At 36.2% G+C, this 72,089-nt stretch overlaps 5 protein-coding genes across 9 annotated transcripts in view; 1 reads left to right on the top strand and 4 right to left on the bottom strand.

The window, feature by feature from the left end:
* Positions 1-4,545, bottom strand: part of LOC111401665 (DDT domain-containing protein DDR4-like) — a 13,317-nt gene extending 8,772 nt beyond the window's left edge. For both annotated transcript variants that reach the window (XM_023029512.1, XM_023029511.1), the window contains exons 1-6: positions 3,491-4,545; positions 3,294-3,404; positions 1,157-1,243; positions 1,033-1,070; positions 850-931; positions 1-18 (exon numbers count right to left, since the gene is read on the bottom strand). The exon at positions 1-18 is cut by the window's left edge and continues 89 nt beyond it. In XM_023029512.1, the coding sequence (XP_022885280.1) occupies positions 1-18; positions 850-931; positions 1,033-1,070; positions 1,157-1,243; positions 3,294-3,404; positions 3,491-4,042 (888 nt within the window). In that variant the 5' untranslated portion in view covers positions 4,043-4,545. The remainder of the gene's footprint in view (positions 19-849; positions 932-1,032; positions 1,071-1,156; positions 1,244-3,293; positions 3,405-3,490) is intronic.
* Positions 4,546-13,666: 9,121 nt separating this feature from the next.
* On the bottom strand, positions 13,667-17,140 carry LOC111401664 (protein NUCLEAR FUSION DEFECTIVE 4-like). Its single transcript, XM_023029510.1, has 2 exons — positions 16,585-17,140; positions 13,667-15,585 (listed from the first exon to the last, which is right to left on the bottom strand). Exons 1-2 carry the CDS (start codon positions 17,056-17,058, stop codon positions 14,398-14,400), a joined length of 1,662 nt encoding a protein of 553 aa, XP_022885278.1. The 5' UTR covers positions 17,059-17,140; the 3' UTR covers positions 13,667-14,397.
* An 8,223-nt stretch (positions 17,141-25,363) lies between these two features.
* On the top strand, positions 25,364-36,527 carry LOC111401663 (zinc finger protein BRUTUS-like At1g74770). 2 transcript variants are annotated; one of them, XM_023029509.1, is made up of 12 exons: positions 25,364-25,836; positions 26,624-26,842; positions 27,886-28,080; positions 28,152-28,495; positions 28,816-29,044; positions 29,892-31,582; positions 31,992-32,210; positions 32,302-32,439; positions 34,746-34,980; positions 35,107-35,128; positions 36,041-36,112; positions 36,213-36,527. In XM_023029509.1, exons 1-11 carry the CDS (start codon positions 25,576-25,578, stop codon positions 36,073-36,075), a joined length of 3,588 nt encoding a protein of 1,195 aa, XP_022885277.1. In that variant the 5' UTR covers positions 25,364-25,575; the 3' UTR covers positions 36,076-36,112; positions 36,213-36,527. The 2 variants fall into 2 exon arrangements, with proteins under 2 accessions (XP_022885277.1, XP_022885276.1); XM_023029508.1 differs by having other exon boundaries at positions 35,069-35,128.
* Positions 36,528-38,810: 2,283 nt separating this feature from the next.
* LOC111402700 (LOB domain-containing protein 27-like) lies at positions 38,811-40,078 on the bottom strand. The gene is made up of 2 exons (XM_023031053.1): positions 39,013-40,078; positions 38,811-38,913 (listed from the first exon to the last, which is right to left on the bottom strand). The coding sequence occupies exons 1-2, from the start codon at positions 39,789-39,791 to the stop codon at positions 38,811-38,813; spliced, it is 882 nt and encodes a 293-aa protein (XP_022886821.1). The 5' UTR covers positions 39,792-40,078.
* A 17,613-nt stretch (positions 40,079-57,691) lies between these two features.
* LOC111401662 overlaps positions 57,692-72,089 on the bottom strand; it is a 20,966-nt gene continuing 6,568 nt past the window's right edge. For all 3 annotated transcript variants that reach the window (XM_023029504.1, XM_023029505.1, XM_023029506.1), the window contains 8 exons: positions 61,789-61,884; positions 60,535-60,731; positions 60,194-60,409; positions 59,820-60,095; positions 59,479-59,626; positions 59,213-59,346; positions 58,655-58,741; positions 57,692-58,575 (listed from right to left, as the gene is read on the bottom strand). In XM_023029504.1, coding sequence (XP_022885272.1) covers positions 58,489-58,575; positions 58,655-58,741; positions 59,213-59,346; positions 59,479-59,626; positions 59,820-60,095; positions 60,194-60,409; positions 60,535-60,731; positions 61,789-61,884 — 1,241 coding nt within the window. In that variant the 3' untranslated portion in view covers positions 57,692-58,488. The remainder of the gene's footprint in view (positions 58,576-58,654; positions 58,742-59,212; positions 59,347-59,478; positions 59,627-59,819; positions 60,096-60,193; positions 60,410-60,534; positions 60,732-61,788; positions 61,885-72,089) is intronic.

Genomic DNA, 72,089 nt, shown 5'->3' with positions numbered 1-72,089 from the left:
GCTCCTAACATCTTCTTGCTGCAGATTGTAGTATTATTCAGTATAGGTACACCACAAAGATACATCCAATTTTATCGAAAAGCATAAATTGTAAGAATGGGAACTCGCATTAAGTTTCCAAACCTGAAGCCTTTGGTTTGACTAGCAAAAGCTTGTTAATTAAATGAAACTCAAGCTTCAACCCCAAAGCTAAAGTAGAATAATTTTTTTGTAATAATGAAATTGATTGAGCAGTGTGCAGTGTGCACAGCTTATATCTCACAAGTCTAGACAGCACAGGTCACATAACAATTTGCCCTTCAATGTTCATTCACATTATACATTGTGCTTGGTGTTTTGAAAAAAGCACGGTCATGAAACTTTAGTGAGCCATCCAACAAGTGCCAAAATGACTGTTTTAGAATGACAAAATGACCTCTTAAAAAATGTGAGTGTTATATCTTTTGGAGACATTTTTACCAGGAATATGCACAGCTCATTAATAAAGGCTTCTCATCCTCCATGCATCAATTTTCCAATTGACGATCTCATAATATCTCAATTTAATATAATCATGATTGTTATAGAACTCCCAATTTACTTTTCAGGACGAAGTTTAAAGGAACAGATTCTCTCAGATCAAGAAGATTGGCTCGAGATCATTATTTGGATATCAAACCACACATGCAGCACATATTTCCACGGAAGAAAATGGTGAATATTTCTTAGAAGGAAATATGTTTCAGCTAAACATAGTAAACATGTAAGCACCAAAAGTCAATTTTTAAGGATTTAATTACTCACTTGATTTTGAAAAGGGATTCAGTAAAATTGTTTGGATCAAATCAAAATAATCTTTTAAGAAAGTACCTCAACACGAATATCACATAATGCTTTCAGAATCACCACACGAACGCTAGGGTCAAGTGCGCTGTATGCTTCAATTTCGGCCCTAAAACAACATGGGAACTCATAAATATCCACAAATTCATTTTCCTAAAGCCAAGAACAAGCACAATATTTGAAGTTCACTGAAAATGCATGTCTACTAACCCATGTGATGCAACTATGGGTATATCTCCGTCTGCAACCTGCAATGTAAGTAATCCCATCATATATTGTTAGAAAAATGTGTTCAATTCATCCAAAAATCTGTTCAATTCCACTTATTAATTACCCAATGCCACCAATCTCTCAGTTTTCGGCATAAAACAGTTATCCAAGTACCATGTCCCAGCGCCATTCTTGTGACAGGAGGAATTGCCTTTAATAAAGCAGAGAAAATATATATAAGAATGCTGGTTATGATACCATGCAAAAAAAGGTATAATAGAAAAATACTTCAGAAACTTTGTACAGATTATATAGATAAGAAAAAGACAATGACACAAACACAAATAAAGAACAGCACGTATACAATAAATCATGAAGCATCTAGACTGTGGTTCAACAGAGAATGAACTTATGAAAGAAAAAGTTGCAAGATAGCATCTTCACAGGGTGTTAATATTTTGATGCCGCAAAGAAATTACCAAAAAAGAAAGCTATGATATTGCATTAACAGCAAGAACACAAAACAAATCCAGAAATTGGAGAAGAGCAAACAACTCTAAACAAGTCCATGAAATTCGCCGCCCTTGTGGTCAACAACCAAAAATCCAACAGTTGACATAACATTTGAAAGCCTAACCAGAGAGTTGAGAAGCCTCTATGATAGCCAAACAGTAGGGAAAGAAGGTGTGTCCTCAGTGAGTTTCTAATTGGTCCCTAGACTTCCCATATACCTGCATGTCATTCTGATAGACTTGGTAGAGTTGATATGGCTCTAATTTCAATAGACTGCTAATAACCAGTAAACATATAGTCATCTAGCAGTCCGCTCTAAAATCAGAACCACAAGTCAAATTCCAACTGAGTATAGGTATTGCCATGAACTCTAGTATTTCAATGAGAATTCCTCCCAAATCATCAGCTTAGCACCAATATCAACTTCTCTTAAAATTCCATCTCTTAGCAGCTTCATCTGAAAGTAGTTTGACAACATAAAATGAAATGGTGGCATTCTACCCCTTCCTCTTTTCTCTCGTGTCACTGGCAAAACGTGAACTGACATGTAAACCTTTCAACTTATTGCTATGGCGCACTACAGAGAAGTCCTGGTGATAATATATAACAGTGTAGTTATGCAGAAACATAAGAAGCTAGTATCATAGCCCCTTTTCAATTTCCTTCATCTATGTTAGAAGAACTTTGGTGGGAATTTCAAGAATAAGTTAAATCTTATATGCTTTTACATATGATCTACATGCTAATGGAAATTCAAATCTATTTTAAGGGTCTGTTCGATAGTGATTATGAGAATTAATTTTTTGACCGTTAGGGAGACAAGTAGATCCCACCTTTGAGTGGAAAAAAGGCAAAATTGACGGTAGAAATAGTGAAATAACGGTTAAAAATTGATTTTTTTGGGATGAAAAATTTGCAACTAAACGGGGCTAAATAAATCACAGCTAAGCACTAGTCTAGCTTTGCATCTCAAATTTCTGTACTTTTTTATTTTTATTTATAATCACATATTTTTATTAATCAAAAGATAATATACAAGAAGTGCATTATCAATTTAAACAAGATAGAAATAATATAAAATTAGGCCGCCCTTCTATCAGATTAGTAGCCGCAACATTACAAAGTCAGATAAAACAATTCTCTAAACTGCTCCGTCGTCCATGTTTGATCTTCAAAATTGTGAATACGTATCTTCTTTACTGAAATTTGAAGGACTTCCAAGGAGATATTCTACGCAAAAAGAAAGAAAGACAGAAAGTAAAAGGACGAAAGATCTCCTCTAGGATCTGCAAAGGGCTGAATGAAGGTGTCAATTGGAAAATGTCTCAGCAGAACACAACTGAGAAACATAGCTCTGAAGCAGGCCAAATAACCTCCAAAACAATGGGTTACCTGATAATGTTTTTCACAAGGTTCATATAATGGAACATTCATCTGAACATATTAATACTTCAAAATCAAGATGATAAATGCTACAGTCAACAAATCAATTTACATTCCCTCACAGGCCCCATATGTATAACCTTCCATGCAATTCGTTAAGGCACACCTTGCAAATGCATGTGCAACTTTCATAATCATCTAAACCTACCTTGCAAGTAACAATTATTCTATCTATTCTGCAAGAAAGAGATGCATAAACTTCTGAAACAACCACAGAAACACCAAGAACAACCACGGAGATTCGAATTAACACGAGTGATAAAGTTGCACACAATCGAAAACCGCACCAAATGTAAAGCACTAACCTTCAACAATGGTATATGTATATCTCCCAAAGTATTATTAGGCATAATCAAAGCCGTCTCAAACTCTTCTGGAGAAAACTCCACTTTAATATTCAACAAATGCCTAAATACCTTCACACAACACAGAAGACACACATTAGCTTTCAAACAGAAAAATTCTAATCTTTTTCTTTTCATCTTACTCTCTCATTACATACATTCAAAAAATTGAGTATAGAAGCCAGCTGCCACATGGACCGAATGGTCCATCGCTGTAACTGTGACGGTTCCGGCTCCCCCACCAGTGGGGTCACTATTTTACTACATTGCTGCAACGACGAGAGGCACCCATTCTCCTCTCCATCTTGTTCCTCTTCCTCCTCCTCCTCCTCCTGCCCGACCCCCTCCTCCTCATCAGACAACTCCTTCAGAAGCCGGGCCGCCAACCTCTCCCTCCTCTTGGTCTTCTTCCGCTTCCTCTCCGCCTCAGCCATCACTGCCTCCGCCTCTGCTGCCGCCTGCAACCTGGCTGCCGCCCTCTGTGTACATGCCCTGGACGGCCTCTCCCTCCTGATTACTACATTATTACTTCTACTACTATTCTTAACATTATCTTCCTTAATGTTCTGAACACAGTTGTTTTCCACATGGGTATTCGGGTTCTCAGGGTTTTCCGAGGAGCGGATCGGAGAGGAGGCCTCGGACATGGTGGTCCGATCGGTTGCAGACGGGTCAAGGGAAGAGTTACATGCAAGATCTAGGGCTTGCATTGAAGCAAAAAGAATTTGTCAAAAATTACTAATCCATTCGAAAGGGCCACAAGTAGAAAAAAAAATGTCGGGGTTTTTCCCACAAGCTACAAATGGGCAAAAAAAAGAAAATAGAAGCTACAGACGGAAACAAGTATAATTAATCAAGATAATAATACAATAGATGGATAATATAAATGGGTTCGTCGGGTTGTGAGATTTCAGAGGTACGAGTTAAGAGTGATATGAAAGAGGAATACGAGAAGGGGAGCAATAAAGAACAGTGTGAATTGCAGGAAAATTGGGTATGCCAGATGGTAAAAACACAAGGTTAATCAGCGAGGACGTGACTTGAGATAGTAATTTCAGTGACAAAGGGTAAATCCTGATCCCAACAATGATGATTTTTGGGGGGTTAAATGTGTTAGAAGATTGAAGTTTGATTGTTAATTGGTGTTGAGAGGAATTTTATGGTCACGGTTTGGGGTTTCTTGGAATAAGGAGATGCATGTGAAACACGCTTGCAGCACGTCACACACACAAACACATACATGTGTGTATAGTAAATTGCAGAGGAAATGTTATGATTTTAGACGCTAACTCTTGTTTTCGAAGTCTCGTCTTTCTACTTTGGCGATAATTTGATCTCAAAATAGAAGGAATGTGCTAAAAAAGTCAATTAAAAATTAGTTTTGATTGAAAGAAAGTTGTATTTTGTATTTTTAATTTAAAAGTAAAGAAATGAATGAAAAAAATAAATTTGAGTTTTCTCCTCCACCATGTCCCAACCTCGATTGTCATTTTCAGGTAGGGGTGAGGAAAATCAGGATTATGGAAGGCTAGTAGAGAAGTGTAAAAGATAGTAAATGAAAGCTAGTATGCGAGGAAGGAGAAAAGATTGGATGAAATTAACAAGAAGGGCGAGGAATTATAGAATGGTAAAAATTGATAATAGATGGGGGCTAAAAGAAAGAAATAAAAGAATATATACAGAAAAATGAGAAATTAAATTGATAAGGAACGTTGTAAGAAATTAGAAAAGAGAGTAAAGAAAAGTAGGTTTGAGTAAGGAAAAAGAGTGAAATTAATAACAATATTGAGGAATCGGTGGGAAATGTGAGAATAGAAGACCGATGGGGCGAAGGAAAATGAAACATAGAAAAATAAGAAATTAAAGTTTTCTATGTCCCTCGCACCACCATCACTATTTTCCATTTCAAGTAATATACGAGAGAAAATGGAGTATAAAGTTCGATTTGTTATGGAAATGACAAAAAGGGAGTAAAGAAAGTCCATTGGTGAGGACGGAAGAATTAGAGGGTGAAATAAATAGTGAGGAATTGCGGGGATTGTGAGAATCAACAACACATGGGGCGAAGGGAAATGAATTAAAAAAAAAATAGAAATTAAAAGTTTTCTCATGCCATCGGAGCCACCTCAATCTGCCATTTCACGTAGGGACGAGAAAAGTTGGTAAGGTGTTGAAATTTTCAAATTTGGATAATGTATTTATCCTTATTTTATACTTATACTAGGTTAAATTTTTATTTATTGAAGAATTAACCTATAAATATATTGGATAATTTCTTAGCCCACATCAATTGTTTACCGGAAGTTTAATTATTCTTCAGATTGTTTACAATCGATAAAGGGGAAAAATTCATAGTTAAGTGTATTGTTTACACCAATTCACAAATCAGGTACATAGTGTAAAATTTCAAAATTCAGGTATTTATATAATTAATTGAAAATATTTATTAATTAAATATAATAAAGTCACAGTTAAACGATTAATGATCACGGATTCGTAATTATATGTCACAAATTTATTTACTGGTCATAGATTATTTTGATGTCACAAATCAAAAATCTTATAGGTCGCAGATTATTTCGAGGTCACAAATTCAAAATTTACAAGTCTTAGATTAGTTCAAGATCAAATTAATTTATCGTCGATTGTCAAATTCTTAAATCACACTTACACAGTTAGTTATAGATAACTAAATGGTTCGTCACATGCGTCAAATAGCGGTCACATACCACCACAAGCAACACTATGCACCGCCACCGTCATCACCACCATTTGTGACCGCCATCACCACGTTACCGTCTTCGACACCACAACAGCATCAACACCAATGCCAACAAATCAACACCACCAAATCAAATCAAATGCCAACAAAAATCAGGATAACCACAGCCACCAACAACCTCCTCCATCGTCGGAACCACCACGATTGCCACCACCTAACACACCAATAATATACAACCCACAACCTCACCAACACTGCCCACATTACCACTGCTAACGTGAACGCATTCACCGTCGTCAGAAACAACCACGATTGCCACCACCAAACACACCAACAAAACATAACCAACGTCTCCATCGCCAACACGCCGGAAACCATCACATCCAAACAATACACCAACCTACAAACACCTCACCAACACCACGTCACCACCCAAATTAGCCACACAGGCAGCAAAAGAGTACGATCCAGTACAACGTCGCCAACCATGCACTCACCAGAGAAAAGGCAGATCTGCATAGCACGGAGAGGAGAGAGTGAAGAGAGAGAGGTGGGACGGAGACGATAATAACAGAGATCTGGAACAAAGACGATAGTAACAGAGCCAGATTTGCAGCTGCGATGTGATGTGTTGGCGATGGAGAAGTGTGTCCCTCCAGAGAAAAGTCGGATCTGCAACGACTGTGTGTCGTGTTGGAGGTGGATATGTGTATCGCGCCGGATGGAACGATGACAGAGCATCGGGAAGAGAGAGAGAGAAGAGAATGGGTTGTCGGCACAACTCCTTCATTGTTGTTTGGGTCGGCACAACTCTTACATCGTCGGTTGTCGGAGTTTGAATGGTCATCGGTGTTAAAAAAAAAAAGGCAGAGAAGTGAAGAGAGATGTAGAGAGAAGACGGGGAATTGAATTTGAATTCTAGGGTTTGGAGTTGGATGAAGTAGGATATATATACTACCTGAATTCTGAATAAAAATTTTTGCCACCTGATTTTTGCACTTCGATCTTGAAAAGGCCGGGAATTCTATAATTTCCTCATCGATAAATTAATTTTCTTGCAAGCTAAACCCACAAGGCTGGTGGGCTAGCCCTTGGGAGCATTGTGGTATGAAACTAGACTGAATTTGGGGCTTGACTAGTATGGATTTAGAAAGGATCCATGAAGCCTTAGTTTGACAAATTTAAAAATTATTTAAACTTCATTTTCAACTATACATTTCAATAAACCCACAAGTAACATTCACTTATCCAATATTATTTTTATAAATCTAAATTTGCAGATTCTTCTCAAAGGGGACTTCTATTGATCTTTGATTATCATTTAATGATCTAACAGTCCAAATTTAAGCCGAGTATGACCATTGGGATTTCCAATTCTGGTTATCTATTTTGTGTCTGAAAGTCTATAGATATTGCACTAAATCACTTAAAATAACGACAATTTTTCTCTCCTCTCTTCGCATGATCAAACTTTTATTTTTGCATAACATTACTTAACAAAAAAAAAGAAAAATCCGAGATTGTAAACTTAAGTTATAATTTCATAAATCTTTGAAGGCTTGCAAAAATTAAGGTATTGTAATTGCTTTCAGAAGTACAATCTGGAGATAATATAGGCTCCATTGTCTCTAAGACGAATTCTAATCACTTCAAACCTTCTAGTAGGGATGAATATTATCTTAAGCACTACTTGATAATCTGTGTGCCTTGAAAACAAATCTTATTAAGGCCTCGTTTGATATACATTAATGTAAAAATGAGAATGAAAAATATAGTCGTTGCGAGCCCCACACAAGATATAAAAAGAAGAAAGTCAAAGATGACGACTTAATGTGACGGATAATAATCATATTTTTCATTTTAATGGGCTAATAATGGGAATCAAATGGGGGCTAAGTTCAATTGTGCATGCAAGGGTCGTGCAAACTTTTCTGACATTAGAAAGGGTCGTACAAAATGGAAATGAGAGTAAATGGAAATCAGTTGGCAAGGATGGGATGGTGAAATTGCAGTAGGATCGAGAAATCATGGGGATGATTAGAACTAATGAAATGGGATGGAGGAAAATGGATAAAAATAAACTGAAATAAGAAATTAAAGTTTCTCCTAGTGTCACCTCAATTTGCATTTACGGTAGGGGCGAGGAAATTAGAGTATAAGGGAAGCATGTAAGAAAACGAAAAAGAGACAGAAGGGAAGCTAATTGGCGAAGAAGGAGATGGTGAAAGTTATAGTATGGTCAATTAATTATATGCAATGGAGATCGATGTGAAAGCAGAAAATAGAATAAAAGGGAAGCCAAAATGAAGAAAGAGGTTATGAAATTAATAGCATGGTTACGACAAATGAGATAAGAGGAAATGAGTAAAAATAAGAAATTAAAGTTTTCACCACCCATCCCTCCACCACTTTAATTTGCCATTTCAGGCATATGTGCGAAGAAAATGGAGAATAAGGTTGGTACAAAAATGAAAAACAGAGTAAACAGAAGCTAGTAGGCTAGGAGGGATTTTGTGAGAATAATTAAAAAATTATACATTTTATTAAAATAATTAAAATTTCCTTACAATTGAAAATTTAGGTAACTCCAATCAACAAAGAGACATTAGTAATACGAGGGACGTAAATTAATTGAAGACGTTAGTTAGAGGAAGGATTTAATTGAAGATGTTGGTAAGTTGTAAATTGAAGCTATTTTTTAGCCTATTAGTCAGATGGCGGAATTCAATTGAAGAAACATATAAGATGTTTAGAGATGACAATTTGAACCGTTAAAATCGAAAATTGCTGTTAATCGAACCGAATGGGGTGGATATGGTATTTGATTTTAATTAACCGGTTCGTGGTGGTGCGGGTATGATATTTACGCTGTCGAACCGAAACCGAACCGATTATCCGCTAAAAAAAATCATTTTTTTATTAGGGATGACAAGGTTTAGTAAGAAGGAAGTGGACGAAGAGGTACTTTTTTTCTTTATCTAAATCTTAGTTAAAACCATTTTGGATTATGTAGTATCATTGTATCCTCTATTTACATTTCTTATTTACTATATAGGAATCAATTTTGAATGCTGACCTATGCTAGTAAGAGTTGTGGGGAAGAATGAAGATTGAATATGAGTTAAAGTTGAAATTTTTGAATTATTGAGTATAAATCAAGTAACTATAATGCACAAGAATGAAGGAAAATTTTAGTACTGTTATATTCATAATACTGTTTGTTAAATTTTTATTTTGCAATTGGAATTTTGGATAATGTTTACATTTTCGTTTGGAATATTATGTTTTTGTTTTCATTGACTCTCTATTCATAAATTGTTGTATATCAATTTGACGGATTGACCTATAAAAAATAATTTATTTTCGTAATTATTAACTGAATCGAACCGAGTCGAACCGAGATACAAACCGAACAGATATGGTGCTGTTATGATATGATAAAAAATTTGACGGTTCGATGATGATTTTGGTCAAACCGAACCAAATCGAATTGTTGCCATCCCTAAAGATGTTAGAGACACAGGAAGACTCAATTGAAGTTTTATGTAAGTATATGGTCTGAATTGAAACTTTTGGAAAGTTTAGAGATCCATTACCAATTATGTGAAGTTGAGATGTACTAAATTGATGGCGTTGATAAGACAATGGCCTAGTTGAAGATATTAGTAATATTGAGGACTAAATTAATGATATGATAAAGATACATCCTTCAACTTAATGTACGTTCCAAGTAAGTCATATATCGTTCCATTAATTATAGATACATCCTTCAAAAGACCAAGCAAGTACTCTAAAATCCAAATAACTCAAATATATCTTTCATCTTTCAGAAATCTCAAATATAGGCCTCTGACTTTTTTAGATATTAAAATTACATCCTTCAACTTTCCAAAAAATCCAAGTAAGTCCCCCTAATTTCCTGTAACTCAAGTACATCATTCTTCTTTCAAAAACCTCCAATTTAGGCCTCAAACTTTCAAACGGTGTTCTAAAAAGTGTAATTTGTGGCAATACAAGGAGGTCGAGTTACGATTAATGTGCACCTAGGCAAAGCTTAGGAGGTAAAAAGAGTAAAAAAAAAGAAAAAATTGTTTTTCTTATTTTAATATTATTTTAAAATTTTTAATCAATTTACAAATTAATAATGCGCGCCAAGATGTGCCTATAAAATCCTAGGCACGCCTAATGCATTCGACGAAAGCGTTGATCGCTAAATTAGCGCATAACGCCATGTCTCGTGTCTTGGCGACTCCTAGGCGTCATCAATGCTCGCCATTTAGAACACTACTTTAAAATAACACAAGCTACATCCTTTATACTATCAGAACTACTAACAAGGCCTATTACTTTAAAGAAATCAAAATACATCCTTCATCTTTCAAAAATCTCCAATTTAGTCCTATAACTTTCAAGTATTACAATTAAATCCTTAATCTTTCAGAAGTGTCCAAGTAATTTCGAAGAATCCGAATACAACCATCATCTTTCATAAATCTCCAATTCAATCCTCCAACTTTCAGATAACAAAAGTTTCATCCTTATACTATTAGAAACTGCTAATAAGGCCTCTTACTTTAAGAAAATCAAGATACATCCTTCATCCTTCCTTGATCTCCAAATAGATCCTCAAAAATTACAGATATCTCCAAATACATCCTTCAACTTTATGTACTTTCCAAATAAGTCGTATATCTTTCCATTAACTCTAGGTACATCCTTCAACTTCCAGAAAAGTCCAAGCACTCTAAAATTTGAATAATAAGAAAGGTAAAGCACAAAACCTACTTATCTTTCAATATTATGGTGCAAAACGTTATTACCTTTCATTTTTGGGCATTTTTACTTTTATTTTCACATTTCATTGCGAAAGTCATTTTCATCCAATTTCTCAATAAAAAAATGTGAAATAACAAATATACTCTCCTATTTAAATAAAATAAAAAAATAAAGAATTGATTGCAATTATACTTTCAAATTTAAAAAAAAAACTGCAAAGGAGTCCAAATACATTATTAAAAAAGTAATTAGCACAAAATATCCATACATATCAATATTATTGAGAAAAACGTTCATATTTTTCATTTTTTAGCATTTTCACCCTTATTTTCATATTACATTACGAAAATTATCATTTTCATCCATTTTATCAATTAATAGATACTTCCATATCCATCCTTTTAACTTTCATGAAGTTCGAATTGGCTAAAATTGTAAAGTTTTAAAGTACAAGAACCGAACATGTAATAGAATCAACTCTAAATAGCCCAGCTGAAATTTGATCACCTCTGTGAACCATACTTTAAAACTCAGTAGTCAGTACAATGTCCAATTCTTCCACACAAAAGATAAACAACAAATAGGAAAAAAATTATATTTTTATAGATTGAAGTCTAAAATATAAACATGAGAAGCTTCCATTCATTATTAAAATTCTGCAAGTGACAAATTTATGAATTCTTATTGCATATAGGATGGATTTCAAAAGAGAAGCATAATTGTAATCAGAAACATTCACGAACTCGAATTGACTCTTCAAAGGAAGATTATCGGCATTGTTGCAGCAATTGGTTCCAGGTTAAGAAGCAAGAAGAAACTACAACCTAGCCTTTAGAATAAGGATCTTGCTACTTGTACGTAAAAATGGTTCATAAACAATTTATCAAAAAATGATGTGAAGGAAAAAGATTGGATGAAAAAGTTGACTGTGTTTTAAACTGAGAAATGATGGAGCATTATATGAAGATTATGTAATCGCTTAGATTGAGATACATACAGCAAGGTCCTCGGAGTAAAGAGTGCTCCTATAAAATGCATAAAAAGGGATCAAGAAATTGCAAAACATGGATCAATTCACAAAACTTGAATGGAACAATATAATTACTTTCCTCGCTTGAACCGCATCCTTTTAGGCTATGCCATCCTAAAGTGCTACTAAGTGGATGGATCTTATCAACTTCCATGAATTATAAATCACAGATCGAACCATTAAAAATTTAAAAAATTGGGTACTATCATATAACTTTGTATCAGCTAAGTTCATGAGTTGAAGATAAATGAGTCAAATCAATGACATCAGCATCTAATACTAAAGATTCAAGAAGGAATTTTCTAATCACAAACGGTACAGTCCCAATGAAAACGTCTGACTGGTTCACAGGCATAAGGAAAAATGAAGAAAATAACAATCACTGTCATAACTCTAAGAGTAAATTGCCTTTAACTACTAGATAGGCTGAAATAGCTTTTTCGGGATCCTCTTAAGGGTCAGGTTAATCCAATGAAATTCAAGGAGAATCAGTACATAAAGGCAGTTCAAAACATGGATCTAGAAACTGCAGCAAGATTGAAAAGATGAGCTTAATGAAATCACTGCCTCCCATTATAACAAGAAAATGAATTTGCACTCCCAACTGCATGAAAAAAAATGCATATCAAGGTTGTTAAAATAATCCCTGCTATTACTCTTTCATCTCCATTATTATTAGCCTTTTAGATAAAAAGAAAGACCCCCCCCCCCACCCAACCCAATCCACCCCACCCCACCCCACAAGATTAATATATCTCCATTTGACGTTTTTATTTATCAATGGAGATGAGGATCATCAAGTTGCAATGGACAGTCTAAAGAGTTGACTTTTATGTGGTCAAACCAAGTGCATACATATTTTGGTAGTTGGAAAAGAAATTTGGTGGCTTTGTCCACAAATCCCAATCCAGGCTAGACGGATTTTGGTTGGCTTAGCACATTACAACACAAAGATCACAAAAGAGTATAGAATTTGGTCCCTACGTGAAATTAACTCTACGCACCAGATCATATGAATTTTCTAGTGGGTCGGTCAACTCGCCCTTATGTTTTGATCATCCGTAACCTTATTTTAATTGAATAAAGTTAGAATTTGTCCCCATTCATATAAAAATAATTCAAGAGTCTACACCCATTGTTTTTATTTTTATTTATTTTTTTATTCCTTGTGGATATCTTGCGGGGATTGGTCGTGACATCCATGATCAGACAACTTTAATTGTAAATTTAGGTCATATGTTTGACCAGTTCAGGGTTTCAGTACAACATCCATGATGTTATAGAATACATTATTAGGTATGAGAATATCAACAACCCTCTTGATATTATAGAATACCGTGACATCATTGATAGAAGTTAATTGTAGATATAAGTAAAATACGTACTTCGACCTACACCAATAATTAATGTACAAAATATATTTTACGTCTATTTTACTAACGTATATGTTTTTAGATCCTTTTCATGCCAAAGAAAAGATTTCTTAAATATAATATTACATTTTAAATATTATCTAATTTAAGAAAATGATAAATATTGATTGAGATCGATACAATTTCTTGAAATTTTGAATAATATTTCACCACGAACATGAGAAATAATGTTGAGATTATGATCATAACAATATACTACGGTTAAACATTCTGGCATATCAAACAATCTCTTGATTTTTTAGTGTTACGAATCCTAGAAAATTACGAAAATATGATCTATTATTAGAATCATAGAAAATAGTGAAAAATATTACGACAATCTTATGAAATTCCAAAAAATCTCCTTTAATAATTTTCTGCCACTGCATAGAAATTAAAATGAAATATAAACACCGAAATCTATTATATGTCTAGCACACTAAACATATACGTTCGTATAGAAAACTTACGATACATATATTGGTCTTAACTCGTCCAAGCTTGACAAGTGCTCTAAACGACCAAATACCTCATAAGAGACGACACCAACTCCGACACTCCTAATGGTACGTCCCATTATAGATACTCGTGCAATCTAATTAAGATCAAAATATGAAGACCCCGCTCCCGTTTGGCACGTTAAATATACAATACTAGACGAGACTTGACAATATACGAATGCACATTACCAAATATCGGCTAGTGTCCTAATCTTAACTGTTTATAAACAATCATGGAAAAATAGTAAAATTTTTCGGCCAAACTACTAACATGGAGAGATTGTAAAAAACTCACAATCCTGGGTTCAGCCAAGATATTTTCATCGTATCTTCTGCACCGGTGATTTATCTTTATCCTTGTTTCTGTGCACCCCAGCTGATGGACACACTATCCCATACGCTTAGATGGCTGTTATGTGACTTCGACAAGGCAGCTTGAACGGTTTATACAGTGTTTTCCTCCCATCGGAAAGTAACTTCTTCGAGTAAGCTGTGCCTTAATCTGTGGTAACCGCATATTCTACAAATATATACCAGCATTTTACCAATCTTCCTGAAAATTTTTCCATATCCAGGGCTGTACAAACATTATATCACAAAAGCAGTTAATAGATGAAGTGGAATCTCATTCAGTATCCTCCAAGAGACCACTCCATCGCTGAGAATATAAAAGCCTTCTGAGTATGACATGTTTGTAGAAGTTTCTTGTTCGGAAGAACAATGCTAAGGCAAAGAGAGATCCCAAGAAGGTAACAGATGCCATAATAATAAATGATAACTTGAAACAGTGATTTCCAATGCACGTTTTTCCATTATCCGATGCTTCTCTGTCGTAGAAGTAACCAATTATCCTGACAGAAAGAACATAAGATCCAACAGGACCGGCAATGGTTATGGTGTTGAATATTGTTCCCATATGCACTTTACCAAATATTTCAGAAGCGATTGTTGGCATTAGTGACCACTGTGAACCATAACAAACACCCACCAAAACCGAGCCGGCATATAGAGCACCCGGAAAACCAAAAGCAACCATAACATAACCCATGCTCATAGCAGCAAGGGTAATTGCAATGAACAATGGCCTCGGCCATCCTTTCGCGTGCAAGAAGTAATCCGAAATATAACCAGCTCCAAATCGACCAAGAAAATTCCAGATGCTCCATAAAGAAACCAAAGTATCAATCTCTAAGTTAGTGTAACCAAGAGATCCTCCTATTTGTGCCAAATTATTCACTGTGGCGAGTCCTGAGCCCATGCCACAAGCAGTTGTAATGAATAAAAACCAGAAACTGATAGTGCATGTTGCTTGCAGAAGATTCAGGTCGTCTCCCCGTCTCAGAGTATCATCACTTGTTTCTGTACCTTGATCAGCACCATTTGAGACCTCATTTTGTCTGATCTGTGTCATATCCTCTCTGTCATCAGTGACTTGGTTATGCTCGAGCAGGGATTTTATCATCCTATACGATTTCTCTCTCTGGGCGTCAATTGCAACAAAAACTGGGGAGACTAGCAACAAGACGAGTACAACAAAGGTGAAGACGCGTATTGACAATCTTAACTTGAGAATATTGTCCACGATTATTACGGCTGTAAGATAAGACGCTAGAAGAACAGCAAGAAAAGAGAAACTGTTCAAGTATCGTTTCTCGTTTTCTTCGTTTGATTTGTAAATTCTTACAAACCCCATGAACAGAAGAGAACTTATTGTGGGCAAAAACGCCAGCATCAGTAGATATGAACTAGGCTTGTCCTTGAAAATTGTTTGGTACACTAGAATCAATATAGCTCCACCCAAACCAAGAAAGCCCTATCAAAGAACATACACTTAAGCAAACACAAATTCTTGTGGTGACATACAAGCTGTTAAAAGTATCTCATTATAGCACACTGAAGAGCTGAACAGTGGAATTTATTAAACTGATTCCAGAAGTGAACATTTCCTCGTTCTTACATCCAAGTGTTGGAGAATGCTAAGTTCAAATGACGGTGAATTCAGCTCAATTAAGTGCATTCTAAATCAGTACCAAAATAAATGAACTAAAGTTTCAGTTTCTCTGTGAACTATTAATATAATGTACGATAATAACCAGTTCAAGCTGAACAGGTTGGTATAAATATTCTAAATATGTGATCAATGCTTCCAATTTATGTCATACCGCATGTTCAAGAACTCCTATATTCCTTCATTTTTCTAAGAATTCTAAAAGGGCTAAGTTGTCAACAATAATATGTATTACGAGAATGTTAGGCTACGCTTAAGATAAGTAAAAGTTACTTAAATGTAATTTTTATTTCCAGATATGTTGGAATATGTCAACTTTTCTTACAATTAAATAACAATTAGTAACTTATTTTCAAAATTAACTCTTAGATTTTCACCAAACTTACTTATTTTTAATTTTAAATGATATAAAGATTATTTATATTAGAATTTACTTTATAAGTATACTTTAACAGCTTACAGCATCGACAAGAGCCTCCCTATATTTTCAAAGGGCATTTTCTTCATGGGAGAGCATCTATAAATTTACAGAATTAAAGTTTTGAAGTAATCCAAAAGCTCTTTATATTTGACACTTAATTTTACTACTAACAAAAAATATTTATTATTTTTCTCTATCTTTTATTTTAACTAATTTTCTCTTGATTATTTTATTATTCCTATATTGAAAATTGAAATATTTTGAATCTATTTAATGACACCTAGACTGGTTGGGAATGCTCTTAAAACGTTATTAAAAACCAGTTGTTCTAATTAAATGTTCCATAAAAATACAATAATTATCCACCCAAAGTCGGAATTTACCTTCATGATGCCGACAATAGTGCCGGCGTAGTTCTGAAAATTATGCACGCCGGTGACCACATTCGCCGTGTTAAAAAACGTCATGGCGTGCGCCGCCAGGAGCATATACAAGCACATCACCGCCACCGGCGGCCGTGGGAGCACTTGAGTAACAGTCAACCACATAAGAAAGTACCCTAGAAAACACTGAGCGGCGCCGGCCAACAGCACCACCCACGGCCCCCTACGGCCACCGCGAACGGTGGTGGAGTAGAGGAGACCGGAAAGGATGCCGGTGTTTGCCCCCAAATCTTTGAAAACAGAAATTGTGTTGAGTGTGGATTGATCGTAGCCTTGGCTGGATTTTAAGACTGGGGAATAGATGCTGAAGGTGTAGAGGGAACCACTGGTGCACTGGATCCATATACTGGCTACCGTGGCTACCCATTTGTTCTTAATTAGGGATTTACGGCTTGGGTTGTAATCTAAATCCATTTTTAGGGGAAATTTATGATCTTTGTGGTAATTCGGATTGAGGATTTTCTTGGATTGAGGTTCTGAGAAGTTAAGAATAATTAAATTACAATTTTCTACTTGCACAGGACCCTGTGCACACCCTGTGCACAGGGTCCTGTGCAAGTAGCACAGCCCATTAAATTATTGGAGTACTCGAATGTGGTGAGTTCCTAGAAGCCCACGTGGCTTCCCAGCCACACTTGACCAGACTGATTAATTTGTGAAGATTCAGATTTCGCCCCCCGATTCTAAAAGTGCAAAAAAAAAAAAAAAAAAAAAAAAAAAAAAAAAAAAAAAAAAAAAAAAAAGGGGTTGAACCTCAACTTTGAGGGCTTCCACCGCTCCGTCCTTAAAATTTTGTGAGGGAGGTAAATCACGAGATGTGTCTCAATAGACCAAAGAACAAGAGCTGCCTATACACTGAAAATGAGCTGTGGATCGTGCTGATTGTTGTTCCCCACCCATAGGCCTTGTTGATTCTAAAAATATAAACGGGCGCTCATGGCCAACATACAAATGTCTTTTGATAGTCGATTTTTCTATACGTATATAATGATTTAAATATATGCAAAAATATGTTATTGCGAGAAGGTGTAGTTAAAAATAAATTTTGAAAAAATTAAATTTTAAAAAGTAGATGCCAATCGAGGACTAATTTTGTCTTGACTAATCTAATGCCCTCGAAATCACACATTTTCAAGTGGTTTACAACTCTTCAATATAAACCCGTCGAGCAAGAAAAATTGAATCCAATCACCAACGCCAATTAGTGATTCCGTCTGACAACTCTTAAGTGGAGACATGTAGAGCAAGAAAGATTGAATCAAATCAAGCAATCGCCATGGCTAATGAATCATGCTATGTGTACAGGTAAAGTTTCACATATTTTTTTACAGGTTTTCACTTGACATTTTATATTGATCCACAAAAACACAAAAAAAAAGGGTACCATTGACAGCAACTTGTAAACAATTCCCCTGTACGAGGGGAATTTTAGTGATTCCGTCTAGTCACACCCAATCACCAATTTTGCCATACTTCCACTATCTCGAACTACTTGTCACATAATCACAGCATTATTGTCATGCTAACAAACCTTCATTTGAAGTATGAAAACTTTATAGACTTCTCAATTTCCATAATAATGTCATATCAACACACGCTATTTTCTATTCCCAAAAGGCTTTTTTAAGTTTGAGATAGACTACTTTTAACGTCGATAAGATTAAAATTAAACACAAACAAGATATTTCATATACAAATCTTTTTTTAAAAAATAATGTAAATAACACTTATAAATTATGAAAAATTTCAATTATTATTATATCATTTTATCTTGAATCCGAGATCCGCATCTTCTCAATCTTCTAAGTACATCAAACATTCTATACAAGATGCATACATGAGTTATATTTTTTCACAAAGCTCAAAGAGTCACATAGATGACATATGTGAATTAATACTACTTCTAAGTATGAATTTATATTGAATTTTTTAAGTTAATTATTGACTAATCAATTTATTCAAGTCAATAAGTCAACCTAAAAAGTACGATCTAGATTAAGAGCTTGTTTCGTAGAGATTTTAATCCAATTAAAATTAATTTTTGACCATTATATCATTATTTCTGCCTTTATTTTTGAATTGTTTTCTTACAGGTAGGATCTATTTTATCTCTAACAGTAAAAAAATCAATTATCAAAATTCCTATCAAACAACACTCATATCTAGAGGTAGAATTGATTGCAGTGATGTTTGGATTAATATATGGTAGCAAGAGGTAGTAATTGAATAAATTTAACTCAAATAAATATATTTGGAGACAATAATACTTTAGATTGCCTAATAAAAAAGTTAATAGGAAATTATAATACTTGTAAATTGAAAAGGTACAGGTTTTCAATAAAATGTGAAGTGCAGTTCAGCCAATAGCGATGGCCAAATCGATAATCTTTGAGAGGATCTCTTACTTCATTATATAAAAAGAAAAATGATCGTTTTAAAAAATTAAATTCAAATTTGATCAATGCCAGCAAAAGGTTTACATTGTTATCGTTAGGGTGCCAACCAAAGGTTAAATTAAATATAAAAAAAGTTCAAAATAAGTTGGCTCTTGGGTCACGGCACACAAACCTGCTCTTAATTCACGAGCCAACCCGCTCGATTTGTGAAAAATAAGTAGGAAACGGGTTTTTCAAGACTACAATTCATAAATCAGCTATAAAGTTTATTTATTCACATATCAAGTTTTAACATAATAATTAAATATTAAATATCTCAACTCAATTCAATTTCAAACCCTAAAAATTAGGTCCACTTGATTGGAGTGAATTTCATGGAAAATGTCGCATTTGAGGAATTCATTTTCTATTTTGGCTGTTGATACGAAAGTGGAAATGAAGTTCGAATTTCAAGATACAAACACTTGAAATATGTTTTTGGCCAATTCTATAGAAGATGCATTGCTATGATTTTGGTGATTCTTTTTTCCAACTTACATGGAATTGGTTTGCCTTTTCCATCTTTGCAATCAAATGAACTCTTGTTATTTCATTGCATTTTCACTCTCCCCGTCTTCTCACTTTCTCCACCTATCTACACCCCCCTTAATTCGGCGACGACGAGACACCCACTGTTGGAAATCAACGTCACACACGATGACGTTGATACCAATTAAAAAGGGTGGACTTCAACCAAAACTTAAAAGGATCGAAACACGATCTGGTGAGTTATGGATAGCTGCTTTGATGGAGAACTCGTGATGGGCGACTGCTTCGATGGAGAACTTGCAATTTGTAGCGGTAATTCATAGATGTAATTGGATGGCGCCTATCTGATTTTTTGAAGTTACGATTTATTAAAAAGGGCCGGTGATTAATGTATTGTTCTCGGTGTGCATCAAAATTACCATAGTCCACAACCATTGCCACTAAATTATTCCTAATTGACCATCCCTACCGCATTGGGTGGAGCACCACCTCACAGTGTCGGAGATGCCCATGACCCTGCAAGGCACCGCCACGGTTATAGGTTAGAGATTTTTTTTACTTGGCTTTTTAATTAATTCGATTGTTAGTGATTTGCTTGGTTGTTATTTGTTATGGTGGAATGTTATAGTGGTAGTTCGAGATCGAATAGAAGTGGATGTCGTGGTTTTTGTTAGTAATAGATCGGATCTGGTGGTGGTGATGTTGTGACGGTAGTGGTGACGGTAGTGGTGACGGGGTGAAGGTGGTGCCGTGGTGGCAGTGGCTGTGGTGATAGTGTCAATGGTAGTGGTATGTGATTCTAATTCAAGAGTAAAAGTGTGAATTCCATAAATATATGATTGAAAATATGTTTGAAGAAAAATAAATTTTAAAAAATGAAGACCAAGCATATTAACAAATGAATATATTTATTTTTCAAAAAATAAGTTTTATTACCATTTCATTTTTATCGTGAAATGATTCTAATCTTAATATATTAGATCGTGCTTCAAAATTACATAATCTATCATATATAATTTTTAAAATTAATTTTTATAAAGTAATATGTTTTTATGATTTTTTTTTTAAGTAAAGTAATGTTATGGAGGTTCAAACATGAGCCTCCGTTATTACGCTTGAGCCTCCGTAATTCTGGAGGCCTCCATGTTGAGCCTTCATAATCTATTATTTTTAAAAATTAATAAAAATTTAATTATTTATATTTTTTAGTACTATTATATTTCACCTTCCAAAAAAAAAATCATAAAAACATATTATTTTATAAAAAATAATTTTAAAAATTATATTTGATAGATTATGTAATTTTGAAGCACAATGTAATATATTAAAATTAGAATCATTTTATAATAAAAATGAAATGGTAATAAAAATCAATTTCTCAAAAAATAAATATATTCATTTGGTAACATGTTTGGTTTTCATTTTTTAAAATTTATTTTTCTTCAAACATATTTTTAATCATATATTTATGGAATTCACACTTTTGCTCTTGAATTAACCTCCTCAGTAAATTATTATTTAAACGGTTCGTAAACATTTTGATTGATATTATTTTTTGATCATCCAAATGGTAATTCAAATGGTTATTATATACCTCTTTTACGTACATATATAAAAATGCACGTTGAGGTTTCCGTAATTACGGAGGCTCGAGCACACATGACCCTCCATATTATGGAGGCTTTATCGCCGTGAAGCCTCCGTAATATGGAGGCCTTGCCTCCATAATATATATTTTTATTTTTTTTAATATATACTAAAATTATTATTTTTTAAATGTCGTTGGCATGATGCTGTGTGGAAAAATACTTGTCAATCACCATAAACAAAATTTTTCACAAAATGCAAAAAATAAAAATGCATAATAAATCTTCTTATTACGCTAATAAAATTACAATAATTTTTTTTTTTTTTTACAAATAGTATAAAAATCATTTTTATTTTCAACAAAAAAAGCATATTTAAGAATTAGCAATTTCGTAACCACTTTTTTTTTTTTCGTAAATACAATAATAAAAAAGGAAATACTATTGAATTAAAACATTTAATACTTAAGAAATTCAATATTAAATAAATTTTATACATTTATAACAAATTATAAATCCATATATGCAGCTTACCGTATTTGCAGGCAGTTTACCGTATTTGCAAACAACTTACCGTATTTGTACCTTACCGTATTTTGCATCTTACCGTATATACTGCCTACTGTATTTGCAACTTACCGTATTTGTAGCCTACCATATTTGCAAACAACTTACCTTATTTTCACCTTACCGCATATGTTGTCTACCATATTTGCAACTTGCTGTATTTTTATATACCGATTTTTACACTTACAAATATCGAGAATACAGAACACCATATATTCACTTACCAAACCGAATTTAAAAAAAAATTTCAGATTTTTATTTTTTCAACATAAGCATAAAATAAATATTAAATATATATGAACTACAAAATATAAATACATATGAATATGGTGCCGAGAGAAATCAGTATCGTAATTTTACGTTACAAATAATTTTTTTTTCAATTTAAATTTTTTTTTAATTCTTTTCTCTTCAAAATTTTTACTTACAAGTAACTTTTTGTAAAATACTTTCTGTCTTATAATATCTTTATTTTTAAATTTTTTGGGAGGTATGAAAATTGCGTGTTGCAGTGTTTTCTTACAGTATAAATATTTTTTAATTAAAATTAAAAAAATTAAGTTTTTTTCATAAAGAAAAAAGATTTAAAAAGTATTTTAAATCGAACAAAAAAATTTATAATATGAATAAAACAAATAAAAAATAAATAAATGAGGAAAAAAAATATAGAACGAAAAAGAAATCTCCATGCATCATACGCTAATGTAATGAACCAAACGATTAGACTTTACCAAAGATTTCGAATCTTCAACCAATTTTGAAAAATCTACAATTTTGATGTTAATAGAAATACAATAAATACAAAACTCGTGCTACGCACGTGTCAAAGATTAGTTACTCAATAAAAGCTTGCGAACTGTCCATGAATTAATCAATAAAGTCGCAGTGTGGAGGTTCGATTCCTGAGACATGAAATTAGATTCATTGTAGGCGCAGTGTACAAGCAGCTCATGTTCCCTGACTTGTTGGGGCACATCCTACGATTTACCTCCTTCACAAAGCTCTGGGCGAGGGATGGGACAGGAGCCGCAGGACGACAATGGAGACCCTCAAGATTAGAGTTCAACCTTTTTTTAATAAAAGCTTGCGAACGTTTGGGTCCCATTTGATACTTCTAGTCCAGGCTTTTGTATACAACGTGCACAATCGTAGCGGGAAGTGCGGCTTTTGTCTAATAAAGTATTAAGTAAGTTGACTAGACGTCCTTGATTAATTAAATCCCAACAGACCATCAATAATTCAATCTTGTTTTAACTAATAATAATGGTTTTGACTGGTAAAACCAAATCAATTATACGTAGCAGACGAGCTGCTCAGCTTAAGCAATAATTTATAAAATTAATGATAGAGTGGCGCACGTGTAGCCTCGAGGAGTGCACGTGCCATGCTCAAGCAAAGCACGTGCACGTGCCATGAAGGCCGGCATCACGTGCGGACAAATTCTATGAGCGGCATGAATCGAGCATCCATTTCCTTTGTTCTTTCCCAACTTGATATGCATGCATCACTCCCTTTAATATTAAAAATTATAGCACTCAAGCTCTTCCATGCAAAAATAAGATTACCAAAAATTAGAAATTATTTACAAAAAATCAAACTTCTTTTTCAGTTTTACTTTTCAATAGACATATAAACATTCTTTATCGCTTTTTTCTATTAAATTATAAATTAAACTATTTATTAATTCTTTTCAAGTAGAGATCGTATAATTTTTGCTCGATAATACTACTTGCATATAATAAAATTATATAATAATTTACATAAAGATGAAGCATCAAAAAGAGAGTGAATACTTTGTTTATTTAGTTGAAGAAATTATGATCCAATTATATCGCACCACATCGTGTATAGTTCCATTATATACATGTAATTCAACCAATTTTTGTTATGATAGTATCATCATATATTTCATACATGAATAATGTTATTTGTACATAATGAAATTAAATAGTGGTTTATATACAGATGGGGTGTTAAAAAGATAGTGGGGAGATTGCTTTAATATGGTTGAAAAAATTTTGATTTAATCATATCTCATTATATTATGTATATGTAACACAATCATTGGTACACACAAGTAAGCTCCCGTTTGGTCTCCATTCTCTTTCTCATTCTTTTTCTCTATTTTATTTTCAACCACACAATCTTTCATAAAATAATATTACACACAAATAAAAAAAATTCATTATTTTTCAACCACACATTTTCCAAAAAATCACTATTCCAACCATTAAATTTTGAAAAGAATGGGAGCCAAACGAGGACTAAATATATATGCCTAGGGGCGAAAAGGGGAGGAATTTTTTTAAAAAAATAATATTATTTGTATAAGGAGTTACATAAGCATTTGCATACAAATGAGGTATTAAAAAGAGAACGATTTTTTTTATTTGATTAAAGAAATTTTGATACAATCATATCTCATCTATCATATGTATGTAAACTATTATAACATAACCAATTTTTTTTGATTGACACACACACTCAAATATATATTTTACCTTGCAAAAAGTAATTAGGCTTGGGGACCCAACCTATCCGTGCCCCCTGCCTCTCCATATGCCCATGTTTGACTAATATTTATAAAACAGTCTAATTACTTTTTATTCATAAATTTTATGAGACCTAAAAGTGCTACTTATTTATCTACATTTATTTTTATTTATTTATAAATACTTTACAAACAAAGATTTATATCATCTTTACTATCAAGTATCAAGTAAATGAATTGACAAGTTAAAGATAAGGCAAGTGTAAATGGAACAAACACCGCTGATACCGTTGAAAAGTTATCTTGACCTTTTCTTTTTCTCGTATATTTATAATACATCAATGTTAAAAATGATATATTTCATACATTTATCGTTTTTTTTTACTTACATTTTAAAGAAAGAAAATCAAAATGTTTCACTTCTCTCCCCAAAATAATGCTCGAAGTCAGACACTGGTTTTGAAAGGTTTCGCTCTTACCATCTAAGTTAATTTTTAACCTCTTCCTCCGTCTACCCTATTGAGATTGGAATTTGAAAAACGTGATTGAGATGTATAATTCCTTGAAGAGACTATAAGAAATATTTGAAGAAATTTAAGGCATACTTGATATGGTTCAATTTTTATTTTTGTTGTAAATTAAGCAATTGTTTTAGACATATTCATAAATTTACACCAGTCCAAACAAGTTTTGACGAGTTGTTTAAATATTTTTGCTGATAATAGAATGTCGTGAGACGTTTCCCTCAAATCTTTTATAAATACATTTTATGAGTCCTACAATTTTTTAATCGTATGTTTCATCAATTTTTATTAAAATTTATTAAAAATTTAATTTTAATTATCATCAAGCGTAGGGGCATATGTGTGAGGGCCACCACACAATTTGGTGGTGCCGGGGGGCGGGGGGCAGAAGCCCCGGGGAGCGGGTGGCCCCTAAAATAACGGGGCCCGGACGTCTACAATATTTCATATTTTAATCACTTTCTTCAATTATGTAATCGTATAATGACAAGTTGACAACCCAGACAACGCAGATCATGGAGCGTGTACCTGACGTCATTCTCAACGAGGGGGAATATCATGGTGGCGTGGCGCAAAATTATTGGCGAATTTGCACAAAGGGCTCGCGCCAAGGACGTTTGGTACAACGTCCAAATCAGCCAGCATGGCAAACAGACAACAAATCGTAACATAAATAAATAAGGAAAAATAATAAAAAATAAGGTTTGAATTTTGCAAATTGAAAGGCTCTCAGCACAAGGAACAAGAAGAGAGGCCAATATATTGCATGTGAATTTCAATGCTAGAATTTCCCCTTTGGTTTCTTTTTCAATTGATGTTAGATGGTGGCGTGTTGTTGAATGGGCGGCGGAGAATCCGAGAAGGAGGAGGATTTGGCGGAGTTACCGCCATGTCTTGTTGGAGTGAGACTGGTGGATGCTCCTGTTCTGTTCTTTGTTGTTTCGCATAAGGCTTTTCGTGCAGAGATAGCGTCACTTCTCCACCTCGCGGTGGAGGCAGCTTCGAGTGAGTCGTATGATCACGAACTTGTGGCTGACCTTGGCCGGAGGTTCGAGTTTTTGAGGCTCGTTTATAAGTATCACTGTGTTGCAGAAGATGAGGTTAGTGTTGTTTGTGTATTTAATTTGTCCTGTTTTGTTTGTGAAAATTGATTTCAATTATGAAATTAGGAATTCTTGATTATAGTTCGAATTGAAGTTGTTAAGTATTTATAACAATAAATGGATGATTTTATGATTAAGAGGATGTAATTGACGGAGAAAAATTGTAATTGAAAGAGTCCTCAGTTGTGTAGACGCCATTAGGGAGGGTTCTATGATACAAACTATGGAGGAAGTTCACTTTGGTATTTCATAGAATAACAACTCGACCATTTCTTAATCTATTGAAACAACATTAAGATTCCTATAGATGAATATCATTTTGAAAATCACAAGAGCTATGAGTATTCTCTTCTTACCGTCTCTTTGCTGTTTCGTTCCCTGGGAGAAGGGCATTTGTTTAATACCTATAAAATGTTCTCTAAACTTTTGTCCCATGTTTCCTAAACTACTCGTTATGATGTATTTGACCTTCAATTAACTTGCCATGTTCCTGCTAAGTGTAACCAGATTGGTAGTTTTACTCGGGAAACCCTCTAAAATTCAGAATCTTCATATCATTTAGAAGAAGAAATGGACAAATGAAAAAAATAAAATAAAGGGTTCAAATGATAAAACTTACTGCTTCATGGTGATATACAGAAAATGTTGCCACTCATCTTTTGTAGAATCAGATATACTATTTCTGCACTTATGATGCAGTAATTCAAAGAACTCAAAAATTGATTTCATCTAACTAGCCTGAGAATTGTTAATATATGTAGCTGATTCTAAAAGTTTCTGTCAGGTCATCTTTCTAGCGCTAGATGCACAAGTAAAGAACATTGTGCCAACTTATTTACTCGAACACAAAGCCATTGATGATAACTTCAAATCCATTTTTCATTTCTTGGATCTCTTGATGAACAAAACTGAAGATATTCCTAAGACGTTTCAAAACCTTCTGATTTGCATAAGTACAATCCAGGAAATAATATGCCAGCATATGCTGAAAGAAGAGAAGCAGGTATCAATCAATTATCTTAGCTTTATGTACAGCGATCTAGAGAACTTATATACTTGAACATTTTTTTTTTTGTACGAGTAGAGATGGAAATTGATTCATTAAGAACTATTTTCTCCTCAAGATTATGGAACGGCTTTACATCATAAAATCTCAACAATAAAATTTAGACCCACCATTAATATCAGTTTTGTGGCACAAAACTTTGTATGGAGAAGCAGCATCTATTTTTTGTTTTCCTTTCCTATAGAAGTTATCTATTTTTAGCTGCAATTATAATAAATGAATGTTATCAAACTTCTCTCCATTTATTCACAACTGGAGAAAATCATTTTTGTCTTGTAAAACCCATTAGCACTTCAATGGATGAGTAAGATGGTTGCCATATTCATTGCATGATTCACGAAGACTCCAATCCAAAGCTTGGAAATATTGAAAGTGAAAATTTCATCAATTTTGAGATTGTCCTTAAGAGGTGACAACTATAGTTTATAAAAATTCCCAAACCTGTATGGAATTGAATGTTTAAAACTATTAGCTTGATATCTGACTGGCCAGGAACGCTTTGTGACATATGATTATATCTGAGCCGCATTGTGTAGATAAATTTTAAATGGCTCCTTATATTCTTGAAGCCCAAATCTTATTCAACTCTATTCATGAAAATGAAACAAATGGTGTTACACAAGGATGTACCATGCGCATTATTTCTTGTTTTCAATATAAATAAACGCTTTATTCTTGTGCTGCCTACAGATGTACATGTAGTGCTCGAGGATCTTCTTTCTGCTTTTCATCAAAATAACGCAAATGACAATATCTAGAGTCCAGGATTTAGCAGTTGGAAACTCCAATTTGCATAAAATCATCATGTTATTTACGTAACTTACTTCAACCATGCATCTCAAACATGTAAAATTATTTTTGCAGAAAAATAAATAGCAGTGTTTCAGAAATTATCTTATGAAAATAATGGAAAAAATGCCTTATTATTGTCTACTTACATTTTTTCTATTACATTCTCATGCACATACATATGGATGCAGGTCTTTCCTTTGCTCATGCAGAAATTCTCTTCCACAGAACAGGCTCAGCTTGTCTGGCGGTATATGTGTAGTGTTCCCATCATACTACTGGAAGAATTTTTGCCATGGATGACATCTTCTCTTTCTTCAAATGAACAACTAGATGTTATAAGTTGCATCGAGGTTATTGTACCAAAGGAAAGACTACTTCAAGAGGTAAGTCTTAGTTTATGTCAAATGTGTTCAGTTTAGTTTCTATATTTAACGGTTTGATCTCCATCTTAAAGGTGATTGTTTCCTGGCTTGGAAATAGTAAGAGATCTGATTCTGATGGCTGCAGTAATTATGGAAAAAGACCTCACTTTTACTACGAATTATCTACTTTCGAGGATAGTCTCTCTGAATCTAAGATTCACTCTGAAGAACAGCAGCAGAAGAAAGCATCTTCAATATGCAAAAATGATGAGCAAAATCCCATTGAGGGCATTCATCTTTGGCATGCAGCCATCAGAAGAGATTTTAATGAAATTTTGGAGGAATTACATCAAATAAGAAGCTCAAGCAGTTTTTCAAGCTTAGCTTCAGTCATGACCCAGCTAAGATTTGTTGCAGACGTCCTCATCTTTTACAGGTAACTACCCATGGTGGTTAAAGAAGAGTAAAACTCCACATCTTGACCGAGGATGAATCAAGATTTATATTCACGCTTCGATTTTCAACTAACCTATGAAACTTATATCTAGAAATTTAGGCTCGAGTCATGTTGGAACGACGTCAAGTACCTCATCTCCTCAATGGCATTGTCATTTGTGATGGTACTTACGTCAGCTTTTGTAGGTGGAAATTAATTTATCAAAAATTTTAGGCATGCCTAATACATCTTTTATTAGAGCAATTCTATGGTCATGGATGCATGCAATTTGAAATTTTTTTCCCCTTGGACTACTGCAGCATCTCTTTGGACCAATTTTTTAACCCAATGCCAAGTGAAGTTGCTATACACGGCCGCTCTCCTAGTGGCCAACTCATTGATCAAAGTCGAATTGAAGATCTTCAAAAGTTGCTGTTCTATGAACTTCAAGGCACAACACAGCTAAGCAGCTTTGTAGAGATCCTTTGCAAGAAACTGGAGTCGTTTGTGTGGGGTTTCAGCAAAAACCTTATTTTTCTAGAAGCTGAGGTGCATCTTTTTTCCCTGTAAACACTTTTTATCAAAGAATATTTCTAGGTTTATGAAATTATCGGATTGATATCTTATTTTGTCATTGTTTATAGATGCATTATGCAGAATTCCTTTTTCTAATACAATAACCTTTAGATATAGTTTTTGTTAATTGTTCCTCAATATTCTTGCTTTATAAAATGGTGAATATACCAGGGATCTAATCAGAAAATGTAGAGAAACAGGGACATGAGTACATGCTGTTTTAATCAATGAAAGATATTGAATCAATCATGGCAAAATTACTATAACCATTCATTTCCTTTCTGAGAGGTAAATGAATTATGTATTTAGAGTATAATGATAGTATACATTTTGTGTAACTTGTGTGTTTAAAAATTCCTTATTCAAATCAAGTTTAAATTAAATTGACATTGGTAGTTTGTAATCCAAATCTACTTGGATATTAGCAAAAATAACCACACTCAAAAGTCTATCTTTACTGATTTCATGGCAGTACAGTCCATTGTTAAATTCAAATTTCAATCTGGTGAAGGTTTCATATCAAGATGCCAACTAATTTAATCTAATATGGTTTAATTTTTGTTCTGATAGATTATAATCTCATCATTTTACTGACAGTGGTGTGAAAAAATTTCCTTGTAGCAAGTATAAGATCTTAACCAAATAATTCTCATCAATGAACACTAAAACATCATTACTGCCAAGCAGTAAGAAAAATGCTAAATCTCTGTCAGTGACTTGCTGCAATTTAAGCACTTATTTCTGAAATCTTCTTTAGTTGCCTAGTGGTTGAACATCCGTATGTTTGCTTTCAGTAACTTTACTTTGCAGCGTCTTCCAGGTTTTCCCAATCATTGCCAAAATTTGCACCCGTGAAATGCAGCTATGGTTATTGTACACAGGCCTTCATAAGATGCCACTTGGATTGCTCAGGTATGCAGTTACTTGGTTCTCTGCTCATTTAACCAAGAAAGAGTCCAACTCCCTTCTTAAGAACATAAAGCTGGGATGTCCTGTAGCAAACAATTCTTTTGCACTTTTGCTACGTGAATGGGTTCACATAGGCTGTTCAGGTAAATCCTCTGTTGCAAAATTTAGACAAGATTTGCAAGAACTATTCAATGACCGAAGCTATTACCTGACTGAGCAAATCAAGCAGGACACTGGATTCTCTGATACACAATTAAAAATACAACTCCCAAGCAAATATAACTCTGAACTGCTAGCCCTGAGGTCAGCTATGAGTATGAAGAAAAGTGAAGCTAATCCTTCATTTTCTGTCTTCAATCCAACTGAGAAGCAAGACACCTCTTATTCTGGTGTTATACATCTAAATATATTCTATCCTCAACCGTTATCCCCCATTCAGAAACATCTTGCTGAATATAACAATGCAAACATCTTTCTTACTCTTGAATCAAGACCGATGGACCATATCTTATTCATCCACAGAGCTCTCATAAAAGACATGGAGTATCTTGTCTCCCTCTCAGCTAAGCTGGATGCAGATGTAAGACTTCTTACTGAGTTCAAAAAAAGATTTCATCTCTTACATAATATATATAAAACTCATAGCAATTCAGAGGATGAGATTGCTTTTCCTATTCTTGAATCAAGGGAAACACTTCAGAACGTCAGCCACTCTTATTCCATTGATCATAAATTGGAGGCCAAACAATTCAGAAAAATTTCCCTTATCCTTAATGAGATGTCCATGTTGCATCTTGATGTTGAATGTGATCAGATGAGGCCAAAACACCATCAGTTGTGTTTAAAGCTCCATGATAGATGCATATCCATGCTTAAAGTACTATCTGATCACATATACCGTGAGGAAGTTGAAATTTTTCCATTGTTTAGAAAATTCTTCTCCATTGAAGAACAAGAAAAGATGGTAGAACATATGCTTGGAAGCACAAAAGCAGAATATCTGCAACAAATGATACCCTGGTTAATGGCATATTTAACACCCAACGAACAGCAAGCATTGACATCTTTATGGCGCAAGGTTGCCAAAAATACGAAATTCGACGAATGGTTAGGAGAATGGTGGGACGGTCTGAAAAGAAGTGATGTAGCTAAGGTAGAAGACGGGCCAAATTCTTCTTCATTGGCTGCTAACCCACTGGAAGTTGTTTCGATGTATTTGCTGAAAGAAGGCACTGACAGCCACAAGAATTGGCATGACAGAGGGAATGAAGTTTTACAAGAAGAATTTGCCTTCTACAACTCCGAGCACTCTGGATCTCTCAATGGGGATAAAGAAACCTGTGGAGGTCAAGATGGATTCCAATCACTAAACTCTACTGAATGTCACAGCAAGGTTGACCAGAAGAGATACAAGGAAACAAATGATCCCTGTCCAGATGATGAACCAGTGAAGAAGCTTGAGAATTGTGAGAAGTTGGGCCATCAGGAGCATCCTCTAATCATGAGTCAAGATGAACTGGAAGCTACAATAAGAAGAGTATCTCGTGACTCTGCTTTGGACTCTCAGATGAAAGCGAAGATAATTCAGAACCTTATAATGAGGTACAGTAAGCATAGTTTAGAGGGATCTATGGGATCTTTATTGGAAACTTATTCCATATGGAGCATGTAAAACTGCACAAATTAAGCCCCTTTTTATTTTCCATTCTTTCCTTATTAAAATGAAAAATATGACCGTTATCCATCATATCAAGCCACCAAATTTGAATTTCTATCTCTTGTGTTGAGGCCATAACGGCTATATTTTCTATTCTCATTTTTACAAAAATGGAAAACAAACGCCCCTTAAGTAATAAAACTTTTGGATTGCCTTTTAAATGATACTGCACCTATCAAACTGTCACCTCTAGTTACTGGAAACTTCTAACTTAAGGATATTATTTTTGTAGTCAGATAATATTTGTGCTTGTTTTTTTATCTGTTATTTGACTTGTTCTTTAAATTCTTCCAGTCGTTGGATGGTAACACAACAGATGTCTCATCAAGAGGCTGCTGTGGCAACTGAGAGGGGAGAAATTCCAGGTCAAAGCCCATCTTATCGCGACCCTCTCAAGTTGGCTTTTGGTTGCAAGCACTATAAGAGGAATTGCAAAATTCTTACTCCATGTTGTAATAAGCTACACACATGCATACGGTGTCACGATGAAGCCACTGATCATTCTGTGGACAGGTTAGACTAGCATGCACCAGATTACTGCTTCGACTCATCTGTATGTTTTCCCTTATTGGCATAAATAGCAATACTTTCTATTTCATGACAGAAAAGCTGTAACGAAAATGATGTGCATGAAATGCTTAGTACTTCAACCAATTGGTCCAAAATGTTCGACGCTTTCTTGTGAAAGCTTCTCGATGGGAAGATACTATTGCAGAATTTGCAGATTGTTTGATGATGACAGGTGAGTTAATGAAGTTATGTATTCTTGGAGAAGCTGTTGCAAAAAAAAATTTAGAAGAATGGAAGAAGGAGAGAACACAGACAACACAAGAACATCGAAAAAGGAAATGAGACTTGAACACGATATCGTTGTTCTCAAATGATATGTGCCTCCTCTAAGATTATTTCAATTTCTTAAAAGGATTCAAGACAAATCGTTTGTGAGATTGAACAAATTTTTAAGAAGAAAAACACCTAAGCACTTGTGTTTTCTTCCAAGAACTTGAGGAAAACTTAAAAGTTTGAATGTGAGAAATGAATTGGACTAAAGGCACTATATGATGAATTTTATTTGATGATTTGATGTGTTTATAATTGAAAACTATCACCTATTTATAGATTTCACGTAACAGCTCAGGAAAAGTGCGAGCCATGTATGAAAAGTTTAAGTTTTTTATGAAAAGTCACCAGAAATCCAAACTGAAAACCAGCCATAAGTGCTAGTTTCCAAGGCCATGCGCGCTTGGGCAAATTGCCCAGTGCCCAAATTTTCTATTCGTCTTTTATTTCTCATCGGTTTTTATCTTTTCCAAATGTACAATATATATCCAATTCTCTCTTCCATCATAATTCTTGAATCAATATACAACAGAAGTCATTTGCATTCTACTTCTAAAGAACACCTTATGATGAAGCATTTTAACATCTCCAAGTGGTTGGCGAGAAATGTCCTTTTCTTTGGTATTCTCATGAGCTATAACAGTACCTGCATAGAAATTCTATAGTCATCCATAACTCTTTAAGCAAATAAAATGTATTTCATTTATCTTATTTGTCCTTTTCGTTATTTAGAATTTAAAATATTGGTTTCTCTGATGTAGAATGGGCAATGCTATCATATAGAATCTACAAAATGAACATTTTTAAGCTTTCCCAATTTCATTTCGAGTCACTTGAAGAATTGTGCAATGTGCATATAGAAGTTTAAGAAGGTTTAAGTAGATCATGTTTCTTACATGATAATCTACCTTCTTGTGACTTGTATAATCAGTTATATAAGCCTTACTAAGCTGATATGTAGACCATTTTGGTCTGATGAGAATGTAATTGAATGTACATAGGTAAGTTATCTAGACACGCTCAATTTTCTGGATATCCAACCAATCGTGCATTAAGTGACAAAGAAATAAGGCAAAGTTCTCTTAGATTTAAGGTGGCATACTTAAAAGTTAAAATACACTTACTCAAGTATTGAGCTAAACTGGCGGAAGTCATGTTTTCTCCCTGATATTCATTGTTTACTCTTTCATTTTGTTATTGAATTGATAACTACGAGTAAAAGAATTTGAACTGCTCCTTCCATTGCATGAAGTTTGAAGTTAGCTTTGGAGTCTGTATTGTGTCTAAAATGACATGTTTTGCATCCATATTCACCTCATCTGATGAAAATGAAACCTTGGAGACATGTAATTTGTTGGATTTTAGATACAGTTTTTCCCTAAATGCTTCAATATCAGAAGACTCAGAGTTTCTGTAATCTTCTTTCCCTGAAGAGATTATACCAAGATAGCTTCTGGGTTCAAAACTATTATTGCTATAAAATTTTCATATATCTTGGCGAATCAGTCATCGAAATTATTTATCAAGAATTCATGGAAATTAAGGTTCTTTGGTAATCTGATTTTTATTGATGAGTAATTTTGTAAATGATAAGGAACCTGCAGAACACTAACCAATTGTTTAAAATGCCAAAATAATGGGATAATCTTGCAACGATTTCTTGCAGTTCGCAAAGTTTTTACCAACCATTCTTTGCATATCTGTACAACAGAAGCTAGTAACCAATGTTGAGATAATATAGTCCTGCCAGTATTCCTGATAAAATCATGTAGCCACCATCTGATACTGTGGCCTTCTCTGATGTCATAACTAATCTTAGCCCCTGTTTGACAACCATTATAAAGAGTTTCTTTGCGGGGAAATGAGTTTTGAAATAGTGATTTTATGAGAATGAGTGGTTAAAATGCAGTAAAAAGTTTGATTTACGTGCAAAATATTTTATTGTCAGAAAATGAGTTTGAAAAAAAAGAGTTTTATAGAAATGGTTATCAAATAGGGTCTTAGTGACCATTTACCATTTTCTTCTCTGATTGCATGACTAATCTTAGTGACCATTTACCATTTTCTCTATCTTGTATTTGAATCTTTTTATACTTTTACCTTTCTATTTATGTTACATACTTCTTTTTCTCCTTTATTTATTATTATTATTATTTTTTTTTCAATTTTTCTCATCTAAATGATACTGAAATGAGAGGATTTTTACAGGAAAATCTATCATTGCCCTTACTGTAACTTGTGCCGGGTCGGAAAGGGATTGGGCATTGATTACTTTCATTGTATGAAATGCAATGCTTGTATGTCAAGGTCTCTCTTTGTGCATGTATGCAGAGAGAAGTGCCTTGAGGATAATTGCCCAATTTGCCACGAGTATATTTTTACTTCAAACTCTCCAGTAAAGGCGCTGCCATGTGGTCATTTGATGCATTCAGCATGTTTTCAGGTATCAGGCTGCTCTTGAGGATTTTCATTTCTTCTGAACTAATGCAATATATTATGTTTTCTTCTGAGCCTCTCTATGGTGCTGCTAGGATTACACATGTTCTCATTATACCTGCCCAATTTGTAGCAAGTCACTGGGGGACATGCAGGTCAGTTCAAATATTCTTTTCACATATTTTAGTTTGAAAGGCTCCTGTTCCTCTGGTAAGAAGGCAAATAATTTTATAACCTTGTGTTAACATAACAAGTGAATACTCATTAGTAGTTGTTGTTCTCACTCTTTCTAGAGGTCTTGTTTACGAGCCTCAATTTTGCTTCTTACATGATTTTACAAGAATGCTTAATATCATATTCTGTATATGATCTTTTTACAGTTGTAAATGAAAAAGGTTCTTATTGTTCATTATCTAAAAACTTGGAACTGACTGACTGGCACAAAATCTGGTTGAGAGGCTAGCCTTAAATAGATAACTAAATTAACTGTTAGAAAAGTCAGTGAGATTTAGCATGCTACAAGGTACGACTCAGCAGAATGAACCAGTGTAGTAACTGCAAGCTTGCTGCTCAAATGTGTTGGGTTTAAGTTCTTAACTACTTGCTTGGACTTTACAGTTATTGTTTCTGTTTCCAGTATACTTATGTGCATCAGGTGGATAAATTTATCTCCTAAATTTTCGTTCCAATGCATTTTTCTGTTCTACGCCTTACTTTCTAGAAAACTGTCATTCTGAACCAGTTTAAAGTAATTCCTTGAAAATTGCAGACGAACTTATTAAATGAGTCTTTAACTCTGTATTATCTTGGACTGGAAATATATCCGTTAAAAATTTCTTATGCTGCTCTCGTGCCTCTTAAATATAATAATCAACTAATCTTTTTTCTCAGTTTACTGTTACTCAAATAAACATATTAAACACGTGAAAAAGAAACTAGAAACTAATGTTTATATATCTGGCATTTCTAATTTGCCATTCCAGTACACTTATTGCAAGTTGAGTCCATTCCATCTGATGTTATACACGATTTTTAGCATTACGAAATATTAAAATGGTTCCTTTCAGGTGTATTTTGGAATGTTAGATGCTCTATTAGCTGAAGAGAAAATTCCAGAGGAATATTCTGGTCGGATTCAGGTTGGCTATGTTCTATGTACACTCTTAATTGGCATTCTTGATTATCTTCTAACTTGGGTAAGATAAAAATAATCCAAATTGACTGTCTATGGATGTGCAGGTTATACTGTGCAATGACTGTGAGAAAAGAGGAACTGTATCCTTTCACTGGCTCTACCACAAGTGCTCTCACTGTGGTTCATACAATACCAGGCTCCTATGACTCAAATACTTGGCAAGTTTGGATTTTGTGTCTTACTCATCTAGAAACAAATAAGTCCTGTTGATTCGTGTGTCATGTATGAAACCTATCAATTTCCAAGTTTGGATTTTGTGTCTTACTCATCTAGAAATAAATAAGTCCTGTCGGATTCGTGTGTCATGTATGAAACCTATCAATTTCCTCGACTAATATAATTTATTTTATCTTTATATCTCCATCTTTCTTACTGAAACTTTTGAAGTCTGATTCAGATATGAAATCATTTGTTACCAAATCCAGTTTGCGAGTTTGATAATTCTACTCTGGACAATGCTTGCTAAATTCTTTATTCAGAAATTTTTCTGACAATAATCTTCACCATTGAAGAGAAACATTATAAGATGGCCTATTTCTTGCTGTCATGCATGATTCATATAGCAAACGATTTTGTGAGCTTCTTCATTTTGTGAATGGTGACAAGCTGATCTTTCAAGTTTAAAGTGTGACGACTTTGTCTTCTTCTTGGACAGCATTATTGTTGGCAGGCATCATCTAACCTGTTTTTCCTAATTCACTCTTTGGTACTATAATCTTCTGACTTTTCCATATCTAAAGAGTTATTCCCCCAGTCCACCATTTTTCCATCCTTGCAAAACTGTTAGTCAGGCCCTGATTCTGTACTGGCCCCCTTCGACCGATGCACTGTGCAACTTGATCTCTACCAATTTCCTTACATTCTTAATGCATCTTGAAGACTAGATTGGATACCCTCAATGTCATGGGGTCTATTAGTATGGTCAACCTTTGTTAGAGTAATAAGCTAGTTTAGCCACTAACAGCTTCAATGAATCCCATTTCTGGTCTTTCTAAGAGTATACTGTCTGAAGTTGTCAACCAAACATAACTGGTTTTAGTCGTCATCCATCATGAATGCTTAGCATATACTTGGACATAACATATAAACTTTATTCCCACCAGAGCTGTGAATCATTTTGTCTCTTTTTTGCTCCACATTGCATTTCTCAGGTCTCAGATAATTTTGGTCTCTCTCTCTCTCTCTCAAATTCTGTTTAACTGGGATCACATCACGACATTCTGTAAACTTATCATCGATTATTGGCACATCCTTGTTCGGCATATATTTTCATTTCTCATCTCCTTTTTAATATGGCCATGCCTTCATCTTCACATCCTCATTTCCCAACATTCATATTGAGAATGTTTTGTTCTTTAACAGTTCACCACTAAGTACTAGTATAGCTGGTCTAATACCCAGTTTCCAAAACTTGCCCTTTATCCCTATAACATTATAATTCCTTCCTACCGCATCGAATCTCAATATCACTTTTTCATCTAAATCACTCATCCTATGAATTACATCTTTAATTCACATTTCCTTAAACCTAGTTACTAAAAACATTTGCTCTTTGGGACAACACGATCCTGTCTAGTGTCTCCACTGTCATCCTTATCCTATCACTCAAGACACCTGTTATACCTTTGAGTTCATCATTCGCCTTTATATCCAACCGCTAAATCCAGTTACCCTTTGCCTTTCCAATTCAGCCAGTCTTTTCTAACTGAAGTATGGTCATATGCAGTATAATTTTATCCATAGCTGTCATAATAAGGTTACAGTTTTCACATAATTTTTGTTCTTTAGATGGGAGAAAATATATCTATCATGTAACGACTTGGCCTCTGTGACCAAATTGTTATATCATACGTAATGTCCACTTGGGAGAGTATCTACCCTCTTATCCCTCCCGACTTTGTGTTACGTCTCCCAATATTCGAATCAAAGACCTCTACCCAACGAGAGACCTCCTAAAGTGGACAGTACTTTTGATATAATGGTTTGGGCAAAGAGGTTGGGTCGTTTGTATCCAAGCCATTATATCATTACGTACCATCCATTTTGAGAGAGCCTAGCCCATCATACCTTTCATGGATTTCGGTCGCGTCTCCTAGAATTTGAACCCAAGACCCTAGTGAGAGACTTAAGTTGAATAACGGCTTGGACATGAGGCTTGGGTCGTTACATATCAGCTAATTGACAATTTTACACCCTCTGGAGTTCACGAGGTGCTGTTTTCCCATAAAAAGATACATTTTCCTATCGTAAAGTAGATTGGAATCAAGATTAAATTATTGTATCCAATCTTTGTCAAAAAAGGAAACATCATAGATTTATGCACATGATGGTGAATCTCCTGGAAAATTTGTTTAACTAGAGGAACATTCTCCTAGATTTGCCAAGATTGATCTAAGATTTGCAGCAGAAAAGAGAGGTTCATCTTTCCATTTGGTAGACTAAGGTGTACAATGAACAGATATTTTATAATGGAACCATAATGAACTATTTTTGTAGTTCCTTAAAACAGAATGTAGAAAATAAGAAACAATACAAAGATGAAGAACGTACCCTAGGAATTCTGTATGAATAAGAAATTAAAAACAGGATCCACAAGAGGCCAAGCCATTGTGCTAATATCTTCTTCATTTTCATTTTCTTTATCAGTTGAAACTGGTAAGGCTGAAGCATGCAGCAGCATTCTTTAGTTCATTTTCAGCCATTTGATGGACAGAATGTCTTGTATCTTTCATTGATGATTCCGAGCTGCACATAAGTTGAAATTTCCAAATTAAACAAATAGATGTCATAATTTAATCATTGGAATCTAGCTTCTGATTGCACAAATGAAATAAAAGTTAATACCTAGATTCATATACATCCTTGGAGTCGATGTAGGATTGCCTGTCATCGATGGTATCAAAAAATGGATGTATCTCTTCATAATCTTGAGTCATTTCTTGTTGAACAGACAGAGGTTGTGATGTTGTCAACTGTGATTGCATTGCCATTGAGTTGGCATTGTTATTATTGCTGTTACTAAGTGTCTGTTGAATCCATAAATTACTGACCATGTTATCTTCCTTGGAATCCAAAATATTAATGTTGTAAGCAGCATTGCCATTATCAGAATAGGAAGGCTGTGGTGCAGTAGGCAACGCTGTCGCAGCATTATAGGATTGAGGAAATTTTTTATGGAAAAGTGAAAAGGGATTCTCGGGAGGTACGATTCCGACTCCTAATTGTAACTGTGACGGAGGCTCATTGTTCAATGAGATCTCTTGCTGCTGTTGATGATTCCATCGATAAAATGCAAGTTGTACAAGAACAGCTTGAAGCTCCTCTTCACCTGCTTGGATTTGGCAATACAGTTGTTGTATCTCTACGAGACATCCATAAACGGGGAACCTATCTCGCATGTTGGCTTGGTATTTGATCGACTTCATGGCAATAACTCTTTGAGTCTGGTCGAGCTGCTTTAATATTTTCAATATGTTTTTCACCCCAAAAAGCTTATGTGCATTTTGAAACATTTTGGGCTGATCGGCAGGGAAATGTGGTGCAAGAGAGCAATCAGAAGTGCACCTTCTTCTTTGACACTTGCACGCGGCACAGGCCTGCTCAGTACCACTCTTAAGGGTCATTCTCAAGGCATCAAATCCAGGTAACGAATTTCAAGAGTTATAGTAGATGCAAATCATGTCTGTATTAAGTTAAAAATGGTGTGATATGAAGGAAAAAACTGTAGTTTGCTGGGGAAAATGGAATTACTTGAGTAAAAGTGAAAAGAATTTGAGAGAGAGAGAGAGAGAGAGAGTGCATGTGTTATTTGGAGTCCTGATATTGAGGGGCAGTAGTGGTCATGGGTAAATCTCAGTTAAACACAAATATATACATGGTTTTTCTTGAGTTTGAATTTTCAAGATGGTTACACTAGGGTGAAGGGGCACTTGGCTTTGGATAAATTGGTTCACGTTCAAATTCTTCCTTTTTCTTCGGTGGTTTAGGGGTGGCGGTGAAGCGTTTGGTTAGGAAAAAAAGTCCAGCAAAAATGATTCTTTAAGCCATGTTGATTATTATTAAGTGATTTGTTAAAGAATGTACGATTAAAATATAAGAAAAATTATGGGTCTATATGTAAAATTATTCTTTTAGGGGAATATATGATTAAAAATGATTTTGAACAAAGCGATGAACATGCTGTGCACATGCCGACAAAAATATAATACAAACCCTGTAAATATGGTTCATCATTATAATAAAATTACAACAAGCCGACTGATTGTCTTATATTTTTTTCTTGTTCTTTTAATTTTAAAACGAATTAGTTACTATTAATAACTTTCCCTGTGTATAAGCATGGTGATTGTAAGTTTATCGAAATCAATTTTGTAGAATGTCTTTTTTTTTTTTTTTTTAATATTAAATTTTTTAAGTATGCATTGCACCGCGTGATAATAAAAAACTTAACTTTATTCTCTGAACAATTGTTCAAAACTCATGCAGGCTACATGGTAAATAGGATCATTAACCACCAAATCCACATGTACATTTTGTCCACTAAATCCATGTAATATCCATGCATTAAGGGCATAATTTATATATGATTGCACTTACCTATCATTGACTACAAATATAGTTCTTATAATTTTATGCAAAAATATGTTGCTGTCTATGATTTAACTTTCTTATGTAAAATTTTTGGATTTTACTCCTCTACCAGACCTGGTAATGATCTGGTAGAGGAGCCTCTCTCACAGCAATGGGTCCCCCATTGGGACCCATTATTAAAAAAATGCCAAAAAACACCTACCTCCACCCCCAAATGTGAGTGGAGTTGCTCTACTAAATCTGGCAGAGCAGCATGGTCCAAAATTTTTTCATTGTAATGATACTTATATTTGCAATTTTAGTTCAAAATGTCTCTATATCATTGTATTTTTATATATTTAGTAGCAAATTATTAATTTTGAATAAGATCTGCTCTTAATTTACTATTACTCATGAAGAAGCAAAATATAATTTTAATATTGTGGAAGAACATTGAGCAATTGCTCATTAATACTTTCAAAATATATTTTATTTTGCTTTTGAAGTAGATCACGTCTCGAAAAATATTATTTCAACTAATCTCATGAAAAATAATAATTGTGATCTATGAAATAGGAAAGCATACAACTCATGTCCCATTGACATTAACTTCTTCTTTTTTATTCTATTTTATTTTATGACTTTGGTGTCCGAGTTTCGTCGAACAAATCCTAAGGAGTGGCGGCCTTTCCCCTTGATTCGCTACTCGGGTAAATCCGAATGCAGTCATACTTTATACATACTTGGACTGAGTATTCAGGATGCAGTTTTTTTCCCATGGACCTCCCTTTACAATGTGCAGATAGGACTCATGAAGGGACGACAAGGCGTACCATAACTTTGCCTCACAGGACATTTGTCTTCCAACATAAATGTTTCTCTTGAAGTAGATCACATGCCTCAAAAACTATTATTTCAGCTAATCTCATGAAAAAAAATAATTGTGATCTATGAAATAGGAAAGCACACAACTCATGTCCCATTAACATTACCTTCTTAGTTGGTTGTTACGTAATTATATAGTAGTTAATCATATTCTTCAAAATTAAGGGAGTTTTGAGCCGTGTTCCGTTTCTTATTCCGTGATGGTATGACACTTTATGGTACTGTAGGGTAGGGGGTGAGGTTTTAAGGAGGAAGGTGGTATCACGCTTTTTTCACTGTTTAGAAGTTAAAATCAACGACCAAACGTGATTGCCTTCAAAATATTTGTTATATACAATGCTTAACACCTTCGGGCCCAATGATGGAACTCAACAGTTGAGCCCAAGTTTGTTTGTTGCCCGGTTTGCCCCCACTTGTGCAAAGTCGTGTTTCCTCCAAATGCTACTTTAGTTTGTTTTAACTGGATGGATCAGATGGTGCCAGGTGGAGTCGGCTAAACCGTTGGATGCAAATGACTTTTCATTATACTGGCCCTAGACTTTTCACTTACCATTCATTTGAGAGACTTCTTGGGTTATCTTTTCATTGTTGCTCTCTGTAATTTTCTCTCTCAAAAAACTTCTGGTTTTTGGTTTTAATCTTTGAATCATTAGATGTTCTTGGTAATATCTAGTTCGTGTACTTGGTGTAGAGATTATATTTGTTCTTGGTTGAACAGTGAGGCTCGATTACTTGGTGTAATCTGTTTGTTCGATCTGTGAGGGAAAAATAGGGTCTGAGGGCTGATCTTTCTAGATCTGTAGTTTGTAAACCTTTTACTGATACTCTATTGTTGGTTTCTAGTGGATTAGAGCGTTAACCAATTTGGTGGAAGCTCAACGTGGTGACGTAGCCCTTTTTGGGGTGAACATCCTGGCCTTCGGGCGAAAAAATCCTTGTGCTCTTTTATATTTCTGTGTTTTTTTTTGGACTATTGGGACTGTTAATACCAACAATATTATCAATAGGAGGCGCTTTTTTCATCGATTTTATTCTTTATAATCCTTGTATTCTTTTATATTTCTGTGTTTTTCTTTGGACTATTGGGACTGTTAATACTAACAATATTATCAATAGGGAAATGATAAGAAGATATTGGAACATCAATTTGGAAGAGATGATGGAGGTAGGAGTTGAAGAGTAAACCTCACTGATTTTTAACACCCAAACCATGATATGAAATAAGTCGATAAAGAAAAAAACGATCAATATGTAGAATCAGAACAAGTGATCACTGAGATTCGCCCAAGAACATTCACTTTGAATTTTAAAGAGAAGGTTCCATGAATGGTTCATTAGAATATTAGAATCGCCACAAAAACAAACATTTCATTTGAAAATGAGTAGTTCAGATAGAATCAATCCTACTCCACTAGTACCAATAGGTAGCATAGGGGAAGAAGCACTACAGGAAGACCGAGAGCTAACTATTAAGACTTTGGACTATCTGGACACATACTTCGGGAAAATTCATAAAAGAAGAAAACAAATCATCCTTGTAGAATCATGTAAAAGCACTTATCTTTGCACGTCACCATTTTCGCAATAGATTGAAAATCAAATACCTAATTTTAAAAGATCCACACATTGTTTGAAAAAACTTAATTGAAAGATTTGACCATCAAAGTATTGTAGTCTTTGAGCACTTTTGCTTGTAGAACTTTAAAACTGGTCATGGGTACAATTCTAAATTTTCAAGAATATGTTCAAAATTAACTATGTATAGAGAAAAAACTATTGATGAAGGTATATTGAAAAAAAAAAACTTGCTCCACTTTTCATGCCTCTGTTGACACATAAAAATTCAGCCCAAATCGAACGGCCCAAGGAATGAAGCCCAATTGGAGGATCCCCAAGTCAGATAGCTCAAAGAACGAAGTCCAATCAAACAATTCAAGATGAAGACCTAAATAGGGAGGCCCAAGAACGTGGTAACGCCATCGCCCAAGTTTGCAAGTCGCCCAGAATCTGAGCGGATGGAGTGCCATGCAGTCGCCCAGAGCTGTTACTCTATTCTCGCCCAAACCTTCATGTCGCCCAAGGTCTTAATAAACATAAAGCGTTGTGGTTATCAAGAAGTGCAGTTATCAAAGCAGTTATTAAAGCAGCCATATCACGTTCCAGGATTCAAGGAATTCAATCGAAAATGGTTGAACGACGAAAAGTAATGGCAGCAGTTAAAAGAAGGCAGTTTTCATGACAAGCTGGTCATTATGAGGAAAGTGGCCAGTTGCAGAACGATCGAGCAGTTTTTAGGCGGTTGATCACAAAAAAGATTATCCATGGAGTATAAAAGGGAGAAAAGACATAGAGCAAAGAACCGAATCAAAAACTCTCGAACAGAGAACATGTAATTTTAATTTCCTTAGTTTAGACTTAAACACTTTTTTCAGTAACTCATGTGCTTGCGCCCCTTGGAGGCATTTTGTTTTTGATTTCCAATTGTAAAGTCATCGCCAATAAAAGAACACCCCTTTTTGGGATTTTGTCTCAAGAGGTTTGTCCCTTACACAATCGTCTGATCCCTTTTAATTGTTAGCGACTAACCCGCGCCGAAACAATTTGGCACGCCCAGTGGGACAGTGGTGTTTGGTGTTGAAAGTACAAAAGGTGAAACAATATGCCTCAGAAATCCGATAAGGAAGCAGCAAGTCAGGGAGGAGTCCAGTCTGTGATCGAGCGATATGAGGAGCAGCATGCCTCTCCACGAACAGATGGACAGAATCAGAGTAGTAATAGTCGTTACAAACCAATGACGGAGTTGAGTCCTCGAACCATGCGTGCATTACTTGGAGAACTCACACAAGACGTTGTTGAACAGGTAAATCTTCGAAGTATTCATAATATGGAAAGATTTACCCAAAATGGGAATGCACACTATGACAACATGGCCAAACAACTAAACACTTTGAACGAAACAATGAATAAGTTAGTAGGCCAAATATGTCAACCGGTTATACCTCTTGCAAATCACTTTCAAACTAGGACGATTGTGGGACATAACTCCTCAGTCCTAAATCCGAATCAAGGGGTAGAACCACTTTCTGGTCCCTCTACTTCAAACCAAGGGGGTACTGCAGTGCCAAATCAGAACAATGGTAGTGGTACGCCTAACTTGGGGGGTAATCCAAACATAAGAGATAATGTCCTAAACAATGGACAGAATACCCCACGTGTTAATGAGGGAATAGATGTTCAGGCTAATGGTAATGGCCCTAATCATGGTAACTTTGTTGCCAATCAAGGACCAAATATCAGGCCTCATGCAAATCAACCAGTTAACCAGCCTGTAGGAATTCCATATGATCCCAACGTCATGTTGAGGAATCAGATTATGAAAATTGTACAGGATCAGATCGCTTTTGGGGTGCGTCTAGTCATTAGGCCGACGTACACAAAGCCATATCCTGATTGGGTAGATCAAGCATATCCATGGCCTAGAGGGTATAAAGTGCCAGAATTCTCACTGTTTACCGGTTTAGGAGAGGTGTCTACTCTAGAACACATAGGGCGATTCACATTGCAAAGTGGTGATGTAACCGATTACCATAAAATGAGGCTTTTCCCTAGTTCGTTAACAGGAGTAGCTTTCTCCTGGTTCATCAACTTGCCAGCGAACTCTGTTCAAATATGACAACAATTGGAACAGTTATTTCACGCTCAGTTTTATAAAACTGAGTCTGAAGTCACTTTGGCTGATTTGGCGAATCTACGTCAAATGCCAAATGAATGGGCAGAAAGTTTTCTCCAAAGGTTCAAGACACCTCTGCCTGAAATTTTTTTTGTCAAAATCGCTCAGGGCTGCTTGAGCTTTGATTTAAAAAAGAAATTCCAGGACAAGGAATTTCTTGGCCTTTTCCAGTTGAGTGCGAATGTGATTAGGTATGAACGACTGATAGGAGAAGAAGAACAGATGAAAAATTCTAGTAAAGGGACTTATTACAAAGACCCAAATTTTGATGTTCATACCATCAGTGACGAGTCATATGACCAGGCCGAAATGTGTTTGGCCGAACTGGTCAAAGGAGATACGTATACTTGTCCCATAATGGCCAAGCCCAGACCATCGGGCAAAGATGAGCCCATAAAAGATGGAAACATAAAGGCTAGAACGTTCTCGTTCAATGTAACCAAAGCCGACCTTATATTTGATAAATTATATAGGGATAAGCAGATAAAGTTGAGCGATAAGCACAAATTACCAAACCCTGAACAAATTAAGGGTAAAAAATATTGTTAGTGGCTTAATGCGTGGTCACATTTGACTAACAATTGCTTGATTTTTCGCAATGTATTGCAGGATGCCATTGAATCAGGACAAATTACGTTCGACGATAAGAAGAAGACGACAGTGGATGAAAATCCTTTTCCACAGCCACTTGGACTGAACATGGTGACGTCTGGATTCAAAAACAAGTTGCCAAAATTCAAGTTGGTCGTAGATGATAGAGAAGAGGATCCTAGACCACATCCGAATGTCTTTGAACGAATCAAGGGGAAAGAACCAAAAAAGGACGAAGACGTCTTGTGTGCAAGATGTAAAAGAGAAATGAATGGCAATATGGAGAAACCAGGGATATGGCAACATCCCCATCGCCCTACATTCTTCTCAAACACTCAGCCTGGTAGAGGGCGAGGTACATCATTCTATAGAGGACTGCCTTTTGAGAGGCAGTTCAGGCCAACAGATAATGGAAGAACATTCAGGCCGCAACCTCGCTGGCCAAATGTATGGCATTCATTCCAGTATAATGCAGGAAAGGCAATACCCTTCGATGAGATGACTAGAACCCAACAAAGACGTTTCCAACGAAACTATGGACGGATGATGAGGTAGCAACAGGGAGTGCCACATCCTAAAGCGCCTAAACTACTCAAAGTAGTCAATCAAAATGTCCTCAAAGATAGTAAAGAGACCGGTACAGATGAATCAATGAAGAAACTGCCAGAAACTTCTTCTGGGAGATCAAAGTTTGAGCGGGACAGAAGGGATGGAGAAGATCCAGATTAGCCCCTTACCATCCAGTTCGGTATGTTACCTCCTGTTGTGGCCACTAATTACTTACTGGCCAATGAATTCAAGAATAAAGAAAAAGAAGAAGAGAGGGAGGACAACGAAGAAGAAGCTTGCGTGCTGGAATGTGAAGAAGGTCAGACTTCTAGAGAGGCCTACAACGATGAAGAGGACGACGGGATGACAGACATTGAAGAAGAAATCGACCTAGAAGCAGAAGGAAGAAAGAGAGGAGTATCGCGCAATACTCTGTTGAAGCAACTACATCGAGAGGGAGTTCGCGAAGTAGACTTGTTGGGAGAACCATCTGGGCGTCCTTTCGATTTCTACGTACTGTACGGGACACCCAAAAGGAAGAAGAGAGTGCCTCGCTTTGAAAAGTATGGGTCACCTCCAAGAATAATGTCCCCTCCCACAGGTTGGGTAACTGATGAGGAAGCATTAGAAAAAAGTAAGAATGAAGTTCAGGAGACAGAGGATCAGCGCGATATACTGCACGTCGACTTATCACAGGGGGATAATTCGACAGAAAACAAGCAGGAAGTAGAAATAGAGGCTGCCGAAAAGGTTATTTTTAAACGGCCAGCCATGAAATTGACTAAACACTTGAGGCCATTGTACGTTAAAGCTCTAGTTAACGGCATCCCAGTGACAAAAGTGCTTGTCGACAATAGAGCAGCTATAAACACCATTCCATCTAGGATGATGAGGAAGTTCGCAATGACAGAGGGTGACATGATTCCTATAGAAGTCATCCTCACGAGCTTCAATGGAGGAGCAACTTAAGCTAAGAGAGTTATGTCATTGGACATAACTATAGGGATGACTACTAGGACCACTGTCTTCTTTGTAATAGATGGTCCTACTAGTTACAATGTGCTACTAGGAAGAGATTGGATACACGAAAGTCGCTGTATACCCTCATCGCTCCATCAATGTCTGATCTTTTGGAATAACAAAGGTGAAGCAGAGGTGGTACAGGCCGATCATAGGCCTTTTGTTGCAGAAGCAAACTCGGTGGAAAAGTTCATGTACGAAGGAAATTATGGACCTGTCAGGGTAGTACAAGATGGGGAAGAAACTCAAGTATCCAATGCCCACGGTGGATTCTTTAGTAGACTCGACTGCCGGACATGTCATGTATTCTTTCATGGATGGGTATTCAGAATACAATCAAATTTATATAGCTGAAGAAGACATACACAAAACTGCCTTTAGATGCCCTGGCTCTCTAGGATGTTTTGAATGGGTGGTTATGCCTTTCGGCCTAAAAAATGCAGGGGCAACTTATCAAAGGGCAATGAATTTAATCCTTCATGATATGATAGGCAAGTTTGTTGAAGTGTATGTAGATGACATAGTAGTCAAGTCCATTAAAGAAGAGGACCATTTCGAACAGTTAAGATATTCGTTTGAGCGAATGAAGCAATATAAGTTAAAGTTGAATCCCTTGAAGTGTATATTTGGTGTTAATGCAGGGAATTTTCTTGGTTTCTTAGTACGCAAGAGAGAGATTGAACTTGATAAAAATAAAGCGAAGGCCATTTTAGAGGCCAAACCACCCAGTAACAAAAAAGAATTGCAAAGGTTTCTAGGTCGAGTAAACTTTTTAAGACGCTTTATTTCTAACTGTGCAAGGCGAACTAAAGTCTTTTCGCCGCTTTTAAAGTTGAAAAATTAGGACGAATTCGTCTGAAAAGAATAACATCGAAAGGCTTTTAAAAGCCTGAAGATATATTTATCAAGTCCACCAGTGTTGGTGTCACCAATCCAAGGACGGCCAATGAAAGTGTATGTATTGGCTGAAAAAGAATCAATAGCTGGAATGGTCGCACAGGAAGACCAATTTGGTGAAGAAAGGGCAATTTACTACTTAAGTAGACGGTTAACGAAATGTGAATGTAATTACTCTGCTATCGAAAAATTATGTCTTGCATTGTATTTCACATGTACAAAATTAAGGGCTTATTTATGGCCCGTAATCGTTTATTTAATTTCTAAAGTAAATTTAGTTAAGTACATGTTCTCGTGCCCTATTTTACACCAAAGGGTAGGCCTTTGGACACTAGCTTTATTAGAATTCGAGATACAATATATACCTCAAAAGGCAATCAAAAATCAGGCTTTGGCTAACTTTCTAGCCGATCATCCATACCTTGACATGCCTGAAGAAATCGAACTAGAAATCAATTCGTTCGAACTAAAACCTTGGGTGTTGTATTTCGATGGATCAAAAACCTCTAAAGGTGCAGGAGTAGGAGTAGCATTAATTAATCCTTTAGGGATTTGCTACAAGTTCGCATTCACTTTAGACAAAATGTGCACCAACAATTAGGCCGAATATGAAGCCTTAATTGTAGGCCTAGAACTAATGATAGATATAGGAATAAGAAATGTGATTGTTAGGGGCGATTCTCAATTGGTAATCCACCAATTGATTGGTGATTTTAAATGCCAAAGTGATTCCATTATAAGTCAACATGAGATCGCCCAGGAATTGTTAGAAGAATTCGACCAAGTAGAACTTCAATGCGTTAATAGGATATATAATGACGTGGCAAATGAGTTAGCCCAAAAGGCCTTAGGGTACTCAAAGGTTTTGAATTGGAAGTCTACTTGTGAATATGGAATCATATTGCCCGTGACTCAAAGAAGGGCGAGAAAGATTGAATTTCACTGCATACAAGGTGGAGATGCAATGGATTGGAGAACAGAGATTCAAAGGTTCCTTAAAGAACCTAATGGAGGGATTAGTAGGAAAATGAAGCTATGTTTGCTGAATTATACACTAATAGACGAAGAGTTGTTTAAGAAACGCTCTGATGGTGTATTACTAAAGTGTGTAAGTTTACAAGAAGCCAAGACGATCATAGCTGAGGTGCACGAAGGGATATGTGGAGCTCATCAAGCTGGCTAAAGGATGAGATGGTTAATTATTAGGAGTGAATATTTCTGGCCAAAGATGGGAGAATTATGCGTTCAGTATGCAAAGAGTTGTTTAGCATGCCAAAAGTATGGTCCAATACAAAGGGCGTCAGCACAAGAGATGGCACCTATTATTAAACCTTGGCCATTCAAGGGTTGGGCGATAGATCTGATAGGGAAGATTTATCCCCCATCGTCCAAGCAACATACTTTTGTTATAGTTGCAATCGACTATTTCACCAAATGGATAGAGGCGGTACCTTTGAAAGAGATCACCCAGAAGAATGTTATAAAGTTTATCCGTGATCACATCATTTATAGGTTTGGAATTCCACAAACGTTAATGATAGATCACGGAACATCTTTGAATGGGATCAAGTGAACAAATTTTTGAGCGAGTTTGGGGTTAAATTAGTAAACTCCACACCATACTACGCTCAATCCAACGGACAAGCGGAATCTTCTAATAAGATTCTAAAAAAATCATCAGAAAGATGATAGATGAAAATGCCAGAAATTGGCACGAATGTCTGAACAAGGTCTTATGGGCTTATAGAACATCACCTCGGTCAAGTACCAAAGTTACTCCTTTCCAACTTGTTTATGGACAGGAGGCCGTTTTGCCTATGGAAATCAACGTGCAATCGATTAGAGTGTGCTTGCAACATAAGTTGAATGATGATGAGTATGCTGAATCACTAGTTCAAAATTTATTGAGGTTAGACGAATTAAAGTTGGACGTTTTAGATAGATTGCAAGTTCAAAAACAAAGAATGGCTAGGTTTTATAATAAAAAAGTCATAGCCAAGTCATTCAGCCTGGGTGAACTAGTTTGGAAGACGATACTCCCTTTGGATAGCAAGGATCCAAAGTATGGGAAGTGGTCGCCCAATTGGGAAGGACCGTACAAAATAAACAGTGTGTTGCCCAATGGAGCGTATCACTTGGAAGATTTAGATGGCACCAAGCACGCGAGATTCATTAACGGCAAATATTTGAAAAAATATGTTCCTTCTTTATGGGAATGTGAACAGAAAAAAGCATAATCAAAATATGTTGAACGATTAAGGATAACAAGGTCAAGCGAAATACGTTCAAATAAAGTCCTTTATTATCAAACGTTCATTACAAAGATGCAAAAATACAAATAATGGATGCTCTACAAACTACAATCAAAAGTAATCTAATCTCCCAGTTGATCGCTGAGTAAGAGGGTGGACTAGCCTCACACCGCCTTCCTAAATGCATCGCTGCAATGGTGGGATCGTCGAGTAAGAGGGTGGACTGGCCTCACCACCTTCCTAAATGCATCGCTGTAATGGCGGGCAAAGAGGTTGAGAAGCACTCTTAGCAAGCAAACTGAGAAGCACTCTCAGCAAGCAAGGTGGCCCGCAAGCATCCCAAAAATTGCCTTCTATCATCGACTCCTTGTAAAGGACAAAGAAACGATGGGAAGAATTTCGATGGTAAAAACTTTGCTGCTGACCAAAAAATATTTCCTATACCTCCCACATCAAAGGTGACATCAAGGCAAATAGTAAAATGGACGGACTAAACAATCCATTTTTATAGAAAGACGAAGGTTTCGAATCGGATTGATTGTCAGAGTGTCAAATAATGGTAGCAAATTGGTTTCGAAGAAGAAAATGAAGATGAAGATGGAAGATGGAAAATGCGAAGTATACGTGCATTTATAGGGGGGTGGAGATGAAGAGGCAGAATATGAGCAGCCACATTCTACCTAGTAAATGGAGTTAAATAGCCCAAAGTCTTGAGAAAAGTGATGGAAATATCAAAAGAAAAGGGGCAAGATTTTTTAGCACAAAGCAGTTAAATGCTTGAAAAATTGACGATTAAAAAATAAACGTCAAATAAATGCACAAGAAGCTAACATATATGTTCATTAATGGTGAACAAAGTTACAAAGGGAAAATCAAATTACAAAAGAAAAAGGCATCGTATGTCTTAATTACAGTCCACCCCACACTGAACGAATTAGTTCCCTAAGTTTTTCCCAATCCTCGTTCTGCCGAGAGGAAGTGATGTTCAATTCGGCCATGACATCATCATCAACTTCCAACTTCTTATACTGCTCAACCAAGGACTTAGTTCGCTCAATTCCCTGGGAGGCGTTGCGCTTTTTAGCAGCCATTCTCGCCTTGCAGTTGTCCATTTTGGCTTGAAGTTCCTTCATCTGAGCAGTCAAACTAACCATCAAAGAGTCTTCAATCATGACTTCGGAAGAGATCTCTTTTAACTCATCCTCAACCTTGTTGATCTCCAGACGCAGAGACTCTTTTTCAGATACGGCGCAAAGATATTGAGTACTTTTGGCCTTTAGTTCAGCATTCTTGGCCAGTAAGGAAAGGACTTCGGAGTGGATAACCTTCAACGTCGCTTTAAAATCGGCAGAAAGATTGAGCGACGGAAGCGTCAGTGCTTGCTCCAACTTCGCATTCAAATGCTCAAGTTTATCCTTATGTCTGGCAGCACTAGCCCTTCCAATGTCCATATCCATGAAGGACACGTACTCAAATATCGACTGCTTGAGGAACTTCAAATCTTCCTTTGAAGAAGCAGCAGGACGGTCAGATGGAGCAGGGCGAGAAGTCTTGACTTGCCCCCAGAAAGCGAACAAGTATTGGATAGAACGCACAATCTTGTCAGCATCCTGCAAAGAAAATTGCCAATATTAAAGATTCTCACTACAACGAACAAAATAGAAATAAAAGTGAAGCAAAGATTACCTCATCAACAATCGTGGAAGATGGCATGTCCTCAGCCAAGTCTGCCACTAATGACTCCTCCATTCGTGAGGACTTCCCCTTGTCTGAGCGAGAAGATGTTGCCACAACGGGCAGACTCATAGGAGTATCTGCAGAACTCAAGAGCAACAGATCAGAAACCAATAGCACAAGCAAAGGTAAGGCATAAAAAAAACCGAATTACCTTCTGCTTCGATGTTTGGGGAGTTGACGCCCTGGGAAGAAGGTGGCTCATCCATGGGTTGTGATGAGGATTCTGGGACTGAAGATGTCTCTTTAAGTGTAGTCCCCTCATCAACCGGTTTGGATGAAGCAGTCTCAGCGGGGGATGATGGAGCAGGAGCTACCGACGCCAAAGCCTTTAAAGGAGATGCTGAACTTTTCTGAGGAATCCAAATAGATCGTCAGCACACAGAAAAGTTTCAAGTATGAAAAAGTATGCTTGTGGGTAAACCAATTTAATTACCTTCCTCCTGACGATAAGAGGGGTATCATCATCATCATCATCAACATCATCCTCCAGAATGGGAGATGCTGAGGCTGGCCGTTTGCGGCTTGGGGCACTCTTGGCTGTAGTAGGCTTGGCAGGGAGAGAAGAAGATGGACGAGCAGACTGTTTAGCGCGACGAGGAGGAGAAGGACTCCGGATGGACAAAGGAGTGACTAAAACAGGAAGAGGGGAAGAAATGCTCGGCTGGTCTAGTGAATGAAAGGCACGATTGGCATCAGTCGCAAATAATCTGCACTTCACTGACGGCCAGAGCTGTTCAAAAAGATGATGAATGGCGTGGCTAGAATTGAAGGGGGCTAATGAAAAATAGCTGGTTAAAAGAAGATTGCGAGCATTTATAGCCTCTGCCTCCACCTTATTAATAGTATGAAAACGGTCAGTTAAGTTCCTTGAATAGTAAGGAGGAACAGGCTAAGTTTGGCCGAAACCAAGCTGGCGAGCAAAAAATTGGGGAGCATAAATTTCTACCCCTGCCTTGGCATTGGTCCCAGTTAAAATATCATGAAATAGCTCCCTCCCGGTTAAAAACTGGATCCAAATGAGCAGGGAGGTGCTCGCGCTGTCTATAGTAGAGGGAGGATGTACATAGTTTGGAGTCAAAAAAGGAGGAAAAGGAAAAATGGAAGAGATTAAATTCAAAGAATAAAAAAATAAAAAAATGTCCCTTCTGGACATATTTACAGGAGCCAAGGGCTCCATGGCTAGCCCATAACAACTAGCAGAGGAGCGAGAAATTGATGGAGCACCAAGCAATGGAAAATAGGATCTCAACCACAGTTGAGTGAACCAAAGAGGTCCACTGTCAGTGGGAGATGCAACATTCTTCAATTGAGTTTGAAGAGAGGCCATGCCTCTATAAAGGGCAGTCAAAAAGAAAGAACATAAATTCAAAGGCCTGCCACGCGCCAATTCGTACGCTATGGGTAAATAACTCAGGGAGAGCTTTATGCTTAGCACACACAAAACATATTTACAAAGCCAAACTAGAAGAAAGGCCACTCGCTCAGTATGGGAAGGCTCAGCGCTCGAATGATTGTGAAGGGTTTGCAGGCTTGAATAAGATTCGGTGTAGTTTTTACCAAACTTTGGGGCGCCACCAGAAACCAAGATACCAGGAAAAATGGTATCGCCCAAAGGTGGTAGATTCACTAGGGCCACAACATCCCTTAAAGTAATAGACATGGGGTCAAGAGGGAAAATAAAGGTATTATACTCGGAAGACCAAAAACTCAAAGCAATCGAAAAAAGTGTTGAATCAAAAGTAGGGGGGCGAATAGAGATTTCTAACAAATCAGAAATCCTAGCGTTATCAAAAAGTGCCTTAGTAGGACCATGACCCACAAGACGAGCATGCCACCTACGGAAAGCTACATCAGATTTAGGCCAAGTGCGAATACCTCTTTCGCGAAGTGGCCCCAGCGGCAGAGAGTTTAGAAAAGGAGGGCCATGAGTGCAAGGAAACAGTTGACCCACCATCGCCTGTTCAACTGCCTCCGCATTGTTGAAAAAAGGACCCAAGTAAAACTCATTACGTCCAACGTCGGCGGGTGCGAGAAAACTTGGGGTTATGTATGAGCGACTCAGAAGTTTCTGAAAGTAATCAAAACTAAAGGAATCGCTAGCTTGAGATTGTGAAGCAGCCATTTGAGAAGGAACGAAGCTTTTCAGGGTTACGTAGCAGGGAAGCAAAAGATGAACAGTGAATCGTGAAAGAGACGCAAAAAATATGAGGCGTGGTTTGGTGGCAGTGAAATGGCGTGTTTGGGGTTTATAAGGGTTTGCAAAACGACGCACTTTTTCAAGTTATAGAAGGAAACAATGATTGAAATTTTTGGAAATTTCGAATGTTGCTGGAAACACAAAGTGAATATGGCAAAATTCAATAATTATTATTAATTCTGCCATATTGGGGGGTAATTGTTGACACATAAAAATTCAGCCCAAATCGGACAGCCCAAGGAGTGAAGCCCAATTGGAGGATCCCCAAATCAGATAGCCCAAAGAACGAAGCCCAATTGAATAAACCAAGATGAAGGCCCAAATAAGGAGGTCCAAGAACGCGGTAACGCCATCGCCCAAGTTTGCAAGTCGCCCAGGATCTGAGCGAATGAAGTGTCATACAGTCGCCCAGAGCTGTTACTCTATTCTCGCCCAGAGCTGTTACTCTATTCAAGTCGCCCAAGGTATTAACAAACATAACGCGTCGTAGTTATCAAGAAGTGCAGTTATCAAAGCAGTTATTAAAGCAGCCCTATCACGTTCCACGATTCAAGGAATTCAATCGAAAGCGGTTGAACGATGAAGGGTAATGGCAGCAGTTAAAAGGCAGTTTTCATGACAAGGTGGCCATTACGAAGAAAGTGGGTAGTTATAGGACGATCAAGCAGTTTTTAGAGTAGTTGATCATAAAGAGATCGTCTATGAAGTATAAAAGGGAGAAAGGACATAGAAGCAAGGGACTGAATCCAAAACTCTCGAACAGAGAACATGTAATTTTCATTTCCTTAGTTTTTAGACTTAAACACTTTTCTTTCAGTAACTCGTGTGCTTGCGCCCCTTGGAGGCATTTTGTTTTTGATTTCCGATTGTAAAGTCATCGCCAATAAAAGAATACCCCTTTTTGGGACTTTGTCTCAAGAGGTTTGTCCCTTACACAATCGTCTGATCCCTTTTAATTGTTAGCGACTAACCCGCGCGAAACAGCCTCGAATGTCCCACTATGGTAGCAATGTCGTGAACGAAGTTTCGAAAAGAACTTGAAACTTATATCTTGCTTACTCGTAGCTAAAGAAACAATGAATTGCTAAACGAGGCAAATGAAGCGTCTATACATAGAGTTCTTAAGCTATAATTAATTAATACTTAATTCTTCATAATCTATTTATTAAAATGCTCAATATTGATGCTATGCTCTGCATATTTGAAGTTTAATTAAACGCGACAATTTGCATATAACGCTTAACTATTAGCTTAATGATTTTTCTAAAAACATATTCCAATATCACTTCTATTTTCGCTCAAAATATTAACTTGAAAAGGATGAAAGAAACCCATGCATCTTATTAATCAAAATTTACATCTATGGTATTTAAAGGATTCTTCTGTCTAAGTTTATAAATAATACCATATTAAATTAAACATGAGTTTGATATACAATTTTAAAATTCATAAGAAGAAGTTATGCACCAACTACCATTAAAAATAAAAGGTAAACATTTCGGTGAAATCTAATTTTTTTATCCCTGGTATTAGATCCGAGAATTGAACCGAAATTGATCGATTCTCAACTATAATTCCCATAAACGATTAGAACTTGAGTAGAACCGAATCGAGTCACCTGAAAGAACTTGAGTAGAACCCCTAATTAGAATAGGTCAGATATTATTAAAGGTTTGATCGAAATTGGTAGTTATCTTTAACAATAAAATAAGGTATATTTTAAAATTTTTAACAAAAGTGGTTATATTGTTTGAGCCCCATTTTTTAAAATAAATAAATAAATTATTTTTGAATAGTGTATTGATAAAAAATGCGTGGTTAAAAAATAAGGAAAAAATTTAAGTTTACGTATAATATTACTTTATTAAAGAAAGTGGTTGAAATTGGATCAAAACAGTGTTCAATAATGCTTTTTTTTTTTTTTTTTTAATTTCTGGTCAAAAAGTAGGTCTCAAACAAGTGCTAATTTCCTTTAATATCAAAAACTGAACTAAAACTACCTTCTTATATATTTGATGCCACGTGTATTCGACAACGAAACGGTTTTAATCTGTACTAAAGTTCTAAAATGGTATGATTTATGTTTTGGTAATTCGTGCTTGTTTGGTAGAGATTTTGTTAATTGATTTTTTGATCGTTAGAAATAATATGAGTCCTTTCTGTGAGAGAAGAATTTAAAAACGACGACTGAAATAATGAAATAGCGATCAAAAAATTGATGTTAATTAAATTAAAATCTCTGCCAAACATGTTCTGAAAGCCAAAAATCTCCACAAAATAATCAATTTATTGTGATTCTATTGGTGCTTAAGACTTTTAGTTTGATACAGATATAGATAATTAATTTCATCTTATCATCAATAAAGTAGAATAATATTTGAAATCAATTAACGTCAAAAAATTGATGTTAATTGAATTAAAATATCTGCCAAACATGCCTTGAAAGCCAAAAATCTCCATAAAATAATCAATTTATTGTGATTCTATTGACGCTTAAGACTTTTAGTTTGATACAAATATAGATAATTAATTTTATCTTATCGTCGATAAAGTAGAATAATATTTGAAATCAATGTAGTAGCGTTAAAATGAACTTGAAGAATATACACAAAAACCACAGTTCAGATTAGAACCTTTAAATATTTTATCAAACTCCTTCAATCATTTGGTTTATGGGTCATGCTACGTATGCATCGAGGTATCCACCCCCTCACATGAAGGGCCAGCTTCAATTAAAATATAATTTATTTAAAGTGGATCTCCCTTCACGTGAGAATGAAGGAACGGTGACCACTGAATATACAAGTAGCATTATCCTTGATTTATTTTGCAGTTTACAGGCTCTTCAACCCAAGCCCCCTCACTGTAGCAAGTCGTGCCAGTGCCCGGCAGGGCTGGCCTGCGAATGGATAAAAATTAAAATGCATAAAATAGAATATATATACATTTTCTACAACTTCTCTTACTAATTTTTTACATTTTTACATTCAGTAGTATAATATTTCAAGATTTACAAAATGGTAGTTGAAAATCTTACATATGCTTTCATAAAATGAGAAATGCAAGGAATTTATTCACTTTCGTTGCACACTAAAATGGAAACAATAAATACCATGACATGATATTGCAGTAAATCCAACCATATATTCAGAAAGTTGCAATTCAAAACCTTAAAGGCAGATAAAAAAGGAAATTTATACCATTCATTTTCGCCACCATCAACTTCGTATCATAACATTAAGACTTCTTGGAACTGATTTACGCAAAATTTTTCCCATCGAAAACTGAGAAAGAGAGAAGTTACCAAGGCCACGGGATAATGCACCCAAGGAGTTGAGATCTGATCTTTACATAACTTTTTTGTATCTGAAATTAATAGAGATCTGAATCTAAGTACAAGAATTTCCTGTGTACAATTGTAGTATCCATCAACCATCCAGAGGATAGTTCCCATTGAGATGCCGACTTTCACATGCTCCAATTACATTCCATTAACGAAAAAACCAGGTGGTTGCTATTTTTTACAGGTTGGTCTTCGACCATATCAGATTAGAAAGATGCCTGAATTTGAAGATAAATCCCGAATTTTACTCATCTTATCTCAGTATCATGAGAATCAAAACCTATTTCTGATTCACCAATCTTCAAATGAAACATTTTTGAACTCTCCTCGTCTCTTATAGGTAACTGCTTTTATTTCTCTTCTATATAACTGAAGTCTTGACTTAATAATACAATCTGGGCTTGGCATCAGCATTGTAAGTTCAAAAAGTAAATCTTTTGCAAGCTCCGCCAGAAACTTGCACGACCAGAAATAGCCAGTGCAACTATATTCAAGATTAAACAACAGCCATGCTGAACCCCGTATTTTGTGATATCAACTTCGAATTTTACTAGTTTACAGCTTCAAAAAAGAGGACCTGGGGTTGTAGATGTCCTTTTATACACATTGTAAGAACGTCGTCCCAGCCACCAATTACCTGGACATAAAGTATAGATAAATGACAAACTACAAAGGAGTGAATGATATAATACACAGAAACAGCCTGGCAATTATACCTTCACAGTTTTGTCATCATACACAATCCACTGTTCAAGATCGCGACTATAGGCAAAACAATGATAGTGCTGCCCATAATAGCAAACCTAGAGAATAAAGTTCAAGAAAGGATAGAAAGCAGTTAGTAAACATGAGTATATGACAAGCGTGTGACTTCAAACTTGTTTAGCATCAGAATGCCGAGGTATGGAGAAATTGTTCTCTATTTTCTTTCTTTTTTCAGAAGAAAATTCCATTTTGAAGAGTTAAAAGAGGAAAAGTTATTAAGACTGCTTAGGCTTGATTCATTGCTTTCCTATTACTTGCGATTTTAACGTTTTCTTTTCTTAGTTATCTTGGGATGATATTCTGTGAGAGGTTGTACGTCATGGATTTTTCCAAACTATCTCTTTCACAACAGGGCAATGTCTTTTCACAAGATCTTGACACCATACACATTTCCGTGCAAAGAGAGATACATGCAGAAGAAGAGTACAGCTCTCACCACTTTTATAAGGACTAATAAAAGAAAAATATAGAAAATCAGAAATATATAGAAGAAGAGTAAGAAAGCTTACCACTGAAACCAAGCAATGTTTATTTTTTGGATCGAGACCCCGATAAAGGACACTTATATCAATCTCAGTTGATAAGGCTGCTAATGTTGCTGTTATGTCTTCTACACTCTCACAAGTTTTCTGCCAACCCAGAACTACAAAACATGGAAAATGTAATACATTAGTGGCTCATAAGAATAAGTGGCAATTAAATTAACTTCACCGAGCCATCTTTTGGTGCACAACCTAAAATAACGAATAGATATAAAATGGAGCCGAAAAGTCACCTGTTGTAAAAACATGGGGCGGTGTTGAGAGAATATGGTGAATATAGTTTAGCTTCCCACAGCCACCATCCTCTGGATCACAAGCTAACTGGTGATTCATCTCAACGAAGTTTAAAAGCTCGTCGAAGGAGGTTTCAGGGCACATAACCTACAAGGTACAGATGAAAATTTTAACCAACTGCATTTCACCAATTGACCATTTTGGCAAACATAAATTCATGTAATATTTCCATTTTACTCCCACCAGCAGAATAAGCATTATCATAACGGAAAGCATTATTTTTCCTCCTGAATAGGCTGAGGATATAGATGAATAGTAAAAATAATTTGAATCCATGTACCTTCATTGTTCTGAGAGCACTGGCATTAATATTGTGAAAAAAAGACTTGTACTTCAAATATCTGGACTCCAAACCACAGTTGTAACAGTTCATTCTTTCTAATACGTCCATTCCGAAAAGAGTGTGTGCAACACAAGATCCATTTGTGCAATCCGAGGAACCCATACAGTTGCTATCTACCGATTCAGTGTCAGACACAGAAGGTGGAGGAGTAAATGATTGATGCAGACAATCAAACACAACACCCAGCACTTCAGAAGCATCATTCATCTGACCCTGAATGTTGTCATAATATTATCGGACAATGATATCTGATAGTTATCTTTTGGGAAAGGAATAATCTTGTTAATGAGATTAGCAGTAGTGAAATTTACCTCCTGGAAGAAATTGCTTTCAGGATACAGATTGCTAAGAGCAACTCTTAAAGAAGTAGGCGCAACAGCTTCTCTACATGTATCTACGGAAGCCTTGCTTAAAGCAATGAAGATATCATACAAAGCACATATGACACAAGGATCACCAACATGAACATGCTCTAACGATGATCTCCTCAAAAAATGATCTCGGAAACGTCTTAAATGCCACAATGACTGAAAACCAAAAGAAATGAATTCTCAGGCAGAAGGAAAGATGATGTTGCTTTGAAGACAATGATAAACAGACAAGGAGAAAACTAATTGAAACAGCAAAGAGTAAAATGCTCTCTAATGCCAACCTGTATTATGACATTGAGAAAGCAATTATATTCACCAATTTCGTTTTTCAGCCCTGTGCCGTACCCATCTGTCCAGTTAATACCATCGCTTGGGACTTCAATAGATGAAACACCCGAATAACTAATTTCGGGAAGCATGTTTTGTGGAATTGATGAACCCGACGTCAAAGGCAGTTTTCGATGTGCATGCAACGTGTCTGGCATTAATATGAAACACAATGCAAGAAAACATGTAAGCAACTTGATGAATAAGGAATGCAATTGTAACTGCTTAATTTGCTTCTATATGTACTTATGGCATCTATGGGAATGGTGTATTATATTTGAGTCGGAACTCCAAAGCCAAGCAGTACCCAGTTGGGCTCTTAATGTTGATGTCAATAATATGAACAACATATTGTATGTTAACAAACTCAACAGACAAAATCCACAGAAAATAAAAGCGAGAAAAAGAGGAAGAGAATGAAAACGGAAAAGATAAGAAAGGTGACAGGAATTGGCTAAATGATCTTCCCGTTCAGGATCCATTCCCATATATAGGAAGAAGTTTACATACATATTACTAGGGTTAATCTAAATATGAAAAACGTAAATATAATAAAATACAAATATGCACATAATTAAGATGGTGAAAGTTGTTTGTAATCTCCATCGATCATCCCCCCTCAAATTGATGATGGACAATCTAGAAGCATCAATTTACTGACAAGAAATTAATGCCAGTGTCGAGTGCCTTGGTAAACACGTCAGTAGTCTAAACCACGACACGAATTGGCAGAATGATCTTCCTGTTTGGGATTCATTCCCATATATGGAAAGAAGTTTACATACATACTACTAGGGTCAATCTAAATATGGAAAACGTAAATATGGTAAAATACAAATATGCACATAATTAAGGTAGCGAAAGTTGTTTGTAATCTCCATCGTAATCTTCGATATCTTATTAACAAAAGCGAAGGCATCTCTTAAGGGAAGTTGTACAAGGTATTATATAAAAATCTGAAAATAATAGAGAGAGATACACAAGCGCATTCAAGATGTGTTGAATGAATCCAATCTTAGTAATTTCAGCAACATACCAAAATGATGTCAAGTGCATTTTGGACTATGGGGAAAAGATGCATACTGTATGTGATCATTATTCTCCTGAAATCACTAACATGAACTGAATGGAATTTTACACTTGGTTGAATCATTCGCAGGGTAGCTCCAATTAGAAATTAAAAGCAAAAAAGTTAACTAGACACATACCAAGACTTTGCCGTACAGCTTTCTTAAGGTCAGCTTGGAACCTCTCTTCATCATCATCCTCTGCTTGTGGATGTCTCAATGTCTTTGTTCCAGTATCTACAAGGGAAAAATGATTCAATTTCAAGCAAAGTAATAAGTTGAACATCTTCATCAATGTATAAAAATCACAGCTATAGGACTTCTGTTACTAACATAAATAAGAACAACTGTAATACCTCACCATAGAAAGTATCAGCAATTTGCATTTACAACTAATATGCATATATAAACACGTGCAACAACAAACTAAACCAATTAATAATATCTGGATCCACTATACCGCTCATTTCCTGTCACTTCATTGACTGCTATATTTATTGGAAGATCCAATGTGCCAAATGCTTTGCCACTGAGTTGAACCATGTTAATGTCATTCTACCTCTCCCTTTCCAAACTTGTTTAATTGGGAATGTTTATGTCAGACACAAAGAAAATGTATAAAAAACATTAGGGCCCCGTTTGGTAGTCCTTTTTTTCAAAATACATTTTTCTCTCTCTTTTTTTCAACCACACATTCTTTTTTAAAATAATATTACACGTAAATCAAAAACTTTTCCTTATTTTTCAACCACACATTTCACATCACTTTACTATTCTAAAATACATTTTTACATAAAAATGACTATCAAACACCCCCTAGATAAAAAAAAAAAAACTGATATGTGCAGAATCAATTATATAGCATGTCAATAAGAACGCAATGCATACAAACAAAACCTAGTTATTTTAGAAATTTCATTGTAACAGGAAGTCGGTGGATCACAATGTTCGAGATGACCATTGATAGAGCAGTTGGATGACAAGGATCATATACGCTAGCCCAACTAACCCAACTAAATGCGGGTGGAAGACGAGGATCATATATCCTAAACTCAACTAAGAAAGGAATAAGCTTCCGGGTTGAATTCAGTTGAATCAGGTTGGTCATCCTAATTTTTTATTTCAATTTCTAAACTGTTCGTAGTATAGCATTACAGAAAGCATCTTTTCGACAAAAACAAAATTTTTTATTACCACTATTTTCTTCTCTAACAAAGGAGTGAACTTTAAAAATACAGCAAGGGGTAAGAAAAACACTGCTTTTTTAATTGAAATTTGTTCTTTAATCATAAACTTATCCTTTCCCAATTTTAAACTTTCAGACTGAAAAGGCCATAGCAAAAATAGCAAGAAAACAGTAACGAATAGCCATCACATTGTTAAAACAAGAGAGCTTTGTTGGAAAAACTATCCAACTCATAAGCCTTTTTCTCATTAAATAAACATTCCACGATTATTTACAAAAGGAAACCTCTCATTATATGCTGTCTAATCGATCTCCTAATATAGAGTTTCCTATTTCAGAATTCTGTCCAAACATCCTGCAGGCCCTAAAAATACTCACACACATGACATCAATAAATGTTAACTTCTCATATTTGGCCAGTAGTATATCTTTTTAAGACTCTGCAAGCTGGCGATGAGATTTAAGTGTCATGTCTGTTGTAGCCCCAATCCAACGAACATGTTTCCATCAAGATGTCATGAAACAGATTACCTAAACTATAACAACCAATCACAGAATCAGCCTATGGCTGATTATATAAATTTTGGAATCACAAAAATGATCCCAGTTATCCTTTCAAAATTATGATTGGGTGGTATATTTGGTGATTGACGAACACAGCCCTCCTCCTTTCTCTGGGAATACGAGTCTATGTGGCACAAAAAAAATACCAGGTATAAAACAAGCCCTCTTGTTTTAAAAATATTGTTATTGACTAGAGAGAAAGAGCTCACTTGACATTACAAAAACTTTCATGATGTTCCGATATTTTTGGTTCCTCCACATTGATCAATATTTAATAAGGCTAAACTGAGTACTGAGGCTTTTTATCTTTGTGAGGCGATGCATAAGCCTCGATATAGAACAATTGGAGAATTCTAAAAATAAAAATTGATATTACTATTCCACGAACCCTTTTAAAAAAATCTATTCTAAAACTAATTAACAAAATTAAAGGTCTAATTTGCAAACCAACGTAAAATAGATTATGCCCATGTTTGGCCCCATTTATCTAAAACTCAATTTCAACCACACATTTCTTGGAATCCATGAGTTTTATCAACTTTTCAACCACAAATTTCGTCAACTTTCATCAAAATCATGTAACAAAATTATTACTCAAAAATTTAGGGAATCATTAATTTCATTAACATCTTCATCCTCTAATTATAAGTTTCTTTTTTCTTTTTCTTTTTTTATTTGTCATCGTCCTCCAATGCAATGGTTTATTTTCCTTCCTATGTTCTTTCTGTGTACATAGAAGAAAGAAAATAAAAGAACTCTTGAAACATCTTAGGTTACAAAGTACTAACTTAAAAGACTAAAGCTAATAATTAAATATTTGAAAAATACAAGGCAAACGGGGGAACACCTTAGGTTGGCTTGAGCCGTAAGCCTCACTAAGTCAAGGTGTAAATCTCAGTAAAATGACGTGTAATCCTCAAAAATGACAGTTTTGAGGCATTATATGATCACTTCCCATGAGGCAGAATTCGAGGTGTAAGCCTCAAATAATTTTTTTAAACCGTGTCACAGATACAAAAATTCAAACCATGGTTGCTACCAACCATTGTTTAAAAAGTCGTTTCATGCTAATGCCTTGATACAAACATCAAATAAGGCATTCATTAAACACTTCAAGAGCCATTTTCAAGGTTACACTTCGTCTTACTGAGGCTTCAACTAAGGTATGCACTCGTTTGTCTTACCTTTTCTAGAAATTTTATTTTGTGGCCTCAGCTTTTCGAGCTAGTCTAGAGCATTGTAGAGTTCTTTGTCTTCTTTTTTTCTAATTTCAAAAAAGAGCCATTATTGCTAGGGGAGGAAAAATGATAAGAAACTAAAGTGATGAAGAAGATGATAAAGAAATCCAATATGTTGATTATTCTCTTAAAGACAATGTTAGTGGCGGTGATGCAAGAGACTTCAAGGTTATTCTAATAATATGTTGCAATTTTTTATGAGTTACTAATTTCAAAACTTATTATTATTACCTTCTGTTTGCATGCAAGACTTTTAATTTTATTAATTTATTTTATTATAAATTGTCAAGAAGCTTTATGGTTTATTATGAGTTTATTTTTGTGCTTTTATTAATTTATTTATAGGTAAAAAGCGTTGGTATCCAATCAAGTCTTTTTAAGTAGTGCTCACGAATATTCCATGCAACACGTGGCAAAGACACGAGATTTCTCCTCTAGGTTTTAGCAGGGTGAAAAGATCCCTTCATTGCCCTGCATTTACCCCAACATGTAGAGGGCTAAGAAAAATGCCTTTGCATTTACTCCTGCTGAAGACATGTACATTCTATTACTATTATTCAGATGGCCCAACCACAAACTAAGTCTGACACTTTCAATACCTAATTTGATAGTCCAGACTACAAGTCTTTCTAAACTTCAGTTTCTATCAATACTCTTTTTTGGACTCTTTGTTTGAGCATTTGTGTAATTTTACTCTAATTTTGACAAGGAATACTTGTTTATCAACGACATTCTATAAGTTTAACTGCTTTTTGAATTTATTTCATCAAATTATTTTTTTAATCTTTTCCCGTTGAATTATTCTTTGAGGTCACTATCCTGACCAAAATATGATTATTTTTCCTAAAATTGTTGGCTTCCTATTTTTTAGTTTGAAAGCAGGAAATGTGTGAAGTTATTCAACTATGACAGTTAAAGTTGAATCCAAGTCAATAGCAAAATAATAAGCTCATTATAAAGTGTCTAAAGTACCAAGATATGCAAGGAACAATTGTAATTTTTCAGAGAGAATATTTTGATATTTTAGTACCTCATATTATTATCTTATTACAAAAATTTTATTAGTAGTAGAGTCATCATACCCACCGGAATAAATCTTGGCTCCACCCCAGCATCCAACTAGCCTATAGAGTAGAAAAACGTCTTCAAGGCAATAAAGAAATAAAGATAGCTCCTCCCATAAGAAACAAAGAGAAACAGCTGTAACTCAACTAGTCCAAACAAACCAAAAAGAATATCTTATAAAAGCACTGCAAGCATTTTGCCACCTCATCACATCTAGGCATGCATCTTTAAGCCATCAAAGAGTCTTGAATTGCATCAAGACAGCAAATATCAAAATTGAGAATACCACTTTTCAATGTATTCGAAAAGATTTATTCCGATATTTTACTTGTAAACGTTAATAGCCCCGGTATCAAAGAAAATATTCTTCTCAGGACTGCCCTGACGAAGGAGAACCACTATAATACCCCCAAGTCTTTTATAATCATTAATTATGAAAAATTAAGACCTTAGTTTAAAAGTATGAGATGAGGATCAAATTGCACATTGACCAATAGTTGAGGGACTACAAGTGCAATTTCCTAAACTATATATTTATGATATGAATATTTATAGTATATGTGTATTGATATATATCATTGTATATAATTATGATTAACTGATTTAATTGTATGATTACTTTTTTTTTTCTTTTATAGGTAATGAGAGAATTTTATTTCTTAAAAGAGAGTACACGGGAGGTATACAATCACTTTAAGCATGAAAGGAACAACATGAAATTAGGCAACCCTACAACAGGATTTTTAGCCACTGTATTAAACCAAATATACAAAGTCAAGTAAGATAATTCTTTTATCTGCTCTGTTGTCTTTATTTGGTTTTCGAAACATCGATCGTTCCGTTCTCTCCATATGCACCATACAATGCATCCCGGGATAAGATTCCAAAGAAGTTTGCTATCCTTATCGCGAAATTTACTACTCCATGCCCGCACCACGTCTTCTATACGCCTAGGTAGCACCCAATCCATTAATTGAGAAGCCATAATACTATTCCAAAACCAACGTACACCATCACGATGAATGAATAAATGATCAATCGTCTCTCCATCCTTCTTGCACATATAGCACCACTCGTCGAAGATTATTTATCGTTGACATCTGCCCCCTCATAACTGTCCACAATAGAAATGCTACCTGTGGAGGCAATTTGCTTTGCCACACCATCTTCCAAGGTAATGAACTCTCCACAAATCCCAAAAGGGATTGAAAGTATGAGCGGACTGAAAAAATACCATCTCAAGCCAACCTCCACCTGCTACAATCACCCTCTCCTACCTGAATTTGTATCTCATGCAGAGCGGTCAAAAACAACGAATAATCTTCCAATTCCCAATCCTGTAAACCCTCCCAAAAGTAATATTCCAACTATAGCCCCCATTATGAATGTCTAATACATCACCCACCATAGCAGCAGGCTCTAACGCAATGCGGTACAATGAAGGAAATCCCTCCTTTAACGGTTGATCGCCATACCAACTATCATCCCAAAATCTAATATCAGTGTCATTTCCCACCACAAAATTCAGTTTGTCCCTAAAATCACTCCATCCCCGTCGGATATACTTCCACAAGCTCACCCCATAGGAGCCACGACCCTCAACCGTACACCAACCCCCCTCCATCACACCATACTTTGCCCCAATGATTTCTCTCCAAAAGCTCTCCCTCTCCACTCCAAATTGCCACAACCACTTGCCCAATAAAGCATTGTTAAACAAAACAAGGCTACTCACTCCAAGCCCCCCATCCTCATAGGCAAACAAACAGTATCCCAATTAACCAAATGCATTTTCCTCTCCTCCCCTCCCCTAATCCTGCCCACAAGAATTCTCTTTGAAGTCTCTCTAATCTATTTGCCACTGCAACCGGAATAGGAAACAATGACAAAAGGTAAATGGGGAGATTTGAGAGAGTGGTTTTAATAAGAGTAAGTCGGCCTCCCTTAGAAAGATACATACGCTTTCACCTTGCTAACCTCCTCTCCATTCTTTCCATAATACCATTCCAAATATGTGTACTTTTAAACCGTGCCCCTAGCGAGAGCCCTAAATATGACATGAGCAATTGTGCAACCCTACATCCTAATATGCCAGCCAACTCCTCCACGTTAGTGACCTCCCCTACTGGAATAACCACAGATTTCCCCAAATTGATTTTTAATCCAGATACCGCTTCAAAACATAGGAGCAAACGACGCAAGTTCCTGAATTGTTCATCATCCGCATCACATAAGATCAACGTATCATCTGCAAATAGCAAATGAGACATCTGCAATTGGCCAACCATAAAGCCCCTTACCAAACCCTCTCCCACAGCTCTTTCAAACATCCTACTGAAAGCCCCATCAAAATAACAAATAGCAATGGGGATAGTGGATCTCCTTGCCACAATCCTCTACTACTCCGAAAATAACCCTCCGGCGTTCCGTTGACCATAACTGAGAATGAAACAATAGAAATACAGAACTAAATCCATTTACACCACTTATCCTCGAAGCCGCACCTCCTGAGCATATGCAAAAGGAACCCCCAGTTCGCATGATCATATTCCTTCTGAATATCGAGCTTACATAGCATCCCGGGAATTTCCAAACGCAATCTTGAATTAATACATTCATTCGCTATAAGCACAGAGTCCAAAATCTGGCAACCTTTTACGAAAGCATTTTGAAACTTGGACACTACTTTTCCGAGCACCTCCTTTAATGTGTTCGCCAGGACTTTCGCGATAATCTTATACACCCCACAGGCTAGGCTAATAGGGCGAAAGTCCTTAATGTCGGTCGCTCCCGGTTTCTTAGGGATTAGTACAACAAATGTAGCATTAGAACTTTTTTGGAACCTACCGCGTTCAAAAAAATATGTAAACACATCCAAAATTTCCGATAGCACCACCTCCCAACAAGCCTTGTAAAATAAGAACGAGAAACCGTCCGGTCCAGGGGCCTTATCCTCATTCATGCTAAACACTACCTCCTTGATTTCATCCTCCTCAAAAGGTCGCTCTAACCAACTAGCATCATCCTCCGTGATAGTAGAAAAATCCAATCCTTCCAACTCTGACCTCCACTCAAATTGCTCCCGATATAGATTCTAATAGAAATTCATCAGTTGGCTTCCAATTTCGAGTGGTTCTTCATAAGTTATCCCATCCACTTCTAACACTGTGATAGAATTTTTGTGTCTATTAGAATTAGCGATCCTGTGAAAAAACTTAGTACATTTATCTCTTTCTTTCAACCAATTGACCCTAGATTTCTGGCGCCAAGCAATCTCCTCCATCTCCACCAACCTCTCCAATTCTTCCCTTAATGCTCTATGTTTCTCCTTCTCCTCCCCAGCCAACCTTTGACTCTCCTCCCACCTATCCAACTCATCTATCTCCGAAAGACACTGAATTTTACGACAGTTCACATTGCCCACAACCTCCTCATTCCATTTCTTTAAATCCCTTTTCAAAGACTTCAACTTCTGATCCAACACAAAACTAGGAGACCCCCTGACATCGTAAGATGTCCACCAAGTCTGTACTTGCTCCCTAAAACCTTCAACTTTCAACCACATTTTCTCGAACCTAAAAGGCCTTCGTCCTCCACCCGTCCTGTTCCCAGTTAACATAATAGGGAAATGATCAGAGTACACCCTCCCCAATCTTCTCTGAATGACATCTGAATACTTAGCCTCCCACTCTCCGCATATCAAGAACCTGTCAATATGAGAAAGAACAGGTTGGTCCCGATTAGACGACCAGGTAAAATCTCCTCCAATCATAGGCAAATCCACCAACATATTCTCCCTTATAAAGTTCGAAAACTCCTCCATAGCCCCCATGAGTCTCCCACCGCTCGACTCTCAATAGGAAATCGAACCACATTAAAGTCACCTCCTATACACGTTGGTAGATTCCACCTAGCCATCATTCCAGCCAGTTCATCCCACAAGCCCCATCTACTGTCATCAGTATTAGACCCATAAACACCTATGAACATCCACTGAAATCCATCCCTAACGTTTCTGAACGACATCGATATTGAGAACAATCCTACACTCACCTCCTCCATTTCAAGCACTCCAGTGTCCCACATGACTAATACGCCTCCAGAAGCCCCCGATGATCCTATAAACTGATACCCTACATGCTATCCTCCCTATAAGCTACTGAGCACCGCCCTCGAGATGACCTCCATCTTGGTTTCTTGTAAGCATACAAGATCTGCTCCCTAGCCCCTTAGCAGATGTCAAACACCCATCCTTTTCCCAACTTCATTAAGTCCCCTTACATTCCAGTTAATGATTCGTGGTATCATTTTAACAGTCCGGCATCCCTCCCCAGTACTCCATTCTTGGACTCACCACCCTTGCCATCATAATTAACTAACCATTCGAGCCTCTTAAGTTCACGATCGCCCTTCTTAATTTACCTTCTTGTTTACTCATCTCCTGTCTCCTATTGGCCTCCAAATCCTCAAATAATTGTAGTAATCTGTTTTCATGTCCATCACAAGACACGCCCATTAACTTACTGAAGTCCTGAATTTTCTGTAGAACCCAGTTCGAAGGTGGGTGTCCAGCTTCGAATCCAATCAATTCCCCTATTTCCTCCACCTGTATAACATCACTTTCTATTTCTCCCTTCTTGGCTCCATCTACCCACAACACCAGTGTTTTTCCGTCCCCAAGTCACTTACCTTCATTGACTTAGAGTTCCTTCTATTACATGTGTTCGCAACCCTTGTTGTCAAAGGTGTCGCGTCGTGCTCTATCACCCCTGAGGCAACTAGATCCTCTGACAGTACATGCCTCATCCCTTGGTCACCTAGTAAAAGCCCATCATCGTGTGCGACTGTGTCCATTGCTCTCATCGTTACTATCTCCAAGTTCACCATACTCGGCTCCCCTTCTTTAGACAAAGGTGTCACCTCTAGGTCTACATCGGTCCCCGTGTCTACCTCATCCATATCCATCCCCTTTAAGGCATCACCTTTGTCATATTTAGAGTGTCCCTCATCAGTTTCAATCCGATCAATAGACTCACAAGTGATTTCGAGTCTTCCCTGCTTTACTTGATTATGTGCCGATTCCTTCTTATTCAAGCTCGATGCTTGCTTTCTAACAGTTGGATACTCATTTCATACCCACTTCCCACTAGCCTAATCAATTCCTCCAACGCTCCTTTCAATTCCTGGACACGGGCCATAATTTCAGCCCTATTCAAACAACAATCCTGACCTTCGTTTGCACTGACATTGAAAGTCATCTCCTTTTGCTGTTGCATCTGCTGGTCAGCATGCTTCGAGGCATGTAAGTTTGCTGTATCGTCCGCATAAGTCAATCTTTGTCGATTACGTTCATTCACCTGTCGACATTTGGCCTTATCCCCAGCAACAAATGACTCAACAACAGTTTGAAACACCAGCGAGATTGATGCCCATCCTTCTCCATTCGCACCTTCCGGCACCATCACAACTCCCTTCTGACACCTATCCCCACACTGCGCTATCATCAAGTACCTACCACGACGGTTCGCACAACGCTATGCCAAGAAGGCTTCAAGACTCATTGAACCTAGAAACGAAATCCTCATGCTTACTAGTCACCCTCAACTTGTCCACCATATTCACTATCCAAAATGCACCGACCCTTCCCATGCTAATTGCATTCGATATCTTCGAGCCCCATTCGATCATTTTAGCAGCACCAAGATTGGTAACAGAAATTGCAAACTCCTTCGCCTCAACACGAAAACAGTGATTGAAGGCCACATAGAATTCATCCACTAACTTCCTTCCCTGATTGTGTGTGAACAGCATATTAGACGGCAAAACAGGCATCGTTACTGGACTGGGGACATTCTGCCCATCTTTCTGGTTTTTCGACGCCAACGTATGACTGCCACGCGCCGTCACACGCACCATTTCGACGGCGCGTGGGTCCCTCAATGTCGCCCCCCTCGTCGGAATCGCTTGCGCAGCCGCCGGTTAGGCGCGTTTGCTAGGTAGGTGGTCGGATTTTGCTGAATCTGGATCGGGATACCCTGTTTTCCCGCCTCTACTCCAATCTCGGCATCGGTGTCTCCAGTTAGGGCGGCGGTGCTAGGTTTTCCACCTAGGGCCACCGCCTGATTGTGTGGCTTATTAAGTGGCGTAAGACCGGTGAATGGGGATTGCCCGGTCAACGCGATGTTGCCGTCGCCGGCGACTGTAGCGATCGGTGGTGATGGGGTGTTCGGTGGCTGGCTAAGGGTATGGTGTTTGGATGTTAGGGAGGAGAGATCCATTTCTGTAGGCTCAGATTGTATGATTACTATAATTAGTTACATTTATATACGAATATAATTCTCACTAATTTATTTAAATTATCTGATTACTATAATTACACGCATCTATAT

This window comes from Olea europaea, chromosome 10 (genome assembly GCF_002742605.1).
Source record: "Olea europaea var. sylvestris chromosome 10, O_europaea_v1, whole genome shotgun sequence".
NCBI classification, from domain to species: Eukaryota; Viridiplantae; Streptophyta; class Magnoliopsida; order Lamiales; family Oleaceae; genus Olea; species Olea europaea.
Note: the sequence above shows the minus strand (reverse complement) of the source record. Positions and strands in the feature narration are given on the sequence as shown.

What these genes read in the sequence shown, in the direction of transcription:
- LOC111401664 (XM_023029510.1), bottom strand. Translation starts at nt 17,058, where the DNA reads ATGGATTTAGATTACAACCCAAGCCGTAAATCCCTAATTAAGAACAAA. An exon ending in CTATTGTCGGCATCATGAAG is followed by an intron (nt 15,586 to 16,584) that starts GTAAATTCCGAC and finishes GTTCTTTGATAG; the next exon opens with GGCTTTCTTGGTTTGGGTGG.
- LOC111401663 (XM_023029508.1), top strand. Translation starts at nt 25,576, where the DNA reads ATGGGCGGCGGAGAATCCGAGAAGGAGGAGGATTTGGCGGAGTTACCG. An exon ending in ACTGTGTTGCAGAAGATGAG is followed by an intron (nt 25,837 to 26,623) that starts GTTAGTGTTGTT and finishes AGTTTCTGTCAG; the next exon opens with GTCATCTTTCTAGCGCTAGA. An exon ending in AATATTCTGGTCGGATTCAG is followed by an intron (nt 36,113 to 36,212) that starts GTTGGCTATGTT and finishes ATGGATGTGCAG; the next exon opens with GTTATACTGTGCAATGACTG.
- LOC111402700 (XM_023031053.1), bottom strand. Translation starts at nt 39,791, where the DNA reads ATGACCCTTAAGAGTGGTACTGAGCAGGCCTGTGCCGCGTGCAAGTGT. An exon ending in AAGGATGTATATGAATCTAG is followed by an intron (nt 38,914 to 39,012) that starts GTATTAACTTTT and finishes ACTTATGTGCAG; the next exon opens with CTCGGAATCATCAATGAAAG.